Raw genomic sequence first — 57,545 nt, 5'->3', positions numbered from 1 at the left:
ACATGTGTTTTGCCCGCAGTAGCCCTATTTTAAAAATAATCCTCAAAATGCAAGTACCGTTGACTGCCTGATAGTTGTTCACAATCAGGCCACAGGCGCTGGTCCCTGATGTCTCAGCCCTGGTCTAGGCCTCAGCCAGGGCTCGCGTCTAAGGGACCACGGCGACCTCAGGCCCTACATTCCCCTGCATGTCCTGTCAACAGAAAGGTCTCCCAGAGAGAGAGAGAGGGCACAGCTCTCCCGCCTCGACCTTCAGTCCCGCCCCCGATCAAGACTGCTCGCACTTGTTCCGCGTGGAAGCCCAGAGGGCAGCACAGGCCGCACTGAGGGTGGGGGCGAGGGGACAGGCGCAGGCATGATGACCGGGGTGGGGTGGTGGAGACGGTGTGCTGGCCAGTTTCAGATGCTCCTCCCAAGCCCCAGCAGGGGGCAGAAGGCGTCCACAGCGCCCTCTAGCGCTTGGTCCACTCGGTGCAGCAGAGGCCCTCAGTGCACCCCTGGGGACCTCCCCCTCCTCCCGCCACCTCAATTCACTTGGTGCTGTGAACCCGCTGGTGCTGGATCAGGTGCCAGCTCAGGCGGAAGGCCCTGCAGCACTCGGGCAGCGGAAAGTCTTCTCGCCAGTGTGGACCTGGTGGTGCTGGATGAGGTTGGAGCTGTGGCTGAAGGCCTGGCCACACTCCGGACACACAAAGGGCTTCTCACCGTTGTGGAAGCGCAGGTGCTGCGCAAAGTATGAGCTGCGCACGAAGACCCTTCCGCACTCCCCACACGCATAAGGCTTCCCACCGGTGTGGATTCTCTGGTGCTTCACCACGTCGGATTTCCGCCCCTAAGCCCTCCCGCACTTGCTGCACTCCTGAGGCTTCTCTCCGCTAGGAGGCTTTCGCTGCTCCAGGACGTGGGCCCCGCGTGGGGAGGCCTGGCGGCGCACAGCTGGCTGAACTGCTTGTTCTCCCAGCTGGGTCTCCCACACCTGCTGGATGCTGAGTGCCTCCGCCAGCTGGAGTCACTGCTACCTGGGCTCCCTCCTGCACAGTCTTCCTGACAGGTCACCAGACTGGCGGTGAGGCTGGCTCTGCTTCTGGGCTCGTGTTCGCGGTTCCTCTCCTCCTCTGGAATCGCCTGGTGCGTGCTGGTCTTGTGTGGCAGCCCTGCCGGTCCCTGTGAGCCCCGATGGCTTCTGCAGGGACCAGCACGTCCCTGACCTTGTGGCCGGGGCCTTTGGAGCTTTGTCCGCCAGACACCCTGGGGTTCTGCCTCCTCCAGGGTTTCCTGCCTGGGAGTATGCTCCTCACTCTGAACTCCGTCCTCATGGTCTGATACCAGAAAGGGAGGCAGCAAAAGACACCAGGCTCAGCCAGAGCATGGAGAGACTTTGGGGAAGGCAACATCATCTCATTTAAATCAGTGGCAAGGGATAAAGGAAAGCAGGCCCTCTGTCTGGGATGGGGTTACACAGACATCAAGGTCACGTGCACGAACTCCCCAAACCCTGTTTAAGGAAAAGAAATCTGGGGGCGCTCCTAACCACTTCCGGTTCGCTGCTGCCTGATTCCAAATGAGTTTTGCTCAAACGAACTCTTAAAGTTAAAATAAACAACAGCAACGGAAATAATTCTGTTACAATCTGTGCTCCTTGAGTTCAGTATCCCTTCAGTTTCGCTTGAGATCTGGGGCCTGGCTGATCCCTGGGCGAGGCAGCCGGGCAGCGGGTAGGGGTCTGGGCAGAGCCGGAGGAGGCTGCACACCAAGTGATAGGAGATGTTAAAATCAGAGCCCGTGGCCCAAGGAACAAAGATTGGGGCTCGAGAAGGGAGTACCGTGTCCCTGGATCCCCGCCTCCGGAAGAGGAGAGCCTGGCTGTGTCCCCTTGGAGGGCAGAGTGGGAGGTGAGGTCACAGCGGATGACAGCGCTGCCATCAGCGAGACAAGACTTCGTGCCGATCCCTGGAGAGGTTCAGTTGTGCAGGTGGGGCCGTGCCCAGAGCCAGATGCTCTCCCCAGGGGCTCATGGCCTGGCCTTAGCCAGGTCTGTCCCGACACTCCAGGCTCAGTCTTCCAAAGGGAAATCCGGCCTTTCCCGAGACTTTCAAATCTTCAAGTGGACCCCCTTAAAATAGGAGCTGGGAAAAGCATGCTTTGGGAACCTGGCCTATGGCCAACTGGTCACTGTGCCCAGTGAGCGGGGGGCGCCCTCCTCCCCAACGGACACAGCTCCAGGGCCGAGCGGTCTGAGAGCGGCGGGGGTCGCGGCTGGCTGGTCGTGCGGAGGGCGCTGCCAGGTGGCGAGCAGGCGGCGGAAGAGAAGGCCCGAGGGCCAGGCACGACGCCGCGTCCACCGGCGGCCCGGCTGCAGGGTCCAGCGACCGGCACCGCGGGACCACCCACCCACCGGCCACTGAGACCCCGCGGGAACTGGAGCCGGAGCCGGAGCCGGCAGCGCGTGCCGCGCCCACAGTAAGCCCCGCCCCGAGCCGCCGGCACTTCCGGGAGCCCTAGGATGCTCGAAGGACCCGCTCCCGGGACCGGGCGGGGGACTGGCCCAGGGGACGGGTTCAGGGGAGGGGCTCGGGGGAGTGGCTCAGGGACCCGGAGTGCCTCCGAGCGGTGGCCCTGCGCGCCGGGCGGGGCGGGCTGTCCCTGGAGCTGTCCGAGGTGCTGGGTTGGACTGGCGATGGGGCCTCGGAGGTGTCGGTGAAACAGAGACTTTGGAAGGGAACGAGCAAGGGGACCGGGCGTGTGGGGCCTGAATGTCGTAGGAAGGGCTTTGGAAAGCAAGCAAGGGACACTATTTCAACTTACGGCTCTAGAAGACTCTCTAGTCGATGGGAGTGGGGGCGGGGAGGGGAGTTCTGGTTTGTTGGAGGGGTCTACGGGAGGAATAGTGCATGCTGGTTTGGACCGGGGTGAGAACATTACCGTCCACTGCTAAGGGAAGTCTATGAACTCTGCGGCCAGCTGAAAGAACTGAGTGCTTAGAAAAGAGCCGCAAGGGGGAGGAGATGGACACTGGCGTGACCACTACCTTCAAACCCTGGGGGCTCTTCCTACCAGTAAGTGCAGCCAGGCTACGACAGGCCGGGAGGGCAGAGCTGGGAGCAGCTAGGGGTTAAAGGACAGATTCAGAGTTGTCCAGCGGTTCCAGTTGCCTGTCCAGGTGGTGTCTGAGTAGGGCTTGGACAACTGCCTATGCAAGTGCACCTGCTTCGAGGGGCCAGATGAGACCAGAGAAGTTCCCAAACCTGGCACACTGTCAGCATCACTGGGGGTGATTCCCTGGCTGCACCCCAGGCCTACTGAATCTGCCTGCCCTGTTGTGGGAATTTATGTTTTTCAGCAAGCCCTGACACCAGCCTGGGAGATCCTCCTTCCTCAGCAGTCTGGGTCCAGCCCAGCCCCTCCTCAAACTCAGAGACCCCATTCCTGAGGTCTAGATATAGCCTGGGCCCCTCTAGCTCAGAAAGCCAGTCAGAGACACCTTCTGAGGGGATCTGGGAAGAACAGTTTATCTAGCTTTCCCTAGTGGAGTTGGAAAAATCCTGCCACATCTGGTTTAGTCTGGAGCCTTGGGTTTAAAAGATAAAGTCAAGGGGTCTGACCACTGATACACTGAGTGACCCCAGTGACTGTTTAATCCTAAAACAGTGCACAGGCCACCACCACGCTGCATGCCGGGAAAAGAGTTGGGTGAGCTGTGCTGTGTGGAAAGCAGCTGTCTAGGTGGGCACATGCTCAGCCCAGAGTGGGTGCTCAAGAAAGGTTTATCGACTGAATGAGATGGAAATAAATAAATGTAATACATTATTATGAGGGAGGATGTATTATTTTCCAGTTGGAAGGTGGGGGTTAGAAACTCTTACCTGTGAACTTCTGATTCTGGCCTGTGCTCTGCTGGTTCTCCACATAATGATCTAATTTGGTGCTCACAAATTGTGATATAGAATTATTGTTGCCAACTTACTGATGTGGCTCAGAGAGGATATGTATCTTGTCCAAGATGACAGAGAAATGAGTGGCAGAGCTGGGCTACAAAGTAGAGTGAATGTCCCAGGATGCTGGGAGAGCCTTCCTGCCTGCCCACATGCCTGACTGCTTAGGGGCACATGGCACACAGCAGATGAGCCCACAGACCATGTGTTGGCTCTCCACTCTGGGCCATCACTAATCTAGGGTCTCTCAAAGACTGAAACCCTGGGGATATGGAGGGAGCCCCAGATGGAATGTTGCATAGAAACTGAAAAAGACAAGCACATAGACAACACTGGTATTGAAAACGTGTGTAGAGGACCTTACGGTTCTGTCTGCCCACTCCAGCATCCTGCGTCTCCTGAGTCAATTCCTAGTAAGACTTGTGCATCTACCTCCCTCCCTCTCCAATTGCTTCTGTTTCTCTGGAGAGCCTGACCAATATATCTTTTTTCTAATTAGGAAACAGATTTGGAGAGATTAATAATTTGTTCAACCTTACGGTTAAGTGTAGATTGGGCTTTAAGTTCCAAAGATTTTCTTAACCATTATGCCACACTGTTTATATTCATATAACAATAAAAACCCTTCTATCCAACTGAAAAGTCTCCACATCAAGGTTCATTTCTGTCCCTCATTTACTGACCCACAGGCACGTGCAGCCTGCTCCATATTCTGTATTCAGAGTCCAAGATGGTGATTAAGTCAGCTCCTGGGCCCTTGTGTGGGGTCTAGAAGCTCCTCAGAGGACCACCTTTCTTTAGGACCTTTATTTCTTTCTGGGACCCGAAGCAGATACTTCTACACAAGTGGTCACTTCCTGGGCTCTGACATTCACAGGGACCGCTTCCCTGGTGCCTTGCTACTTCTCACTCAGTGCCCCTCCCCCGTGGCCAGCCCTGGCCCCAAGTGGCTTTCTGCTGAGACTGTCCACTACCAGTGTCCCTGGCCTGTCCTTAGTTGTTGACAGAGCCTTTCCAGGAGCTCCTCTTATGGAGATTTGCTGTGTTCTTGGTGGCATGCAAAGGATTCTATAGCCGTCCTGCCAACTATCCTATGCAGTGCCAATAGACTGCTGTTCCTGTTCCCAGAGGAGCAAACAGGCACCATGATGGCCAGCAAGTGCCTGGGCTGGCATCAGATCCAGCGGACCCTGAACCTGGTCTCCCAGAGACCACTGGGTCACTTCAGGGAAGAGCACGAGGCTGGAGCCAAGGATCCCGGCCTGGGTGGGAAGGAGAGCAGCAGCCCCAGGTGATAATAGCGTCAGTGGGAGGTGCAGGAGAGTGGCAGTTGAACTAGACACACTCTCGCCTAAGCTGGACAGAGGCTCAGGAGCGGGCCTAGAGCGCAGAGGAGGAACTGGAGGATGACGACGGCCCGGGGGGTGGGTGGGAGGCAAGGCGTGACCCCTGTGCCCGAGTCACGAGGTAGCGGGACAGCGCACAGACTCCCGGCTGTACCTACGGACCCAGAAGCGGTCAGGGGACAAGAACGATAATGTCTTGTTCAGCCACATGCTGACAAACCCGGGCGGGCACAACAGGTAGAGAGGGTGCCCTGAGGAGTCCTCGTCTGGGTCCTGCCAGGAGCTAGGGGTTCTCGGGAAATGCTAAATGGATCAGACGCAACGCTCGAGAATCCGAAAATCCGTCCCAAGCCCGCAAACACACATGCCGTCCAGGCTATGTCTGCGGCATCGCCTGCAAAGGGAGGACAGCCCGACGCCTAGGCGCTGCGGCTTGGGGCGGCCAGCTCTACGCGCCCGGGAGCTCCCGCCCTGCCTCCAGCCTGGTCCGGCCCGGCCGCCGCGCTCTGGCTCAGGTGCGCTACCTCCTGGACGGCCCAAGACGGCGTGGAGGACTGCCGGGCTCTGCTCTCGGGTGCCGTGGTGCAGGCATCCGAGTCCAGCCTTGGCGCTGAGGCTGCGGGACGACCCTTCTGGAGCACAGGCTGCCCCTGCCACTCCCCGCCCGCCCCGCTTGGGGCCTCGCTGCCCCAAGGCCGAAGCCTCACTTTACCCGCGCAGTATTAGGGACAGAGGGGAGTCGGGAGAAGGCGGGCTTCCCTCGTCTTCTAGGGTGTCACAGTGAACCAGCAAAAACTTAAGGTGCCTTGACCCTGGTGGGGGAGTCCAAAGCACTTGGTGGCCTCAGGGCCATGGGAGTGTAGCCCGGGGAGGCGAGCAGCCCAACCGCACGGCCCGCTGATCAGAATCACAGGGACAGGAAGAATGGGGATGTGGGACTCAGAGTTGCAGCCTCCCGAAGTGCCAGTAACTCCTCAGCCGGGGGAGTCTCAAAACTGCCCAGGGGGGAGCAGGGGGGCAGGGAGAAGTCACCTCGCCCTGCTGAGCTCTTCCCTTTACCACAGGGGCTGGAGGTCTGAGAGCTACAGGGCAGTCAGGGCAGATCTGAAGACGGCCAAAGCCCCACCCAGCTGCAGCTGCCTGCACCTGTCAAGAGAGGAACCTCCTGGGCCCCCAGCTTCCCCAGGCAGCTGTTAGGGCTGGGCAGGAGCGCCCTCCCCTGAAGCTCATGGGCCGCAGGCAGCCACCGTAAGTGCAGAGGCAGGGCGAGAAGGCAAAGAGCAGCTCTGAGGGCTTGCCGCAGGGAGAACACACTACAGGCGTCCTCCCAGCCACGGGAGGGAACGGAATTACCACAGATCGCAGCCCAGGGCGAGAGCCGGTGGCCTGGGCCAGCCCTGTCTTTGCCGGACCCGCTCTGGGTCTCTGCATCTGGCAACACCCATCTTGGGGTGCTGACCATCCCTGGCTAGGCTCCGGGTAAGTCCTGACGCCTCCAAGCCTCGGTCCCCAGTGAGCTCGGTGGGCTCTCCCGTAGGCCTGTCACTCCTGCTGAGACAAGCCCTCAGGGGTGAGAAGCGACCCTGTGGCCTTCCTCCTGTTTCCATCAAGTGAAAAGAATTTATTCAGGACATGGCACGTGCTACTGGTTGTGCCAGCCAGTAAGGGTGAGAAGGCAGGAGCCCTCCCCGCCATCCAAGGCTGCTGCCCCACGTCCCTCCGAGGCTCAGCCACGGCCCCTGCGCCCGCTACTCCCGGTAGTGGACCCTCTGGTGCTGGATGAGCTGGGAACTCTGGCCGAAGGCCTTGCCGCAGGCGCCGCAGGCAAAGGGCTTTTCGCCCGTGTGGGTCCGCAGGTGCCGGAAGAAGTGGGAGCGGCCGCGGAAGGCCTTGCCGCAGTCGGGGCACTCGTAGGGCTTCTCGCCCGTGTGGATGCGCTGGTGCTCGATGAGCACGGAGCTCCAGATGAAGGCCTTGCCGCACTGGCTGCAGGCGTACGGCTTCTCGCCCGTGTGCAGCCGCTGGTGCCGCACCAGGTTGGAGCTCTGGCTGAAGGCCTGGCCGCACTCGCCGCACTCATACGGCTTCTCACCGTTGTGGATGCGCAGGTGCTGCGTGAAGTGTGAGCTGTGACTGAAGGCGCGGCCGCACTGGCCGCACTCATAGGGCTTCTCGCCCGTGTGGATGCGGTGGTGCTGGATGAAGCCTGACCAGCCGCGGAAGCGCTTGCCGCACTCGTGGCAGGCGTAGGGCTTCTCGCCGGTGTGGACGCGCTGGTGCTTCAGCAGCAGCGAGTTGTACCTGAAGCTCTTGCCGCAGGCCTCACACCTGTGCGGCTTCCCGCCCTGCGGGCCGGCCGGCCGGGCCCCGGGGCCCACACCCAGACCGAAGCTGTCCCCCAGCTCAGCAGCCCGGGCTAGGCCGCCACCCGTCCCGGAGGCTCCCTGCAGCCGGCGCCAGGTGCCTCTCTTCTGGGTGCAGGGCCCGGCCCCGGGCGGCTGGCCTGCAGGCTGCTCCAAGCTGGACTCTGGCCCAAGGCTGTCCCCACACTTGGGTCTACGGGGAAGGCTCTGCAGAAGGGTCCTCAGCACCCCCCCGTCCTGGTCCACCTTGTCTTCAGGACCGTGTGGGTGGGGGGGCGACAGAGCCTGCGCAGGCTCTGACTCGGAATCTGAAATGGGAAACAGAAGAGGCAGATAGCACCTGGCCACCCACCAGACCGTCCCTCCACAGGGACCCCGCTGTCCCATTCTTGGTGACCAGCAGGGAGCACCACTCTGCCGGGGACCAGAGTGGGGGGAGGCCTGAAGGAGATTCAGACTCAGAGCTGAGCAGCAAGGCCTCCTGTTCCCAAGGATGCTGTCCAGAACCCCACGGGAGGGAGGCTCCAGTTCCCAGGGTGCTCCCACTCCATTCGCCCCTCAAAGCCAAGGAGACACCTCTCCTGCAGCTCTGCTGGCCCATGCCACTGTAGACTCCTCCAGGGACCAGCCCAGCTTCCCTGCCCACCTGGGAGTGTCTACTTCCCAGGGACTGGACTTCAGACACCTCCAGGATCTCCCAGGTGGGTGGAGACCCCGAGGGGACATCCCAAGGGCCTCTCTGGGGGAGAGAGGCAGGGGCGGGTGGGGAAGGACACAATGAGTGGGCCTGGATTAGTGAAGCCCCAGCCGGGCCTCGGTGAGAAGGGGACCACAGTTTGATTTAGAGGACAAGTGGACACTGAGGGCACCACACAGCGGGGCCAGGATGACTCCCCAACTGCTAGCCTGGGGTCGCAATGGTGCCAAGTTGGACACTCCAGACAGGCAGGCAGCTGTGGGGGCCTGGACTGCATTCACAGCCTCGGAGTGTGTCAGCAATGAGACTGGGACTCAATAGGGGGAGGGCTGTGGGGCAGAGAAGTGAACTCTGGGGCAAGCACAAGTAGGGCCTTGGGGCCCGGTGGCGGTGGTGCCCAAAGTGGAGGGCACTGTGCAGAGCCTGGTGGGCGGTAGCCACGGATGCATGCCTTCCTGGGCAGGCCGCGGGGCAGGTTCTGTCCACTCACCCGGCCAGCAGGTGTCTCTGCCAGTCTGGACCTCCTCCACATCCTGGAGATCCAGGCCCGACAGCTCTTCCTCCTGGGGTGGCTGGGAAAGCACCTCAAGGCTGCAGCTGGGGAAGCCTGGAGGCACAGGGCGGCTGGGCTCATCTCCCCCTCCTCTAGAATCAGTTGTACCCCCAACACACAACACACTTCCTTGCCTTCCAGAGGCTGAGAGCCAGGAAGGGGTGCGGTGTTCCGCAGATGGGGAACCATGACACTGTCTCCCTGAGGGTGAGGACCCCTGAAGTACTGCCTGGCTACACTGCAGCAGAGGGGGGGTGTCCTAGAATAGCCACCTGTGGGCTTTTCAAGTGCCCTCCCAGCCCCTCAGTGTGGGCAGGCCTGGAAGCACTGGCCTCTCTGGCCTGCGGCCCTCACCCACTCACTCAGCCACCGGCGGCCCGAGGCCGTGCCTCGCTAGGCAGACCCGGTGGCGCTCCGCCTGCCTGTGCGGCCCCGCCCTGAAACGCCCTCTCACAGAGTTCAGCGCTGCGCCTCCAGATGCTGGGCGCCTCCAGGGCGGCTACAAGGAGGGGCAGCTTGGCCTGGACTTGGAAGGCCGCCCTCACTAGCTACAGTGACAGGCTTGCTCCACCTTGGCCAAGGTCCCCAGGCCCAGGGCTCAACTGGATGCCATGCTGCAGAGGCTGGCCTTCCAGGACGGGCAGTGGGCACTGTATTGGCTGGAAGGGGTTTGCCTTGTTTGTAAAAGGGCACAGAAAGTGCGTCGCTGGGCCTGGCCATGGGGAGGAGTAAGCTGGGGCAAGCCGGGGTAGGGGATGGCCAGGGGACAGGTAGCGTTCAGGTCTCAGGGCAGGCATCCACCTGGGAAGGCTGCCCCCCAGCCAGCGGCTCCTCCCCACCTCCAGGCTGTGTGCCCCCAGGGTCCAGCCCTCTTCCATCATTTGCTCTTGCCCACAGACTGCCCCTTCTGCGGCAGGACTCCAGACCAAACTTCCCAGCACTCTGGAAGCACTGGCTCTGGTGGTGCAGTGCTGGGTACCAGGCCCTACGGAGTTGTGCCAGGCTACTCCACTCATCTGCGTCTCTGAAAGGTGCCAGGAGAAGAGGGGCTGCGCCCTCCACATACCCCCACCTACCTGACCTCCCTGCTCCGGAGGCTGAGGGAGGGGGTGGCCTCCAGCTCTTCGCTCACGATCCCAGCTTCATGCCCAGTGCCCCCCCGACCCCAGGGCCGAGGCCAAGTCCCCTCTGCCCATGCTGCTCCCTCCACCCCTCCAGCCAACAAAGGGCTCCCCTTCTAAGGATTCCCTCTGCTCCCCAACACCCTTCTAGTCGTGGCATCCAGCACTGTGCTTAGCCACAGGGGTTTAGAAACTGGTTCTCGAAATGACCACGTGTGTGGGGTGGATGTGGGAGATCACTGGGATCCAGGTCTCGGATAGGCCTGAGGGACCCCGGGCTTCTTGGGGTAAATGTCCCCGAACTCTCTTTCTGGCCCATCTCACTGACTCTGGGGTGGAAGTAGAGAGGTCGGGGTTCCAGACATCCTGGCCTGCCTGGCTGGAGGGCCCTGGGCAGGTACTTGAAACCTGGGGTCTTTTCTGCCAAGGCCTCTGTGGACCCTAGTACAATGCAGAAACCAGCAGCAGAGGAAGAGAGGGATGGTCTCTGCCCTGGATAACAGCTTGGACAGACGTTGGCCAGGCCTGTGTTCATGGGGAGGGGTGAAGCCCCCACTCCCACTCTGACCTGCCTGACTCCATCCCTCCTCCTCCTCTACACTGGTGCCCTCTCCAAAGCCTGCCCAGTGGCCCCATGTCACTCTTAGGGTCAGCCCTGGCTGCTTCCCTTCCCAGCAGGTCCCTCTCGTTTCTGGCATAGCACAGGGAGGGCTGAAGCTGCTGGCCATAGCCAGCATTCCCTCCCACTGGGCAAACCCCAGGTAACTGGACATATGGCTCAGAGGACCGAAGACCAGCCTTCTGGGCCCCTGCTGCCTGTGGTCAGTGGAGACTGGGTCAGGGGCAGCAGCCTCTGCACGGTTTGGGGGCTTGCATGCTGGGCACCAGCCTTCTCATCCTGCAGAACAGCCCCTCCCTAGTCCTCCGTCCCACCGGTTCGCCTCCCCAGGAGGAGGAGCCACAGCTTGCTGGGCCCAGTGTGGGCCTGAGTCAGACTGATGTGGTCTGAATCCTGCTAGTCTCCACTGGCTCGTATCTGGGCTTCTGGGCCCCATCGGAAACATGGAGACAGGAATTCCTACTTCCAGGCTGGTGTGAGGGTGAGTTGAGAAACTGGAGGTAAAGTGTGGGCCCCCAAACTCTGACTGCTTAAGGGGCGGGGAGCAGGGCCCAGAAGGGCATGGTGCTGGGAGCCCTGGGTCAGTCCTGACACTACTGTGGAGGGAGAAGCAGCTGGCTCAGCATAGGCCCACACATTGTACGTGGTGGAGGGTGTCGGGGCTCCTCGCAGTGGCCCCCCGCTCCACCCCACCCATGCCCACCCACACGCCACAGCCAGCCCACAAGGCCATGCAGGGGGGCGGGAGGGTTCCTGGAGTCAGGCGCAGCACAGGGCACGCTAGGAAATCCCAGCCCAGTCCCAGGCTGACCCAGTATCTCCAGGTGTGTGAGACCTTGCGCCACCCCCTTGACCTCTTTGGGCCTCACTGTCCTCATCTGTCCGTGCCCACCTGGGAGGACTGTCCCGGGGTTTCAAGACCATCCACACAGAGCCTGTGGCACAGAGCTGGCACCCAGAAGAACTGCTGCTCAACAGATCTCAGCTGCCATCACATCACTCACTGCAAAGCCAGGGCAAACCAAGAGCGAGAACCCTGGGCAGAGTGGGCCCTGCTCCTGGCCCAGTGCCGGCTCTTCAGGGCAGTGGTGCAGGCTGTGGGGACCTGCCCTGAAGGGCTGGGACACATCTGGGCCCTCACCCTAGCTGTCACCAGCTTACTGTGGTGTGAGACTAGAGTGACTGTGAGAGGGGTGAGGCTAGGCCTCTTGTGGAATGTGGGCCATGGGAGGAAGCCTGGGTACTCCCTGACATCTGAGTGCCAGCAGGGTTGAGGGGCACCATGCACCACAGAGCTTGGATGTCATCCCCCAACCAGCTGTCGGCTACTTCCACTTCCAGACACCCCCAGATCCTGCCAGGGTTGGGGTGGGGGGGAGCAAGGCTGGCAGCTCCATCCCTGCAGGTCCCTGGGGGTCCCCACCCAGACCAGCTTGCCCAGAACTCTGGACACTCTTTTCCTGGTGTGGGAGCAGAGCTCAGAGAGGAGACTGAGATAACTTGTTCCCGTCACACAGGACCTGGCCACTGAGGCTGCTGTTTTCTGATCCCCTCAAAGAACCACAATCTAGGGGACTGTTCCCCAGGGAGCCACTGCTCACACTGCTTGACCCCTAGCCTCAACCACCACTGCCCGAGTCCCGAGCTCAGCGCCGGGGTGCAGGAGCCCTAGCACCCAGTGAGCTGCCTCAGTTCCTGCCCACGGTGACAGTGCAGTGACACAGAGGGAGTGTGGTGGCAGGACAAGTACCATGTTGATGACTGTGGAGGTGAAGCTGGGCTTCGTGGTGGTGGTGGGCTCCAGGTGTCCCCGGTGACTCGAGACTGATGGGGGACAGGACATGAAGGGGCTTCTGACTGTCCCCCAGGGCCGCCATCTTCCCCCAAGGCCTGCTGAAGGTATGCACACCTGGGACCTGGGGAAATGAAAACCATGGCAGGATGAGGGGGTCAGAGGGATGTGCGGGGTGGGGATGAGCGTGGCAACATCAGCTGTCAATCAGCCACAGGTGAGCTGGAGGCTCCTTCACTGGGTGAGAGGAACAAAGTGCCCAAAGGTGACTGGGATCCCTGGCATGTTAATAACCACGTGGACAGCACCAGCACACCTGCAGGAACTGAATGGAAGCTCTCGTCACAGCAGTGGTCTGGAGTGTCCTCCCAACCCACGGCCTTGTCCACAGACAGAAGCAAGCTGGTTCTTCCAGAACCCCCCCCCCATATCATAGCTGGGGGCCGCTGGCCCTGAGGAGGGCAAAAACATTGAACCTTGCCTGCTGGAGCGTGACCGTTATAGGGTAAATCTTAATGGGACGTTTCCAGGGAGAAAAACCCTCCTCAGAGCCCTCAGAGGCTGCGGCCGTGACACACCACATGCCCGCCCCGCCCATGGCGCCCTCATCCTCTTTTGGGGTCAAAGACACTTTTCTTTACTCAGGTTTGCCAGGACAGCTGGGTCCAAAGTGAGAAGGACTTGTCTTTCACGCTGTGATGAAGTAGGATTCCTTATCTGGGGCAAAAAAGGGGCAGGGGAAGGAAAACATAACGTGCATCCAGCAACAGCACAGACAGTCCCTGCTTCAAAGGACTTCAACAGCACAAGCAGCCCCAACAGGGCTCCTCAACAGTGCTGAGACCTCTGGGGTCAGCCCTCGTCCGACCTCACCTCCTAGTGATGGGAAGGGTCACTGGCACCCAGGTAAGTGGACACGGGGTGGGGCTGCAGTCATGACATCTAGGTACAGGTCCTTACCGCCCCCACCATGTCAGAACTTGTTACTCGGTTAATTTCCGGGGGACTTATCTGTGAAAGGGCAGGTTCACCCCTACCCTGGCTGGCTGAGGGGAGGTGGCGGTCACACAGGGACGCCAGGGCAAACTCTTGAGTGCAGGCTCCATGCTCACGCTGCTGCAACGGGCTGAAGGCAGAGGGGACACAAACGCCACGGGCCCAAGAGCAAACCTTCCTCACCCCCTCTTTCCCAGCTTGAGCCTGCACCCCGTGGGAGAGGGCCCAATCTCGGGGCGCTTGGCAGCAGAGAGCAGGCTGCCCGGCTGAGTCCAGCAGCGGCCCTCGGGCCAGGGTCAGCTCTTGGGCCTCAGCTTCCCAACTGCAAAGTGGGCATCACGACAGCTCGCGTCCCCGGGGTTCCGGGCGCGTGGGGAGGCGCCCCGCAAACGGACACCTGCGACCGCCAGGGGCCAGGGCGCCCGCTGCGGCCCGCCGCCCGCGCCCCCTTGGCCCGGCGAGGGCCAGGGTCGCGGTGGCTGCGGGGACGGCGCAGCGGGGGCGGGACCCGGCCCGCCGGGACGCCGGGCGCCCCGGCAGTCGCCAGCGCCACCGCCCGGATCCCACTCACCTTCCGAGCGGGAGGCGGCCGCCCGCGCGCCGGCCGGAAATGCACCCGCGCCCCGCCCCGCGCACTTCCTGGACGCTCTGGGCGCCCGGAGGACTGCCGCCTCGGTGGTCGCGCGAGGCGGGGCTCCCCGGGAGGTGGGCGGGGCCTGTGGAGGCCGGCCACCCCTGGTTCGTCCCCTGGGCTCGCGGTCCCCTGTCCACGCGGTTTCAGGGCAGCGCTCGTGTGGCAGGATCCCTCCTTGCGCAGCGAGGGCTGGATTGTATACCACAGCAAAGGTCTTGTTACCCCCTGGGATTCTCCCGTCGGTAATATTAAAAGTTCCGTCCGAATCATCCTCGGAGGGCTCTTGCTTTTTTCAGAATGCTTCTACGAAGGGCCATCATTTGCTGGGAAACTTGCTGAAAGCAGATTCTTTCTGCCTTTTTTGAGGGTGTCTCGAATGCCTCCTAAACAGCCCTGTCATTGAAATGTGTTCCAAAATCTAGGGGCTTAGGAGTGTGTTACAGATTTTGCCAAAATCTTTTTGTGGAATTCTTCCTGAATTTCCTCCTGATTTTCATCCAAAGCCTCTTTCTCAGCCCACTTCTTACAACCGGAAGGAGGGTTTAAGCGTCACCCCCTCTTGTGGGGAAAAGCAAACAGCTGGAGAAGGATTCCATGAAGCAATCCAGCAGGGAAAAACACCCACAGGCGCTACCCCTGAGCCCGGGCAGGCAGACAGCAAGGAGACAGCAAGGGAGGAACCACTGCCAGCGGCCCCACTCCCGAGGATCTCATCAGGGAGCGAGCGACCTCTGGCCCCAAGGTGGGTCCTAGGCAGCAGAGAAACTGGAGGATCAAGGACATGTGAAGGACCAAGGGTGTGGGAAGGGGCTGTCCTTGGTGGGTGGTGAGACCAGGGAGAGAGCTGGGGAAGAGGCTGAAGCGCGCTGAGAGCTGGAGAAAAAGAGCCTGCACCTGGGGCAGCAGATTCCTGCCAATGGCTAGAGGCTGCAGTGGTAGTGGAACTGCCTGCTCCACCAGCCCCGCTGGTTCTATAGTCACCCCTGCTCCCCTCCGCCTGACCTCGGGCCAGGCTCTGGGCCACAATCTGGGGGACAGTGTGGAATAGGACAGGCCCCTGCCTCAGAGGGCTCTCTAAGGAGGTGACATCCAGGAGGAAGGGGAGGGAGGAGGGCAGGCTAGTCACACAAAGGCTGGAGGTGAGAGTATTCAAGTCAGAAGAGTGTGCAAAGGTCCCAAGGCATCATGGACTGTCATCTCTGATGTGGAAGACCAGGCAAGCTGGTGCGTGGTGACAAGGGGAGGGTGAAACGAGCTGGACTGTGGCTTGAAGCCAATTCGGAACCTGGGTTTCAGTCTGCTTGGACCAGGAGCCACTGAAGGTCCTGAGCAGGGGAGGTAGGATCCATTAAGTTCAATTTGCAGTTAAGGTCAATTTGAGGCGGCGGGAGAGATGGGCTGAATGGAGGAGGCTCAGTAGGGCCCCATATGGGGACAGAACTGACAGGACTGGCTGCTGGCTGGGACATGGGGCATGAGGACTCAGTATTCAGGCTGGAGTGCGGTTGATGGCTGCTTTTGGAGATGGGGAGACGGCAGGGTAGAGGAGGGGGCTTGGGATGGAGGCCATGTCCTCCCCATGGAGGAGAGAGGTAGCTGTGGCCTGGACCTTCACCTGTTCTCTTCAGTCTGTCCGGCCGCTTCAGTTTCAGAGGGCTGGGGGCACCTTCTGTTTCCCATGAGGTGGGGAGACCTGAGGGGTTCTAATCACTCCTATGGAATCTTCTAGCCAATCACCACTTGTCTGCCTGCCTCTGCCCCACCTTTGGGGGGACCTAGACGCTGTCCCCAGGCCCTGCCAGGCTTCTCAGAATGAATGGGCACCTTGCCAAGTGCTCAGGCTTCTGCTGAAAGCTGCCTCTCGTTTTCCAGCTTCTAAAACTTTGCCAACAGCTTGTACCCTCTCTTGCCCTTGAATCGCTTTAGCCTTTACCTATCGTCATGGTCTAGTGGGTCCCCACCCTCACTTTATAGGAAGCTGAGCAGCTTCCCTGCCCCCACCCACCAGATGCCAGTAGCACCTGCCCTCAGCTGACAACCAGAAATGTTCCCAGGTATGCCAACGTCCCTTCTCAGGGCAGAATCCCCCCTTGTGAGAACAGCTGCTCGAACGAAGGCCACATGAGCAGGTGCGCAGGGAGGGGGACAGACGGGAGCCCATCAGGACTCAGGACCCGAGGGCGGTGACCCCAGGGGCTCAGGAAGCGGGCAGGGTCACGGCGTGCTGCAGGCACCAAGCAGCCCGCCAGCCTACCCTAGTCTCCCAGGGACAGGTGTCCCCGCTTTTGGAGAGTTTACGCCATTTTGTGTTTACAAACAACCTATGTTAGTACCCATTTTCCGACAAATCTAAAGAGGATTTTAGCTTTGTGAACGCAGGTGAAAAGTGGAAACAGGGCTCAGCGTTCATTCTGCAGCAGCTGTTACAGAGGCAGCTAGAGCCCCCGCCAGACTCCTTCCCAGAACTGCACTCAGCACGGAGCCCCCAGCGCGGTGACCCGCTGTGAGCAAGGTGTGTCCCAAGGTAACTGCCCCTTCACCTTGTGCCATTTCTGCTTTTGCAGGCATCATTCCTACTCTGCTTTGGAGGCAGGGGATCCTGTCTGCAGGGTCAGAAAGGTGGCATCTGTGGAGGGACACGGTACTTTGTGCAAGGGCTCATGCCCACCCTGAGTTAGCAAGTTCCTTTTCTGACTTGTGTGTTGGTCTCTTATACATTAGGTTAATAGGAGGCGGCCCCCAAGGGACGCATCCAGAGGCAGCGACCGGTTGGGTCTCTGGCTCTGCAGGATGGGGGCCAGACCCTGGACCGGGAGACGGCACCAATGGTCTCTCCCTGGGAGGCAGTGGCGCCTTCCCAGGGAATCTTGACTGCAGGGAGAGCAACTGAGTGGTGAACAGGTCAGAATAGATGTTTATTGTGGGAGAAAACAAGATTGCCAGCCAGCAGCAGGACAAGGGCGCGCTGACAGGTGCCGGGGGGCTGGGTGGAGACATGGGGGCCAGTGCAGCCCACCTGGGCTGGGGGAACGCCACGTGACACGTGAGCCCGGGAAAGCTAGGAGAGAGCAGCTGAGGACATCTGGCCCAAATGCAGAGCACACTTACTAGGGACTGCAGGAAATGAAGATGTAAGAAAGTAGTTGAACAAATCTGATTCATTGGAAAGTTGTTTCCAGACAATAAAAATTACAGCAGGGAACACCAGACTGCGTAGTGTCTGCCCTAGCACAGGCCCAAGACCAGCAGCTGAACGCGGGTGTCTACAGCCCACGGCCACCTCGCGTTGCCAGGGGACCATGAAGAGGAGACCGGTATCCTAAGTGCACAAGTTCTGCAGGAAACAAGCGCACAGTAACACCAGGAAGCGGGGACACTAAAAGCACACAAGCCCAGGATGCCGGGTGGGCAAGGCTGCAGTGACACAGGTTACACCTGGGGCCACAGGGAGCTCGTGGGCTGTGCTGCATGTGCCGATGCTGGGGCCGCCCAGTTCCAGATCGAGCTGTGCACTGTCCTCAGGGTCTGGAAACCTCCCCATCTGTGGAGCTTGCAGGCAACTGTGGGCAGCAGCAGCCCGGGCCCGTGGCCATGCCTGCACCCCGCCGGGACTCCGGTCAAAGGGAGGGGCCCTGGCTCCGTGGTTTGCTGAACAGGTGGCTGGAGTTGGTGAGGGAAGAACCAGCAAACGGTGAACTTCAAGGCATAGGCTGCTGCTCAGAGCTGCAGCCCCAACCTCTGCACTGCTCCCAACCTGATCCCCAGCCTGACCCCGCTCTGGTCCCAACACTGCTTCCTTGGGCCTCAGAGACACCCCTTTACCCCTCCATCCTGGCTCACTGAGAACCCTGACCTCTCTGTGACCTCCCTGTGCTGCTCCAGAGCAACTGTCCAAGTGCCCCGCCGCCAGCACCTCTGTGAGCCCCGTGACCCAGAGCCTTGGCCTTCCTCCCTGGCCCACCCCGGCCTTGTTCTGCAGTGTACTTTGGCCTCTAGCTCACTTGCAGAGGGGAGGAACAATCACATCTTGGTGCCCAAGTTGGGGACAGACATGAAAGGCCAACAGAAATAAAGCCCAGGTGACACCCTGGTGCCCGGAGTCTCCTCAGGAATGCAGCGGGCCCGGCAAGGGTGACCCAGGCTGGAGCCGGCCAGACCCGCCTGCCCCAGCCATGCTGCTGGCTCTCCCAGCTCCCACCTTCCCTCCGGGCACCCAGGACGGGCCTGGCACGGCTCACAGGAAGCCAGCATGAAGGACCACAGACGTCGTGTCTGCCAGACATCCACAGGCATCCCTGCGCCCACCCATGGTCCTCTGTGGCCTTCGCCCTGACATGTGGACATGAGGTGCCCTGAGGTATTTCTGTGGTCGCTGCTGTTAACAGTTTTCCTGCAACAAAAACCCATGCTCAGCAGGGAGGGGACACCCTGAGGGGCGGTGGTTCTGAAGGGCATCTCCCGTGGAGAAGGGTCTGACTTTGCTGGCAGGTGTCTGCCTGGAGCCCGCTCTCCCACTCCGTGCTGAGGGAGAGGAGCTGAGTGCTGCCCTGTCAGGACAGCCCGGCGGGGTCAGGCGGGACGAAGGACGTTCCTACAAGTCTGCACTGTGAACTTCTAAACCTTTGAAAAGGTCTGCGACCCTCCGAAGGCTCCCTGCAGGTCCTGCCCATTTTCATCTCAGGCTTCCTGGGGCCTCTCAGGTCGAACACTCCCCTCCACCTCAGCCCACCCTGCGCCGCGCCCGCCGCTCCTGCAGCCCAGGCTGTGGACTGCCAGGTGTCCTTCCTTCTCACCATGGCTTCCCGTTCCTTCCTCCTGGGCCCGTGGCTCCCTGGGGCTCAGGAGCGTGGGCGCTCTGGCAGTTCTGCGGCTCCTCTCCACGCGCAGCCATCAGGAACTCCCTGCTTTAGGGCTGATCTGCCCTCACAGCCCGAAAAGGGTGGGAAACACCTTTCGAATAAATAAAGACGTGCAATCGTTACCTGGTTCCTTTCTTGGGAAAAGCCAACCATGTGAGTAAGGAAGTGTTCTGAGCTTGGGGATATGTGGACACTGTCCTCGCTGAGGAAATGGCCACTGGGGTCTCCAGGACAGCAAGGGGGTGTGGCTCCGCCTGGGGACCCTAGGCCTGAGTGGCAACAGGACTGCGGGGAAAGCGCTTTTCTTTTTAAAAATACTTAAGAAAGTTGGCAGACACATCAAGCCCACGCAAGCCCGGGGTGCCTGCAACGCGATGACGTTGACAGTAGTGCACCCAGCCCCGCCCACCCTCCAGAGGCCACCAGACGCCGCGCCTGGCCGGGTGGGGGACTGGTCTTCTCTCCCTGGCTGCACGACAGACGCACCCCCAAAGGACACACGCTGTCCCACTTGCTTGGCTCGCACGTGACGGTGATTAAGTCACACCACGTGTCTCCCCGTCTCTGCTCAGGGCCGCGTCTGAAGCCCGCAGATTTCCCTGTGTGTTTCCCCGCGTCGCTGCTGTGCATCTCTGTCCGCATCTCTTCAGGCACGTGTACAAAGATCCCCTAAGGTGTGTTCATAAGTGACGTTTCTGGGTTAATAGGGTAAGCGCATCTTCAACTTGCCAGAAAATGCTGTTTCTGTTGCTAAAATAGATGCTAGCTTTTAAAGGCTGCATTTGTTAATAGTTTATCAACTTCAATTGACTTTTTTTCCTTGTGGTGAAACATACATAGTATTTGTTTTAACCGTCTGTAGGCGAGTCATTCAGTGGCATTACATATTTACATGCTGTTTCCATCACCACCACCTACACCCAAAACCCTTCACCCTAACAGCCGCTCCATTCCCATCAACGCGCCAACGCCCTCTCCGCCACCCACCCTCTGCCACCCAGGTAACTGCTAGGCCCTGCGATGCATGGGCCTGCTCTAGGAACCTCGTCCAGGTGGACTCACAGTGTCTGACCTCTGTGTCTGGCTTCTTTCACTAAGCATCATGTTTCCAAGGCTCATCCGTGCTGCAGCGTGTTGGGACTCCGTTCTTTTTGCGGCCACATAGTATTTCACTGTGTGGAGGTGCCACAGTTTATCTGTTCGTCTGCGGATGGTCGCTTCAGCCATCTCCACCAACGGCTACTGAGAATTATGCTGCTGGGAACATTCCTGTAAAGGCATCTGTTTGAGTCCTGGCTTTCAATTCTTCTGGATACACACCTCGGTGACTTCTGTATGTTGATCTACATGACAACTTTGCTAAGTAATTTCATGATGTCAATAGTTTGTGATTATTTTCAGATTTCTACACAGACAACAGTGTCCTCCGCTAATGGTGATGATGAAGGTTCCCATTCTGATCCTACTTGTGTGTTTTATTCCTCGTGTCACTGCACTGGCCAGACTCCTAGCACTGAGCAGAACCAGCGATGGGGGACACTCCAGCGCTGCTCTTGTTTCCACAGGGAATGCTGTTTACCATTCAACTTTAAAGTATAATTTGCTATAGGTTTTGGTAGATATTCTGTATCACGCTTACAAATTCTATTATGTTCCTTATTTATCAAGAGGTGTGAATCATGAGTGGATGGTGAATTTTAGCATACTTCTTTGCAGCTGCTGAGATGGTAACATGGCACCTCCTCCTCCACAGATGTGTCACTGTGAGGAATCACATCCATCTGGAGCTGAACATGCCTTCCTGGGATAAACCTGGTCTGTCATGCTCTGCCATCTTCTAACTGTCTCTGGATTTGGTTGCCAGTATTTTGTTTAGAACTTCCGCCCCTACGAGCACGGGACGCTGAGCTGTTATTTTGCTTTTAAATTAAAAAAAATAATTTTTTTTTTTAGGAGGGAGGTAATTAGGTTTATTTATTTATTTCTAGAGGAGGTACTGGGTACTGGGAACCCAGGACCGTGTGCACGCTAAGCATGTGCTCTACCACTGAGCGACACCCCCCACCTCCCTGAGCTGTTGTTTTGACGTCACACTGCACTGGCCTCGTAAAACGAGGTGGGCAGTGTTTCCTCTTTTCTGTCTCTGAGTCTCCTGGGAAGGCTGCGAACCACGGATGCTGTCTGATGGTTAAAGGATTCTCGAGTCAGCTTCAGTAACTCATCTTTCTCGCGAGCACCCACGTCATCTGAGCGCTCACCTCTGTTGGCTGGTGTTTGTCTCCGGTGTACCTGCCTGCCCCGCTCAGTCCGCAGCAGCTGTGCTCCTTCTCTAGTCCTGGATGCACGGAAGGTCAGGAAGGTCAGTGTTCACGGTCCTGGCAAAGAACCAACCTTTACTTTTTAAATTCTCTCAGCGGTATCCATTCCCATTCGTCGTATTAATTTCTGTAATTTATTTCCTCCCTTCTACTTCGAATTCATTCTGTTGGTCTATTTTAATTTTTAAAGCTGGATGCTTAGCTCGCTGATTCCCAGCTCTGCTGATCAGAAGGTGAGCACATACGGCTACAAGTTTCCATTTGGCTCTAGCCGCGCCGGGAGGTTCTTGCAGGATGTATTTTCACTATCATCGAGGTTTAAGTATTTTATAACTTTCACTATGTTTCTTTCCCTTTGCCTCAGGTTACTTATGTTTTCTCTTTCCTGGAACTTGAGTTTAATTTGCATAACAATAACCAAAAAAACCCCTCATCAAAATAGATTAATCGGAAAGATGTGGCTTCCAGGTACTTGGTGGTGGCGTGGTGTCACTATGGTGAAGTCAGGAGAAATGGGAAATGAGCCCTTCTGTCGGCACCAAAATGGAGGGAGGCAAAAAAGACCGCGAACTGATTTTAGTTTGTGTGATCTTTCTCATGCCTCTCTTTTTCTAAGGAATTATTTTTCTGTTGGTGTTTTCCAGGTTGGTTTAATTCTCCTCAGACAGGCACTGAGGACTATCAGCCTGCACGGCCAGCTCTCGTGCCTGTGGGCAAACGTCCCCTCAGTAAGGACACTAACACATGACCAGAGCCGACACTGGTGGAACAGTCAGGGGCCAGCACAGCACTGAGGACGTCACACACAAGTCACGCATCAGGTTAAGCACCGCCAGTGCCCCCATTTCACATCCGGGGAAACCACAGCACAAGGAGGTGAGGGACAGGCCCGAGGTCCCACACGTCCAAGGCACGGGGATCAAGTCGGTAACCCCTGCTCCGAGACTGTGCTCTCTGCCACCTGCTTCCTCTCTAGAAATCGAAGATGCCGGACTAGAATGTCTTTTCTTCTCACAACTGGCAAGGGCTGAAACCCACCTGCTGTCTGTGCGCTGCTGGGGCCCTCACGTGGCATAGCCTGGACGGAGGTGTTTGCCAGAATGACTGCCGCCTGTCACTCCACTTCTGGGGACCCATCCTAAAAGCGGAAGAGATATTTACTACGTTATTTACAATAACAATATAATAATTCAGTGGATCATTATGCAGCCGCAAAAATAATGCTTCCCATCAGTGATAAAAAGGGAATAAAACAACACAGAAAGTGGCAGCTCTTCTGTGGTGCATGTGATGCCCTGTAATCTATGATACACATTGTACAGCAATATTTTATATATAACAATATATACATTGTGGTATATTACAACAACATAATAAATCAATACCAAACCAAAACAGAGGAGACCCAGACACCCCCAGGACATGGGAGTGCCACGGCAGACGTCCATGTGTCCACACCCCTCTGCCCCAGCACATCCAGACAAACAGCAGTGCGCCCTGCTCGGAGCATCTCCCGACCCCTCCCCAGGGTTTCTTTCAGCTTCTGTACCACCTTTTCCCTGCCAACACTAGTTCTGAAGGACTTTAAGACTCACAGGACTGGGGCACTCTCACAAACCCTTCATCTAGGGCAGGCCAAGTCCGGCCCCCGCTTGCTTCTGGAGATAAAGCTTTATTGGCACAGAGCTGCGATTGTCCGTGTCCGTACTGCAACAGCTGCTGCCAGTCACAGCTGAGCCGAGCCGTGACATAGACCTTACGGCTGCAGAGCCAAGGACAGTTACTATCTGGCCCTTTACAGAAAGTCTGCCAAGTCTCGTTCTGGACTCAGGAATGACGGACAATTAGCCACTTGGCGCTGTCCCTCTCAGTGTCCGGATGTGTACTGCCAACATTGCTTCTTTGCTCAATATCTGAGAGTAAACTGCAGACATCACGACCCTGTGGCCCTGAAGACCTTCCTTAGCAAGTATCTTCTGTGACAAGGACACTGTCTGGGGTGGCCGCAGGTCCTTAGACCCAGAGCTGACACTGATGTGCCAACCCCTCAATCCGGGACAGTCTAGATGCAAGGTCTGCCAAATGTCCCGGTAGTGTCCTTCACCACAGCCTCTCCCAGCCAGGATCACACGGCTTCCCCCCAAGCCAGCCCCTGGCGCCTGGTTTTGAACACTTCTGCCTCACCATGTCTCCACTTCCGGGACTGTGTAAGCAGGTGGCAGGTTGCGCCCGCCACATGTGGGGCTGGGCTGAGCTGCTGTGGGAGGAGGGCCTGCTGAGCGTGGAGCAGGGGCGTGGGCTCAGGTGGAGCTGCTGTGACGGAACAGCTCTCAGAAAGAACCAGGGTAACACTCTGTTAACCTGGAGCAACGTTCCCCCGGGAGCCCTCTCCCCCGTGGTGAGTGAGTGCCTGATGGGGGTCTGTCTCCACCCTAACTCGAGGAGGGCAGGAACCCCAAAGACTGGGGCCATTATCAGTTCTCTGGGTCCAAACAGCAGAAAACATAGGCATCAACGTTTTCCTAATAAAAAGCCACATTACCTCCTGGGTGGCAGGCACCTCACCCCTCTTGTATGGTGTTCAAGTTCTAGGACAAACCGCACCAGCGCCCAGGAGAGCGAGGAGGCCCGTCCAGACATGGACATGAGGGTGGGCAGGGCAGACCTGGGGCCAGGCATAGGGACACGGAACTAAGCCAGACGGAGAGCTGGCCCCACAGACGGGCCACTGTCTCGTGTCCGCAGGGCTGTGTGGCAGGTGAAGCCCAGATGGAAGCCGCTGTCACTGTCCCGTGGGCCCCCACACGGCCAGGGCAGGACTCTCCTGCGGTGACAGCATTCAGTGTCCCGAGTGGACAGGGGTTGGGAGGACACCCAGGGGGCTCAGTTCCTGGTTGGGGGCTGAGTTCAAGGAATGGTGTTCCAGCCGGGGAGAGAATCCGGAGGACAAATGGCAGCACCATCACCACAGCGGGGCCCTGGTGCTCACGTGGAAGCACTGCCCCCCGGCCCAGGGCCACAGGCCTCCTGCCAGGCTGCGTGGGGATGGACTCAGGACCCAGGGGGCCAAAGTCTGCAGACCAAAGTCTTCAAAGGAGCAGGTGGGAGAGCTGAAGCCAGAGTGGACACTGCAGGCAGAGGCACAGCTGGAGGTGCTGGGTGGCTGCAGGTGTCCGGGCCTCCCCTGCCAGGCCGTGCTCAGGAACGAAGCTGCCCTCTGGCAGCAGCCTGCATGCTTGCCTCCCTGGTACTAGCGCTGCAAGGAGCTTCCTGGTTATCGTGGCGTCTCAACCCAGAGATTCTCTGGAGCAGAGGGGTCTCTGGCCACACTTGGGAGATCGCTTGCCTAGCTGAGGGCTTTTTCTGGTGAAAGTGGGACCCCCTCGCCGGAAGGGGAGGACCCCAGGCAGGCCGGCCAGGGAGGTTCTTGCGGGCACAGAGCTCAAGCCTGGCTGACGGCTTCCCCATGCTCAGTGCTTCCTCCAAGGACGGCGTTTCCGGTGGCGAATGAGACATGAGCTTAGGCAAAGGTCTTCCCACACTCCTTACACTCGTATGGTTTCTCGCCAGTGTGGGTCTTCTGATGTTTTAGGAGATTTGAATGGCAGTTCAAGGCTTTGCCGCACTCACCGCACTTGAAGGGCTTTTCTCTGGTGTGAATTCTCTGGTGTTTGGTCACGTCAGAGCTGTGTCTGAACGTCTTCCCACACTGAGCACACTGGAAGGGCTTCTCTCCGCTGTGGACTCTCTGGTGGTGAACGTGGTCGGTCTTGTGCTTAAAGATGCGCCCACACTCGCCGCATTCTTGGGGCTTCTTCCTCTGGAAGGGAGGGAACAGGGGAACCCCTTCCAAGTCATCTTTAAACGACGCATCGAAGGCCTCAAACATGTGTTCCTCATCATCAGGACTCAGGCTGGGCTCTTTACTGTGCTTTTTAGCCGAAGTGGATCTCTGGTTTGGCCTTTTTTCTCAGACATTCTCCCTTCTTTGGGAGTGCCCTTCTGCATGCCTGCTTCTTCCTGTAGGGTCTGTGTCTTCTCTTTTTTGCCTATGAGCCTTCCCATCCTTCTTGTTCCCAGGAGAGAGGAAGGACCACTAGAAGGCAGCCAGGGCCAAGGAGGATGGCCGGCAGCAAAATGCTCCAGCCTTATGAACTTCTTTGTAACTCTGCTTCTTCAGAAAGGTCTTGCCTTAGACACAACTCCATTTTTCCAACCTTGCAGCTGCAGCCCTGAAACAGAAAATCTGCACCAGACAGAAGAATGTAACCAATACTGAGGCTGGAGAGAAACAAGACCATGAATGTTAGATTAAACAAGTGTTCAGGAAAGGAAAAAAAAAAAGAATGTCCATGCAGAACACAGCCATGAGCTCTCTAAGCACTGAGCCAGAGGGAAAGACGGATGGATGGATGGGCAGAGGAAGGGGAAAGGAGGTGCGGGAACTCGCCCCTTCCCTTCCCTGCTCGTGTACCCCACCTGGACATCGAATGAACCTGAGTGGACTCGAGCACTGGATTTCCCTGAACCCCCGCTGCACGACTCTTCCCAGGTTTCCTGGTCTCAGGAAATGGCATCATCGTTTACTCTGCTGTTAACCAAAGAATTCTTCTTCCTCTGACAGGGGGCAGTGTCTTCGCTTCTGTGTCCAGTAGGCTCTGGTGCGTTCCATGGACCAGCGCCTGCTGTGTGATCCCCAAGCTGGAGTTTTCCGTGTTCGTTACTCACTCGTTCTCCACTTCCTGTATTTGGGACCAGACAATGGGCTTTTGAGGCTACAGGCCCTCATGGAAGGTACCGTCCATCACCCGGAGCCCAGACTCTGAGCTGGAGGAACTCGGGGTGCCCACTATCCCATCCTCGCCGCCATCCTCCACGCAGCAGCCAGTGAACCCATACCATGTCCCTGCCCAAGTCCCCAGTGGCTCTTCCATACTTAGAAGCCCCACACGCTGCTGCCCCTGCACCTCCTGGCCCTGGCCCATCACTCAGCACCCTCCTCCCCAATCTAGCCATCTTCAGGTTCACCACCCATTTCCAGTCTTCCTGTCTCAGCATCCGGCTGCTCCCAGAAACAGGCCCCTGGAGCAGGTGTCCCTGGTGCTGGCTCCCCACTCATTCAGAACTCTGCTCCCAGGGTTCTTCTCTGAGAGGCCTCCCTGATCCCAGTCCCTGTTCCCTTACCCAGCTCTAGTCTTCCGTGTGGCAGTTAACTGAAGCTGATTCATCCACTGAAGGCTAAAGCCCCAGGTAACCATCAACTGGGATCTTGCCTTAATTGTCCAAAAAGTGTGATACTCTCTGTCCCTAATCCCAGATAAAGCATTCCAGTTTTTTTTGGTTACTTTTTTTTCTTAATTGAATTAGTTACAATGTGTCAATTTCTGGTGTACAGCACAACATCCCAGTCATAAAAGTATTCCAATGTCACCACCAACTGGAACAGGCATCAGCTGTGCTTGTAGGAGCATCACCAGCCTGGCTCATGTCTCGTCTATTAAGAACCCTCATCTGCTTCTTTTTTAAAACTACTTCTTAGCTTCCTTGATCTGCCTCTTCTGTCAGTGCTAACTAGGGGAATTCCAGGATGAAGCTTTTTAACTGCTCACAAAAGAAAGCCTCATCAGATGAAGAAAGAGCACTTTTCTCTCACTGTGTTCTGAGTCCTCAAGTTATCCTTGGCAAGACTTCTCGCGGCCTGTGTTGGCTACCGAGCCCACCAGGAGGTTCATATCCTGACAGACTGCCCCACCCCCAAGTGTGGTGCTCTGCACGATAATGTTCCAAGTGACGCGTGTTTTGAGGTCTAAATCCTTCCAGTTCTCTTTAAATCAAAGGGGGTACTTGGGTTTTTGTCCATTCTCCCATGCAGAGAGGCAGCACAAAAAATGACTGTTCTGGTTTCCCATCTTGACAAGAGTTTGAGAGTCTGGTTTCTTCTAAATGAAAATGTTCAGATGCACCCGATTTGGATTCAGGCCAGCATCACTCTCTGAAGGCTCTACTGGAGGTAGCTTCTGGGAGGAGGCTGCTCTCACCATCAGGTGGGAGCCAGAACTGAGGATGATGGAAGGCCATAGGGGCCAAGGGAAGCATGCAGAAATAAGGCAGCCACTCTGATAGGAAGAACAAGGGCAGAGGATCAGAGTCTCAGCCAGGCTGGAGTTTGAGCTGGGGTCTAGTTTTAGTAGTAAACCAAGAACCAAAAGGAAAAAGTGTCATCAACCCTCTAGCCTGTGGTTCCCCAGGGGAGATGTACTCATCTTGACTCTGTGCTGACCCACTTGATGGAGGGGAGTGGTTCTTGAATCCACTGAGGTGGACACCTGCCAGCTGTGCTCCAAGCACTGTTCCCCCTACCAGGTCTCCGGTCACTCTACGTGTGGCTTGTCACTTATGTGGCAGTCTCCCAATGAGGTGAGGGTTCTTCAGGGCAAGGATCATGCCTTTTTCATCCTTGAATCCCTAGTTACTGGGCTGAAGCCTGCACGTGCTGGTGCTCAGGCAACATTCCATATAATCGTCTTGTCTGCCCAACTCAAGCTGGGAGGTGCTTAATGGCAGAGATTAGACATTCTCACTTCTCTAAGTCCCATGCACACCAAGGAATAAAATAATTATTAAAAACGGAGTAGACCGCAGGTCATAGTCTTGGGCCTCTCCTTACTCAGGCCTGTAGACCTGGTGACTGCTACAGCCACACAGAAACTCAACCCGCCTTTCCAGACGGGGCCCAGGCCCAAAGGCCGAGGTGTTGGCACCTGCTGCGTGGCTTCAGTGGCCACTCTCTGGGCCAGGCCTCCTGTAACATGAAGCCATGGGTACCCACCGGCAGCAGGACTCCCTGGAAATCTGTTTCCCTCAGAAGCCTGGGTCTCAGGGAGAGACTGGATTACTAGTGGGTTTGAGATCCGAGGGTAAACACGCACCCAAGCGGACTGCGGGCGCCGGGCCTGCCAGCGGCCCCGCAGTGGTGTCGAGGCCGAGAGAGGGGCCCTGAGAGCGCGCGCCAACGACAGAGCCTCGCCAGCCGCGCGTGCAGGGCCCGGGGACTCCTTCACTTCGATCCGCGCAGAACTGTCCTCGCGCGCCTCGCCCTCCTCCCCGCGGCGCCTGGGAGCCGAGCCCGCTGTCCTGGGCAGGGCCCCCCGAGACCCCAGAGGGACCCAGTCAGTCCCTGCCTGGAGGGCAGGGTCTCCGGGCTGGAAGGGACGCCCCCTCGCTGAGCCTCTCCGCACCTCCGCCGGCACTGCCCAGCGAAGAAGCCAGGCGTGCGCGCCCGCCGAAGAGCCCGCCCCCGGGCCCGCCCCTTCCGGTGCCGCTCCAGGAGGAGAGGCGCCCCCACCCCGGCTCCGCCCCTCAGCTGGTTTTCCCTCTTCTCGCCGGCTTCCGGTGCCCGCAGGAAGAGCCCGCCCCCAGGCCCGCCCTTTCTGGTGCCGCTCTAGGAGGCGAGGGCCCAGGCTCGGCGGTGCGCCGCGGACTCCGCCCCCCAGCCATTCCCTCCCACTCCGCTCAGGTCCCACATGGCCACTCGCCCCCGCGCCCCCGCTCCCCCGCCGCTCATCCGAGCCCCACTAACTCCCTCCGGACCCCTCCCTCACACATGCCCTTCCGTCCAGCCACCTGTCTGACTTCTTTGGAAACAGCAGGCGCTCTCTTGCCGCTCCCTCTGCCTGGGATACCTGTCTGCAGCTGTCGCTTGGCGCAAGCCCACCTCCTGCCTGCGGAGAGCTCGCCCCCTAGTGGGCCCCCCGCCCGACCGCGGACCGCCCTGTGTGTGTTAGTCTCCTGGTTACCGCAAACAGCAGCTTAAAACAACAGCTATTTGTTATATCACGGTTCTTGCGGGACAGAAATCTAGGAGACACGTGGCTGGACCTCTGCTCAGTCCAGCAAGGCTGCAGTCATGGTGTCGGCAGGTCCTTGTTCTCAGCTGGGGGCGAAACTGCTTCCACACTTAAGTGATTGTTGGCAGAATTCGTTTCCTGGTGGCTGTGAGATTTCTTCTGTGCTGTTGGCAGCCTGACCTTAGGTGTTAACTTAGGGAACCGCCCACAGTTCCCTGCCACATGGGCAGTTCCTCTCCATGGGCAGTTCGCAGCAGGCTGCTTGCTCCTTAAGGGCTGGCAGACAGCCTTTCTCCCCAGGCTGCTCAGATGGAGTTTTATGTAACGGAACAATGAGAGCGACCTTCTGGCACCTCTGCCGCATTTTGATAGAAGCTCGTGGGTGCTGCCTGTGCTATTGGGGGTAACACCACAGCATTCTGCCTCGTCTCCACCCCCCTAGCCCCCATCCTTCCCTACCATTTTTCATAGCAATTTCCACTTTCTATCATACTATGTAATTAACTAACTGTGTTTTTTATGTTTATCTTCCCCTCCCACGCCAGAGGATCAAGTCTTTGGGGGCACATGACCTCACTTTTTCTGTTCACTGATGTGTCCTTCCAGTTGCCTGGCATGTGGTGCACTCTCATCATGTGCTGTGTGATGAATGGGCATATGGATGGTTATCTTACCCACTCCGGGGGCCGTGATACCGCCTGGATATTGCCTTCCCCCACATATCGCAGATTCCAGCCCTTGGTGTCCCACTGTCTCCTGGACTTCACCCTCGCACAAGCTTCAGGGACTTCGATCTCAATATAGTCAAGACCAAACTCAGCTCTGCTCCCTCTTTGCTGCTACTGTCAACTTCAATAATGTAATAATAGTCAGGTATTTTACCAGCAAAAGCGAGTTTATTCAGGAATAGTCAGAGGACTTGCAATTCAGGAAATGCAAACTATGGTGGGCCATGGGTAAACCCAGAAAAGAAGGAAGAGGAATTGCTTTTATAGGAGAAAGGGGGGATTTGGGAGGGGTTGGTCCCATGGATGGTGGGCGAGAGAACTCCGTCTACCAGCTGAAGAGGTCCTCCTACCTTCACCTTCTAGGGGCTTGCGGGCCTCCCTCTTCGGCCCCTTCCCCTTCCATGAGACCCTAGCAAGGAGTGTGCATTCCTGCACAGCCTGGGCTTCAGGCCCCCATGTCCTACACATGTACACACACACACACACTCTCGCTCTCTCTCTCACAGGTATGTGATCTGATTCATTCCAGGGATTGGACCCCATGAGATTGTGGGGCCCCGAGAGTGGCTGTTTTCTCCCCGTCTGATGCTGGAGCTCCACCAGGCGGATCATCTTAGGCTGTGGGAGGGCTGAGCTGGGTCTGGACGCCTACTTCACACCCCTGGCTCGTGTCGGGGATGAGCACTTGCACCCTCACAGTCTCAGTTTTTTTCACCTATACACTGGGGAGAGGAGCTCGACCTCAGGGTCTCTCCATGAGACCCAGGGAGACCCCGTGGGAAGCGCCAGAGGTTGCGGGGCAACCCACAGGTGCTGATGGACGCTGGTCTGTTTCGCCCTCGCTTGGCAGGACTGCTGCTTCCTTACTTAATTCCATCCTTCTGTGTCATTTGTTCCCAAACCTGCTCTTCAGAATCATCTCAGAATTCTTTTTTAAAATTTAATTTAATTTTTAAATTTTTTTGAGGGGAGAAGTATTAGGTCTACTTGTTTATTTATTTTCAGAGTGTTGCAGAAAAATGTATTACAGCTCAGTGTTACAGCTCAGTTGTGACATCAGGCGGGAGACCAAGCAGCACTAGGAGAGTTGGAGAACTCAGGCATATGATGCCAGCGGGTCCAGAGGAGTTAACACTCCAATCTCTGGACCCCATCTATAGGTTTACACAGGCTTTTATAGGCTGCCAGTTTATACTTTGCAACATCATATGCAAATAAAATATAATAAAAGTTGACTAACTAGGAACAAGCTTTGTAGAAATGGACCAATCAGGTGGGGGAGAAATAACCATTTAGGAGTGAGCTTCATGCATAAAGTACTACAAATGGACCAATCAGAAGTTAGGGAAATGGACCAATCAGGAGTGAAGGAAATAACCAATCAGGAATGAGCTCAATAGAATTTTGGGGGTAAGTTCCACTTTCCTAGAAGTAAGCAGTCTCAGAGGCAAAAAGTGAGATAAAGCCTCTGGGCCAGGGAACTGGATGGTGCTGGCAGGAGAGTAGTGGCCCTGCCTGGGGGGTCCTGCAGGTCTTTTTATGGGGCTTCCCACTTCAAGAGGAGATACTGGGAATTGAACCCAGGACCTTGTGTATGCTAAGCACATGCTCTACCACTTTAGCAACACCCTCCCCCATCTCAGAATTCTTAAACAGAAGAGCCCTATTTTGTCCGGTGCTGTCCAAGAGCTGCTGAAACAGAATGCCATGGGGTTGGAACCCCTCATAGTCCAGAAGCTTCCAGTGATTCTGACCGTCAGTCAGATTTGAGCAGCCCCTGAAGGCAAGATCCCCTCAGAGCAGTGGTAGTCAGCCCGGGCTGTTCTTTTGGAACACCTACGAGCTTAAAGAAAGTGCAACTGGGACCCTTCCCAGGAGTGCTGATTTGATGGTGGAGGCAGGGAGCCTGGCACCCATTATTGGTATTTTTTAAAAGCACTCCTTGATGATTCTTACAGGTGGCCGGGGTCCGGAACCGCTGTTCTTGAGAGCGGGTGCAGGACTACGCACACAAGAGGAGGCACACAGGAGTCGGGCCAGCAGTTCAGTCATTCTTTCAAGACTCACTGATTTCTGCCCTGTGGGCATGTTCCTCGATTGTGTGTCACACAAATTTACTTAGAAAAACGAATGTCGCCCCTCAGGCTTACAACTGATGAGGAGAGGTGGGTGTAAGTACATTTGTTCTCCAATTGCATAGCCTTTCCCGTGTTCATCTGCTTGCAGATTTACTAGGAGAGAAATCTTTAGGCGTCCCCTGAGCCGGGGCAGGGTGGGTGAGGGAAGACGCACTGCAGCCGACATTGCTATTGTCCTTCAGATCCAACTGGGGCTGAGGCTGTGTTCTGCCTGTGTGGCTTCTTTTCCCTTGTGGCTGGAGGGTAACACCCAGCTTGGAGCTTCATTTCCTGTAGCCACTGCATTGAAATGCAGTGGTTCTTGCTGGAGAATGTTCTGAGGTTGGAGCTTCATGGGACAGCTTGTCTCCAGGACGCACCCTCAGCTGGGCTGTCCCGCGCGCTCACACCTCTGCCCAGTACCCAGTACCCAGTTTCTTTCTGAGTAAGGGGCACCAGTCACCAGCCCCTGCCCACCAATGCTCTAAGGCCGGGAGCCAGCAGCTACCCTGGTCCCATGGGTGAAGGCAGCTTTGCTCAGGTGAGCATCCTTGACACTGAAACGCCTTTCTGTGTCCCTGAGCGGCCTCCACTCTTTCACCCGCTCTCAGGTGGGAGCCCTTGATGTGTTCAGGCCTGAGGTCTTCCAGTGACATAGCCTCCCTTCTGAAGCGTTCCTGGTCAGACTGGGTGCTGAGGAATTGGTGGCCTCGCTCCGCTCCCACCACTGACCTGTCCCCACATTCACTGGCTTCTGCAAATCCCAGTGGCCACTGAAGGGTGCCACTCGGCCTTTCTGGGAATCTCTGTCCTCAGGAATGTCCTGCTTTGGGGGTCACTGTCTTGTCCTCACCCAGTTTTGTAGCCGAGAACAAGGACAGGAAACGGGACCAGGGCCATCTGCTTCCTGCGTTGGGAGAAAGGAAGTCCCAGGGAAACACTGACGAATGGAGCCTGGGGTGGGGAGGTGATCAGGGGGGTCCATGGGCTGAAGTGGGACCCCCACAGCCCCTCACCCAGCCAGCAGGCCATGGGGGCCCTGGAGAGAAGGGGACACAGCATTCTCCCTGAGCTTACTGCCAGTGCCAGGGCTGGGTGGGGACACAGGGCCTGAGGTAGCCCCGGGGGGTGGTTTCCTGGTGGGGTTGATGTGGCAGCCGGGGACAGGGTCCCTCAACCCAATGGGCTTGCTTGTCCTCTTCCCACTGGGGCTGCTGGTGGGGGAGGGGGCACAGGGACATTGAAGGGAGCAGGGCATGTGGGGCCACCAGTGCTGGGAAGAGAGACAGAAGCCTGCCTCCAAAGACCAAGAGCAGGGGCCCAGGGACACCCCCCCAGGACAGCTCCAGGGGTCAGAGCAGGAACCATCGCTCTCAGCATCGGCAGAGCACCAGTGACTGGCACCCAGCACCCAGCACCCAGCCAGCCTCTGCAGGCTCCTAGGAGATGGGCTCTCTGTTTCTCCAGTTTCCTGGGAGAGAGAATGGAACACAGAGAGGCTAAGGGCTTCCCCAGATCCCTCAGCCAGGAGGGGGCCACTTCAAACTGGAGGCCTACTGGGCATCTCAGCCTGGGTGATTTTCAGGTCCCTTTCTAGTCTCTGGGTCCCCACGTCATACTGGAAGGTCCAGGGGCCTCAACAGCATTGGAGCCGCAGGGCAGAGTGCTGACCGCGGGCCACCAGGCTCCAGCAGTTTCCAGCATCAGACCCTTGAGGAGTGCCATCTGAGGGGCAGGCACCTCTCACAAGCGCTGTGCCGATCTGAAGCCCATCTCCAGACTCCTGCGGAGGATGGCACATTCACTACTTTGATGATGGAAAGTTGGGCCAGGCTCTGTCACTCATGAATGCCACAGCATCCCCGAGGTGAAGGCCACGTGCAGGGCTGGGGCGGGGACGAGCGGGGAGTGTTGGGGTGAGGGGCTGCCGCAGACCTCCGTGTTGGGGGCGGGGACTCTCAGTGGGAGTGTACATGGGACCTGACGCAGTGGCAGTACAACCTCACTGGTGGGAGGTGAGCTTAAGCCAAGTCACCACAGAAACCATGCCCTCTGCGGGGCAGGGACAGCCGGGTGGGGTGGGGGCCGTCTCAGGTGGGCAGAGGCCTGTCTCCACTTACAGGAAGGTCCGCATGCAGGATCTGGTGCTCTGAGCTTGGCAGCCGCTGCTACAGAACTTGAGGGGGGACACGGGACCCTGTCAAACAGGTGGGCAGAGTTTTGAGGAGGCCAGCAGGAGCAGGTGCTCATGAGGGCCACAGGCAGGGCCCGGTGCTGGTGAGCTCCACGTGCTCCAGCCCTCCCACCTCTGCCTGCAAGGCCCCCCAGGGCCAGGCCCTCTCCGCCAGGCCCCTGCCCTTCCTCCTGAATCCTGGCAAATACCTCCTTTACACTCAGTTCAGGGCTGCTGCCCACCTCTGTGCCCCACAGAGCAAGCCCTGTCTCAGCCCATCGTGATGGGCTGAATCGTGTCCCCTGGATTCATCGGCTGAAGTCCTAACCACAGGAGCTCAGAAGGGGGCCATGTTTGGAGGTGGGGTCTTTAAAGAGGTGATTAAGGGACGTTAGGGTGGCCCCAATCAGTCTGATTCATGCCCTTATACAAGGAGGAGATGAGGACACGGACACACACTGAGGGACGACCACCTGAGGACATGGGGAGGAGACGGCTGTCCACTCACCCGGGAGAGAGGCCACAGGAGCAACCAGCCCTGCCCCCACCTGGGGCTCAGACTTCCGGCCTCTGGACTGGGAGAAGCTGCATTCCTGTCGTGTAACCTCCCAGGCCGTGGGGCTTGGGCACTTCTCAGCGGGGTGGAGTTGGGCACCAGCGGACATCAGGGCCTTCTTGGGGAGGAATGCGGATTTGAGTGGTCCCCAGGCAGAGACTGATCAAGGCCCTGAGGGTGGATACTTCGGAGAAGCAAGGTTTGAGGAGGGGCACGAGGCAGTGGGTGCTTTCCAACAAGCTTCTGAGCCCCTGGCTTGAATGTCGGAGTGAGAGAGCCTGAGGTCCTGTGGGGGTGGGGGCCCACGGCTGCACCAGGACCACTGTGCTTCCCGGGAGCTGCTGGGATGCCAGCTGGGAGGGAGGGAGGCAGGGAGCGAGACTTGGCCAGGGTGTGGTGTGGTGTGGCCTGCAGCCCATCTCAGAGCTTTCTGGGGAAGAGACGACGAGGAACAGAGGCAGGGATGCGGGCTCCAGGAGAGCGGGCTTCTGATCTGCCCCTCCTGGTGGTGCACAGAGGGCACAGTAAGTCCAGTGGGTAAGAGCCCGCTAGGGAGAAGCCCGGTTCCCCAGACGCCCGTTTCCAAGGCAGCCCTCCGAGGGTGAGTGCTGGCTGGCTTTTGCCGCCGCTGGTCCCCAGGAGGGGAGTGATGATGCACCTGGTGGCCCTGGGGAGAGTCTGTTCTCCTCCACCTCCCTCACTGTGTCCCTGCCCCGGCCTGGGCTCCACACCCTTACTTTTCTTGTCTGTGGGGACGTCGAATCCCACGAGTCTCTGTGCCTGTGTCCTCAGCTGCTCAGAGCTCGAGGGGAGGGAATTGGGCTTAGAATTTGTCCCACGAGTTGGGGTCAGGTACCACAGTCGGCTCCGTGACAGCAGTGGTCAGCATATGAGACCAGGCAGAGGAAAGGGCTGTGTGTGTGCGTGCCTCCCTCGAGAATGTTCATGGCCCAGGCAGCTCGGTGGCCTCAGGCTGAGGGTCACCGGAGAGTCCTGGACACAGGCCGGCCATGCCCACAGCAGCAGCATGGGGCAGGCTGGCCACCATAGATGGCCTGTCTTTCTCTCCTTCCTTCACTGGCTGATCATATATTCAATATTGAAAGTCCCAAATCTCCAGGAGTCTGAATCTAGTAACCAGCGAAGGACCTGGCGTCTGGATCTTGTCTGGATGGTGGGAGTGTGGCTAGGAGCCAAGCAGCGGCCAGCGATCATGCCTGACATCCAGGCTGTGCCCAGTGACTAGGACTACCCCTCCTGCTGGGCCGCAGGACTGGGTCCAAGCCCAGCACACAGGTGTCTGGTGGGGTCTGATGTTGGAGGATATGCTCAGTTCAGTGATGGTCCCCCAAATATCCAGGTCCTCATCGCCGGAACCTTGGAATGTAGGACCTCACATGGCAGAAGGGACACAGCAGATGTGATGAATCTCGGCTCTTGAGATGGAGATCGCTCTTGATTCTCTGGTGGGACCAGTGTCACCACAAGGGTCCTCATAGGATCAGCAGGTGGAGGGAGATTTGAGACAGACAGTGATGAGGAAATCACAGGTTGGAGAGATGCGCTTTGAAGAAGGAGGAGGGGCCATGAGCCAGGAATGCAGCCTGCTTCCAGAAGCTGGGAAGACAAGGAAACATTCTCTCCCGGAGCTTCTGTACCAGGGCGGCAGACAGGAGCAAAAGGACACGCGGAGATACACATGGAGCAGGAGACCGACTGCAGGTTCACATGTCACGGAGGCCGAGAAGCCCCCCAGCCTGCTCTCTGTGAGCTGGAGAACAGGAAGGCCAGGGGTGTGATTCCCTCTGAGTTCAGAGGCCCAGGAGCCAGGAGAGGGAGGACAACCCAGCTCAGGAAGAGAGAGCAACAGGACAGCGGCGGGTATAGCTCAGTGGTAGAGCGCGCGCTTAGCATCCGTGAGGTCCTGGGTTCAATCCCCAGCACCTTTTAATTTTATCAAAATAAATAAATGAATAAACAAACCTAATTACCACTCCCACACCAAAGTAGTACAAAACAAAAAAACAATGAAAAAAATTTTTAAAAAAAGAAGAGAGAATAAATTTGCCCTTCCTGCCTTTCTCTTGCCTGGGCCGCGGTGGCGCCCACCCGCGTTGGGGTGATTTCCTCTCAGGCCGTCCATTCAAATGTCAAGCTTTTCTGGGAACACTGTTACAGACGCACCAGCAATAAGGTTTTGCAAGCTCCGTGGGCATCCCTTAGCCCAGTCCAGCTGACGCATAAAACTGACCATCACACACTCTGAAAGGAGCGCAGCCGGTGGCGCCTCCTGCCCTCCAGGACCGCCGGACGATCCACAGGTACGGTCTGAAGCCACTAAGTTTGTGGTTGTTGGCCACTGCAGCCGAGGGAACGGATGCAGGGACCTGGATGGCTGTGTCCCCGCCAGCCTCCTGGGTAGACACGGGGGCCCTGCCGGACTAGGAGGGAAGGAGGGGCCTGACCACACTGCCTCCCGAGGCCCCTGGCTGCTCCTTTCTGGACTGGCCTCGTGCGTTGGGCTCTGCGAGAAGACCCAGGCTGTGACTGGCCACTGGCACCTCAGACTGGACTCGGCTTGGAGATCCAGCTGGGCCATGGCTGCCATCCAGCCGCTCCCAACCTCTGGCTCAGGTGCCATGGCACTGCTGCCTGTCTGGCCTGCAGCCTCCTTGGGAAGACGGCTGCTGTTGGCAGGAGGCCCTGGGGCTGGGTCCTGGGCCTGCCACCATGGCTACCTGACCTTGAGCAGAAGGGTAGCCTCGCTCAGGTGGACGGCCGGTGTCAGGACAGTGACCTTGTTGGGTGGGGGAAGGGGCAGTGTTTGAGGATGGGGCACCCAGCAGGCTGGCTTCTCTGCCCACATCAGGTTCCCACCCACAGGTGGACCTGCCGGCGCACACCCGGGGCCACCTGCCTCCTGTGCCCTCGGGCAAGGGCAGGTGGAAACCCTAGCGAGGAGTCAGGTCTGTGCTTTCTCTTCCCCGGGGTGGGAATCGGGGCCCAGCTGCACGCAGGACCCCAGAGAAGAAGCTGTCACCCAAGCAGGAGCCCGAGGTCAGGGCAGACCCTGCAGCCAGTGGCCTCAGACTGAGCCTACATCCCGGCTCCCAGCTGCTGCCAAGGTCGTGAAAGAAGTCAGCTCCAGATGCATGGAGGGGGTCTATGCACTCAGACCTTCAGGCAGATTTAAGGCGTGGGTTGAAGGAAGAATTCTGTGAATGCAGGTGACAGTGCCCAGCGTTTCTACGGCAGGTGGGTGTGGTTAAGGAGGCTCGAGCCAGTAAGGGACTCAGGTGGGGCATCTCCCATGAAAGCACACAAGCCAGCGGCGCGCAGGGGCTGGGCCGTCAGCGTTGCGTTGACAGCAGTAGCTCACGCTGCTGAGAGCTTACTCTCCGCCAGGTGTGGGCTACAAGCAGCCCACTAAGCCGCGTGTCAGTCCGTTCTTATGGCAGCCCCATGGGGAGGGGTCTCCTACTCTCCCTCTTAGCACGCGAGGAAACTCTGCTGGGGAGGAAGGGGCTCCCCTGGGGCGTGGAGCTGGAGGGTGTGGGCCTAACATCTGAACCCAGGCAGTGTGACCCCAGAGCTGTGCTCTTACCTGCCGTGCTTTAGCAGGGACTGTGTCTGCAAACGCGTGTGTCCATGAGCGTGTGCACGAGTAGGGAGCACATGTGAATACACGTACATGCTTGAAAGTGTGTGAAAATCCAAGAGACAGAGAAGCCCAAAATAACTAGCTTCAACACAGCAGTTTACTTCTCTCCCAGGGAAACGGGTCCTGAACTAAGCAGTGCAGGGCTGGTATGATGGTTCCCAGTCATCTGTGATCCAAGCACCTTCCTCCATGCTGCCCTGCCATTCTCAGGATGCTGCCTCATGGTGCAAGGTGGCTGCTGAGCTCCAGCCATTATTCCAGCCACAGAAAGGAAGAAGGGGAAGAGAAAGCTACACCACCTCCATCTAGGGGATCTGCTCCACCCTCGCCCCCCGAAACTGGGCCTTGAGGTTTTCATTAGTAAGGAAAGGGGAGAATGCAGAGAGGGAGACTGCTCTGCCTGCTGGGATACTTGATAAGCAGCACAGGGCTCTGGGCTTCCCAACATGGGGGATGTTGAGTTGGTGAGGATCAGGGGTCCTCTAAGCCTTGTTCCATACTACCCCGATGGGGAAACTGAGGCCTGGGCCCAGGCCTCCTTCCTCCCATCCCAGGGCTCTCTCCTGGCACCAGTCAAGAAGCCAAGTGTCCAGCAGCCCAGCCAGAGCAGACACTGGGGAAGCTGAGGTTCTCCTATCCAGCCCCGTCCCACTAGCCCGCTCCTCTTCTCAGGAACCCAGAGGCCACTTCACCCCTCCCTGATATGGGTGGTCTGGCTGCCCCCTCCACCGTCCCTTTACCCCCACCCCCACACACATCTATCGGGCTGAGAGTCTGGCTGCAAAGTCCCATTGCAGCCAACCCTCTGCCTCCTGCTCTTTTCACCTCTTCCAGCTGCCCCCTATTAACTCCGCCCCCAGCCCCCCACAGCCTCCTGGGGTGGGAGCCTCCCTCCCAAAGCCGCCTCCCTCCCAAAGCCGCCTCCCCAGATGCCTGTCACATAGATGGAGGTGTCTTGTTAGCAGGAAGCTAGGGAGCGATTTGGGGCAGGATCCCCCTGGCACATGGGGAGTGTTTTGTCTATGGGGCGGGATGGGGGTGGGCTGTGTGGACCCACCCTAAGAGCGGCTGAAGCCTGGACCTCAGGCCCACATGCTGGCCATACCGCCACTCGTAGGCATGGAGAGAGGGCCAAGGAGGCCAGAAGAGGGCACTGAGGAAAGACAGTCGTGGCTGGGAGGAACCAGCTCATTTCAGACACTCCAAGTTTATTCTCCAAAGCTGGGGTGGGGAGAGGGGCAGGAGGGGACAACACCAGGCAGGATGCTGACCAGCCAGGGTACAAGCCTGGCTAGGGGTGGAGATGGGACCACCCACTCAGAACCCTGTTGCCAGAAAGCCAGCAAGGAGGCTGAGCAGGAAGGTGGTGGCCACAGTTTTGGGGCTACCCTTGGAGCTGCCTGCCCAGCTACCCGGGGGGCCCTGCCAGGGTGGTACGTTGCACAACCTGGACTGGCAGCAGGTTATGGTCGTCAGGGTTCCAACCACCGTCTTGGTGATGGGTTGACATGTGTCTGCACACCACCCCGAGTAGGTGGTCTGAGGATCCGATTCTGGGTGGGAGGGGGTGGTGGAGAAAGGGCATTACACTGGACGGCATGGGGCAGGGATGAGGCCCGTCCCCGCAGGTGTGGGTGACGGGCTCCTTCCGCGCGGCTGCCCCAGGGTGGCTGGCTCACCAGTGTTCCAGCGGTAGATGATGGTTTTGCAGGTCTGGTAGGGGCTGCAGTCCTGCATCTGCTCGCAGCTCTCATTCGTGTGCAGGGACTGGCAGGTGTAGCACTGCAGCAGCACTGGGAGGCCAGGCGGCTCAGGCTCCGGGAAGGGGCCCAGCCCCCAGAGCCCCCACCTCACCACGCTTCTCGCCTCCGAACCTCTTCGCCTCCAAGGTCTCCTCCCAATTCCTGTCCACTGCACTCATTCTCAGTTGATGCCCCCAAACCCTGCCCTGCTGGAGCCTCCCTGTGCCCCCTGCGTCAGGACTGGCCCCTTTCCTTCCCTGAGCCCTGCCCCACCGGTTCCAGGACGCTTATGTCTTTCTGAACTGGGCTGTAACACAGGGCCTTTGATTCGCTGGTCTCTCCATCCTGGGGCTGCTATGCCCTGTCTGCCTGGTGAACTCCTATTCAACTGCTCTACCCAGACATCATTGCCCGTCCCAGCAGTGGTTCCTTCTGCAGGCTCCCTACTCTGGATGGCGGTTGAGGGTCATAGTCAAGTGAGAGGTGAGGGTGTTCTGAATGTTAAGTCCCCTCCTCCCTCCTCCCCCAGCCCTGAGGGAAGACAAGCTCACAGCTGGAAGCATTTGCCTGCCAGTTCCTCACTGTCAGCCCCGTGGACCCTGGAGAGACAGTGCCTTCGCCCTAGGGTCAGGGTAGGGGGACACATACCTCTGCCCCTGCTCCCCGCAATCATGATGGCCTCCTCTTCCTCCTCGTCCTCCTCGTCCTCCTCGTCGTAGCCTACCGTCCCAAAGTCCCCGTCGTCATCCTTGTCTTCCTGCATGCGCCCTCTCCCTGGTTGCGCAGGGATGCCTGTAAACGTCTACTACCCAGCACAGAGGACATGTGCTTGGGGCCCAAGGCCGCTCCCCCATCCCTAGATCCATCCTGCCCCCACTTCCTGGTCCCTCTGTCTTCCCCCACCCGGCCACCTCCCAAGCTGGTGAGGTCGCGGCCAGGGTTTCAGAGCCCTGGCTTTGCTTCCTTACCCGTCGCTTTACTGGTACCAGCTTTACAGTAGCCCCCCACCCGCCCCATAAACCCTCAGGTTGGCCTGTCCATTTTACAGAAGAGGAAACTGAGGCCGGGAGAGGCCAAGCTGAGGGCTGGGTGGGGAAGGGAGCCCGTGTCCCCCCAGGGCCTGGCTGGGGCCAGCATGGGAGGTCTGGCGACCTGTGGGAGCCCAGAAGAGCCCCATCAACCTCCCTCTGGCCTTGGCCTCCAGCCACACTTCCTCCTTCCCTCCCAAGTCATGTCTTGCCCCCAGGCTGGGTGTCCCTGTGGGTCCCATGGGCCTGGACTCTGCGGTCTCCCTTGTTGCAGGCCCCCCTCGCCCCAAGTACCTTGCAGTCCGCACAACAGCAGGGTGAGCAGGACAGCTGCCAGCTCCTTCATCCTGCTGGGGCTGTGGCGTCTCCTTGCCTGGGTCCCTGCCCAGCCTCTGGATCTGTGGGAAGTGGGACAAAGGGCATTGCTGGGGCGTCCCGGAGGCCCTAGGCCCCCCAGCTCCAACCTCAAACAATGGGCCTCACACTGCTCCCCAGGCCAGGCATTGGGCCAGGGATGGCCATTTCCCTCCCTGACTCCAGGGGCCGGGGGAAGGGGAAGTCATTGTGGTCAGCCTTGGGCATCCTGTCCACCTGTGTGGCTTTGCCCTGGCCTCGGTGCCTCAGCCTTGCAGTGTAGCCGGCCAGCCCCCTGCCCTGTGTCTTGACCCCACAGACCTGGGCCCAGGCCACACAGCTATAGGAGTTTGGCCTCAAGGACCCTCCAGCTGCAGACCACTGATCAGGGACCTTCAACCGTGAGACAGCCTCACTGACATTCCAGAGCATCGTTAAGAGTATTTCAAAGAAAAACAGTCATGGTCCTTCTACTAGGTCTCCTGCCTCAGCCAGCAGTGTGCCTGCTGCCCACCCTCTTGCCTCAGGGCCTTGTCCTCTCTGTTCCCTTGGCCTAGAATGCTGTTCCTGCCAATGGCCACGAGGCCGTCCCACCTGCACAGGTGTTACCTCCTAGGAGAGCACGTCCCCCCACAACCATCTCACGCCCTCTCCTTCCCTTGAGTCTGCCCTCTGATCTCAGAGCAGCTGGCACCGGCTGTCCAGGGCTGCGTGGGGGCCACCTGGGGAGCTGCTGGGAGCCTCCCTTTTCTGGCCACTGGTCTCCTGCCTGGAGACCGTGTGTGAGGACTGGGCTGTCCTCCAGCCCTCTCCCTGGGGTTACCTCTTCCTCCTCTGTGGGCCCAGACTGTGGAGGGTGGGTGCTGAGAAGCCCCTTCTGGGAGGCCATGGGGAGGTTGGAGCAGGGGCAGGAGGCTGGCCTGGGACTTGGAGGCAGGGATGCAAGGCCTCCCCCCACCCCCGCCCCACCGTTTGCCAGGGCCGTTTGCCGGGGGCCGTTCCATTAACTCACCGGCCTGAGCTTTCCCGCCTTCCAGCTGTGGGCGGCACTCTCCGGGCTGCCTGGGGCCGAGGGTGAGCAGACACCAATTCCTCCGGGGCCCAGCCCTCAGGGTGGAGTGGATGTGTGCCCACCCCCACCCCAGCCAGATGTCTTCAGACATCCTGACCTCAAAACCCAGTCAAGAAGCACAATAAAACACTGTGCTACACTGACGACAAAAAAAATGGCCACTTGTGTGATAAGGAAAAAAGAACCTTCTGAAAATGCGAAGACATACAAGCAAAGTGAACCTGCGCTGCCGCGGAGCTGGGGCCGGAGCCCAGGTCCTTCTCTCCCCAGGCCCCCGTGCCCTCCTGCGACGGGGCCCGGCGTCCCTGTCCTGGTGTCTGGGACTCTGCGATCCGGGCCAGCTTGAAGGAAGGTAAACCAACTAGCGGCAGAAATGTGGGGAATTTTCTTTACCATTTTCATGCGGTCACAGAGCTGGGTGGGGACAGGGTCCAGCCCCTCGCCACCTGCGCAGGAGGGGAAAGGTACAAATCTCGTCATGCAAATGTGCGAATGGCCACAACAGTCGGGGACTGTGAGGCTGTGACTGATAACGGGAAACGTGTATGTGGTCGTCCCTGGTCCTGGCACAGACTGAAATGTCTCAAGTGAAGAGTCTTAAAGGTGCCTTTTTTGTGTTGATGAGTTCACTTTGGAAAGCCCCTAGGTCACCGGGGTCACCACCACGGATGGGGCTGGTTGTCAGGAGAACCAACCGCAGGGTTAGAGGGTTGGAACTTTCAGCCCCACGCGAGGACCTCCCGGGAGGGGAGTGGGGCTGGAGGCTGAATCAGTCGTCAATGGCCAATGATTCTAATCAATCATGTCTCTGTAGTGAAGCCTCCACAGACCCCCAAGAGGAAGAGGCGTGGGGAGCCTGTGGGCTGGTGAGCCAGGGTGCTTCCACCTGCAGCTGTGCTGCACCCCAAGCTCCATAGGGACAGAAGCTCCTTCGTTTGGGACTGGTGACCTAACTTAAAATTGAACTTAAAATTGGCGTCTGAAGTGGGGGCAATCTTGTGGGCCAGAGGCCTTAACCTGTGGGAGCTGCTGTTACCCCCAGCTAGGGGGTATTAGAGCAGAGTTGATTTGTAAGCCCCCCAGCTGGCGTGTGGGGGCTGCTTGGTGGTGGAGGGAACCCCTACATGCTGGGATTGGATGTCAGAATACTGAGTGTCAGGGGAACCCCAACTCCATCACCCAGCTTGTACAACTGTCAGAGCAGGCAGGTAGCTAGATCTGAGCAGAGAAAGAGGGCCTGGGCCAAACGGCAGGAAACTGCACATCTTGTGTACAACGGTGCTCTGTGAGAAGACAGAGGAGAGAAGGCACCTCTGGACTGATAAGAAACCACACATTTTGGGGTGACAAGTGTCCCAGAGGCAGACAAAGAAAGGTGGGAAAAAGCAGGAATGTCCCGTATCCAAACGTAACCTTCCACGCCCTCATCTGAATGTAAACTTTTGCTCATTGTGCCCTCATTACAGTAAAATTAGCCTTGCAGATAAGAAGTACCCATCATGCACCGACACCTGACACTTCCTATCCAGACTAAATAAGGACAAAATCCCTCCTCCCCTCAGGAAGGCGGGGCTGGGATGAAAATCCGGGAATACGACCCCAAGCCCCTCCCTCCCCAGTGAACATTGTGCCCATTCATTTTCACACCCCACATAACCAGCTCGCCAAAGAAGCTCAGCGCAGCTGCGCACCTGAGTCTGCCCGCTCACCTCGTGAGCATGTACCTTCACCTGAAAATAAATCCTCGTTTTGCTTTCCTGACCGCCAGGTTTCGTCTCTGGATTCTTTCTGCAACAAGAACCTGCTCTCCAGTAGCACAACCACAAGGGCTTTGCTGTCCTGACTCCGTCCCTCCTGTCCTTTCTTGACGGCGTATTTAAAGCAAGCCCCAACCTTCAGTTCACCAGCATCACCACAGCACAAGTCTCTTAAAGAGAATGTCTTCTTACATCATCAGTGTCTCCCCACACCCACCAAAATGTCAGATAACCCCCACTATCGTCCAAAGCCCTGTCTGTGTTTGTATTTCCCTGCTGTAGAAGTGTCTGTCTAGTTTGACAGAAGCCTGATCCTAACAAGGGCATCTGTGTTTGGTTGTGTGTCTTAGGTTTTCTTAAAGTCCCTCTTTGCATAAGACCATTGCCTGGGTTTTGTTTTGCATCACAACATTGGCCTTTGAAGAAAGCAGGTCAGTTCCCTGTGGAACGTTTCACATTCTAGATCCGGTGTCGTCGGGCTCAAGGGCCTGGAGTCTGTGTTCCCCACAGTCTCGATGGCTTGCAGGGATTCTGATGGTGTCGGCCCCAAATACAAGACAGGGAGCTCTGCAGCACAGCTCAGGCAGGACCCCACCTCGCCCCTCTATGGCCAGGGCCTGACCAGGGGCCAGTCCCCTGCTTCTGTGGGCTTTGAGACTCCAGATGTAGCGGCAGCCAGTGGCCGAAGAGCCGTGGCCTCTGACGCTGTCCCTGGTTCTGACCACCTGGGAGCTGGCTCTGTTGTGGGGGCAGTTGGTCACCAATCATCCTGACCCTGAGTAGAACATTGAACTTGGGCCACGGCCATGAAGTCACCCAGGCTGTGGGTACTTGTTAGAGTGTCTCTGGGCAGGGTGAGATCCCCAGGCCCTCACCAGCATCTGGGCCTCTGGGCCAGGTCAGGCTGGGAGGAGGGAGGTCAAGGCCAGCTGTCATCAGCTCCATGGAGGGGCCATCCAGACTGAAAGGACTATGGCCAACAGGGACACATTCTGCCCTTTCTTCTGCTAATCATGACTGATTGTTACTATTGTTTGCAAAAAATCCTGATAGGGTGACACCATCCCACGTGCATTGGGAAGAAGGCAGAGTAGCCTAGAAACCAGGTTAGGAATCTCTGTCTCCCTGGCAACCAAGCCCAGCACGAGGAGAGCAGGGTCTTTGCTCTCTGAGGAGCAGGCCCAGAGCTGCACCCCTAGAGGCTGCTCCAGCCTCATGGACATGACTCTGGACATCTAACATCCGCCCCCGTCACACCCAGTCCAGGCCCTACTCACCTGTACTAGCTTTTGTTGCATAACAAATTACCACCAAACAGGAGGGCCTAAAACAACACTGTTTACGCTCCGAAAGTGTTCATGGAGTTAGAACCCAGGTACTGGGGCCTGGGTGGGGTTCACATTCTCTCATGAGGCTGCTGTTGAGCTGTCGGCTGGGGCTGTGATCTCATCTAAGGGCTCGGCTGAGTTGGAGGGGGGTCCCACTTCCAAGCTCCCTTACATGGTGGTTGGTGAGCCTTGGTCCCTCTCCACCTGGCTGCCTCTCAATATGGCAGCTGGCCTCTGCCAGGATGAGCAAACACAGCGGGAGACAGAGCCCACATCAGAAGCCATAGTCTTTGTAAGCTAATCCCAGAGGTGACATCCTGTCACCTGTGCCCCACTGTCTTCACTAGAAGTGAGTCAGTAAGTCCAGCCATACCCAAGGGGAGGGGGACGCACCAGGACAGAATAGCAGTGAACTCTTGGGGGCTCCAAGAGCCTGCCCCCCACACCTCCAGTCCTAGATGTTGGGGCCTGGCTACCTGGCCCTGGGCCTGACAGGAACCTTCTAGGTCTCCAATGAGAAATTTGGTAGAGATTCATACCCCAGGAGTGGGTTGGCGCTGGTCAGCAGGGACCCCACCACTGAGTGCCACCCCACCATCACCCCATGCCTGGGCAGGGAACTAGAATCCAGCCGACCAAAAGGGTAGAGGCTGTCCTGTAGCAGGGCACCCCGGAATACCTACTCTGCCTCCCCACCCCCGAAAGGCCGTGGTGTGAAATCTGAAATGCTTGTGTCAGTTCTGACAAGGACGGCTGGATCCAGACACTGCCCGGCTCAAGCTTTTGCCCGGCCCCTTAGCTTTTAGGATAAAATCCAACCCTTTTTGGAGTCATGGCCTGAGCCATCCCCACCACCCTCCTCCCCCCGCCCCCTCCTCCTATTTCACTCGGCTCCTCCCCTCAACACTCCTGCTCTCTCTTATCTCAGGGACTTGGAGCTGGCTGGCCTTCCTCCTCCAGGCTCAGTGGCTCCTTCAGGGAGGCCTTGTCCACGCCCCACTGGATTCTCTCTATGCCACTCATCCCATACTGCAGCCCCCTATCAATTTGTCCAGCCCCTTGCTGCAATGTGAGCTCTGCCGGGCTGGGACCCAGCTCTCCCCACGCTGTCACTGGTGCCAGCTGCACCTGGCACGCGGCCGGTGGCTGACTGCTACCCACTGGAGGGGTGGCTGCTGGCGCTTGCCTGGCACTGGGTAAGCACTCTCCTCGTGGGTCTCATGTCATCCTCACTAGCTTTCTGTGGTTACTAGCAGTGCCCTCATTTTACAGACGAAGGAACTGAGGCTTGGGGGTCACACAGTGTACCTGAAGCCACACACACTGAGTGTGGTCCCAGGCTGTCTACATCCTCGCAGAACGGAAGCCCTGGACCAGGCCAGCCCTGGGGACAAGGAACGCCCCCAGGAGCCCCGAACGGCACTCAGGCTGTAGCGATGGGCCGGCCTACTGGGACTGAGTCCTCAGTGAGAGTGTGTAAGTACCCGCAAGTGCGGTGGTGAAGATGCCCGGCAGCGTGAGTGCGCGCATGCCTGGCTGGTGTGTGCGCCCTGTGCATGAGCGCGCAGGGCAAGCGGAGGACAGCGCCTTCCATGGCGTGGGGCCTGGTTGGTTCCTATGGATGAGGTCAGGGGGAGGCGCCTGCAGCCGCCTGGGGAAGGGGGAGGCTCTGTGGGTACAGTGGGACTGGAGAAGGGAAGGGGGCCCCTGTGTGTACCCTTCCTGGGACTCGAGCTGAAGTGGGCCTTGTTGGCCAGACTGCAGGGCAGACAGACAGACAGCTCTCGACTCAAGGAGTCGGGCAGCAGTGAGGGGCCGTGGGGGTACCTGTCAGCTGGGGGATGGCCAAGCCGCTGTGCCAGGACCTGGTCCTCACCTTAGCAAGAAGGGCCTAGCGTCCGCTTGTCGAGGCTGGGCCCCACGGCCTGCATGTCCCGGGCCTCTCTCTGCACTTTCTTCCCAGCGATGGCATCTGCTCTCTGTACCAGGCACGCCCAGACCTCCTCGGATCCCGCATGTGCTTGAGCTGCTCTTACTGTCCTGCTGAGACCTGCCTGCTTCCCCAGCCAGGGCTGGGAGGCGGGAATCCCGGACAGACAGTGCCAAGTCTGTGACCCATCCACCTCCTCTGTTTCCACTGCCACCCCCAGAAGAGTCACCATCCTCCTCATGGGCCTCCCTGTTCCCCTCTAGAACCTTCCAGCCTATTCTCCATTCGGCAGCCACAGGGATCTCCTGAATTGTAAGCCAGAGATGTTTTTCCATCCCCATCGCTGACCTCTGACCTCAAAGCCATTCCCAAATTCTGTTTCCTTTGTTCATCCTCCTTTGATGAAGAAGGGTAGGCCAAGAGAATCAACAGAAAGGGGCCAGAGCCTCAACCTCGGTGAGGTTTTAGCCCCACTAGCACACACTTGCCTGGGGTGGAAGCCACTCCTGTGTCAGTCAGGATTTTCTAGACAAATAGAACCAATGGGATGTGTGTGTGTGTGTGTGTGTATAGATATAGATACAGAAACAGATATAGAGAGAGGCACTTATTTTAAGGACTTGGCTCATGTGATTACAGAGGCTGGCAAGCCCAAAATCTGCAGGTGGGCCAGCAGGTAGGAAAGCCAGGAAGAGCTGATGTTTCAGTTCAAGTTTGAAGGCTGTCTTCTGGCAGAATTCCCTCTTGCTCAGGGGAGGTCAGGCTTTTGTGCTACTCCGACCATCAACTGATTGGATGAGGCCCACCCACACCATGGGGGCAGTCTGATTTACTCAAAGTTCATCATTCATCTCACATCCTCACAGAAACATCCAGAATAACATTTGACTAAATATCTGGGCACCATGGCCCAGCCAAGTTGACATATAGAACTAACCACCACCCTCCTCAATGGGCACTTTGCTACCTGCAGTCCAAAGACTTCCCAGCTAGTATGCTACAGTGCTTAAGACACAGTCCACCATCTGTAACAGGATTTCAAAGTTACAGAAGACCTGATATTTGCCCCTCTTCTCCCAGCCCACCCGGGTCACCGGGTGCCATGCGCACGGACCTCCTCTCCGCTTTCACCTGTGCCGGAGGTGGGCTTCCCCCGTGAACTGCTTCTGCTGGTTGTGCTTGAAACTTTCCTCCACAGCCTCGGTGTCTGAACACGATCTAAAGCTCGTCATGAGCAGAGCTGTCTCCTAAACAACGCAAGGGTCTTTTGCCTCTCGCTATGGTGTACCTAGGTGTACATTTTCTTTAATTATTCTCCTTAGTCTATGTATACTGTGCTCTCTGTAAGTACTTATCTCTCACAGTTCTGGAATATTCTCAGGCATCTGCTCTTCAAATATTGACTCTCTTCCTTTGGGACTTCAACCAGACTCATGGTAGCTCTTGGCACACTGTCTTTCACGTGTCTTCACACCCCTTCACTATTTTCCACCTCCTTATCCCTTGTGCTACATTCTTGAAAATTTCTTTAGATTTATCTTCCTATTCACAAATCCCCTCTTCAGCAGTGTCTAATTTGTTGCCCAATGCATTGGCTGAGTTTTTTTTAAACAAGCTTTATTGAAATATAATTCACACACTGTAAAAGTCACCTTTTTAGAGTGTACAATTCAGTAATTTTTAGTTTATTCACAAAGTTATGCCACTATTGTTACTATTATAAGAACATTTTCATCACTCTGAAAGAAAACCTTGACTGTTGGCAGAAACTACCCATTCCTTCCCTCTTCCAGTCCCAGGCAACCACTATAATCTACCTTCTGTCTTTCAGATTTTTCTGTTCTGCACACTTCATATAAATGAAAGCACACAATAAATGTTTTAAAATTACTTTTATTTTCACTGAGCATGATTCTTTCAAGATCTCTGCTGACCTTTTAATTTCAATGAAGGGTCTCACTTAGAGAGGCTCTATTGTTCCCATGAGGTGTGGTCGGGTTTGATGGTGCCTTGTTCCTATGGCTTGACAGTGCTTGTTACTGTATCTTAAACCTACAAAACAGATTAACTTTATATTCTGCACCTCTTTGATTGAGAAAGTTTGTGGGGATTTAAATCTGTCACTCGTCACTGTTTCTGCTGCATTACTTTAGAGCCATATTTCCTTTGGATGTTTGCTAATTTTTGACTTTGAACTCATATTTGAATTCTACCGAATCCAAGGGAAACCTAGTCCTCAAGCTGGGGTTGCTTTTCTGTCTCCTCCCAAGCAGCAGTGGCACGGTGAGGTGTGCAAGCTCCAGAGTTCCAATACTGGCTGTGCCATCTGGGTGCTGTGAGACCTTGGGCAAGGAGCTCAGCCTTTCTGCGCTGTCTCCCTCATTTGTTAGGATGGAACTGATAACTGCTGGTAGGACTGTTGTGAGAAGGTAATGAGATAATGTGTATCAAGTGTTTAGAACAGTTAGAACACACAGCATGTGCTCAATCAATACTAGCTACGACTGGCACGTCTCAAAAGACATATTAGCGACACTCATTTGTCTAAAGTAAGATTCAGAGGGGCAGAAAGCCTCTTACTGTGCTGTCCATGGTCCAGCGCAGCTCTAGGCCAATAGCGGGTACTCCATAAATATTCGATGGACAAACGAAGGCAGGACTGAAGGAACGACCCCAGCATTCACAAGGTGGTTGTCGCTTACTCATGCCTAGCAAATATGGATTCCAGGCACGGGGTAGGGGGATGGCAGGTGCAAAGGCACAGCACGTCGACGTCGCCTGATGGGGCTGGAAGGTGAGGGACAAAGCTGAGAAACTGGTCGGGGCAGGTGGCGGAGGGCCTTGAATACCCAGACCAGGATTTGGGACTTGCCTTCGGGTGTGGGCGTGGTTGGAGGCAGCAGTCCATAGAGTTGCGCTACTGGTGGGGTTCTGCGTGCTTTCAGAAGGAGACCGGCCTCAAGTGGAAGCGGGGTGGGGTTGGAGAGCGGAGGGCCCAAGGCTGCGAGTCTGTGAACAGGGATCTGTGCTAGCATTCGCCGCGCGTTACTCCCTCCCTCTCTGCGTCTTTGTGCGTTTCGCTTCCTTTCGCAGTAAACGTTCTTCCGAGAAATTCCAAGGGGGTCTCAGCCAAGCAGAGGGGGAAGGGATCCTGCCCACGCCTGGGCAGGGAGAGGTGGAGGTGGGAGGGCGCACGGGGTAGCGGCCCAGGGAGTGGGAACCCGAGAGGGCGGGCGCGCGCGGGCGAGCGGGACGCCGGCTAGCAAGGGGGCGCAGGACCGCCCGGGACGGTGACCCGGCGCGGGCCCCAGGCCCCGGGCGCCCCCGCCCGCGCGTCTCCCGCCGCCCCCGCCCCCCGCGCGTCCCCCGCCCCGGCTCCGCCCCGCCCCTCGCGCGGGGTCCGCGTCTGCGGCTGCGTTCCCCGAAAGACGAGGCTGCGCCCGGGTTCCGGTCCGCAGGGAGACCGAAGGGCATCGCTCCCCGAGCCGCCCGCGCCACCCGGAGCCGCGGAGTCCCGACACCCCAGGGATGTGAGTGCGCCCCCCGACCCGTGGCCCGCGCTCCATGCCCGGGTTCCGCGGTGAGCGCTGTAGCGCGCGCGGGGAGGGGGCCTGGCGCGGGGTTCCCGGCTCCCCGGCCCAGGGGTGGGGGGTGGGGACGTGGCATGCTCCCCTCCCCCACCGGCAGGTACCGTCCACTCGCACCTTGTGCTGCCTTTTGCTCTCCGGACGCACCTACCGCTCCCCAAGGAGAAGACGCGCTTCCCGACCCCCCCCCCCCCATCCCACAGGTGCTGGGCGTGCGGTGGGGGCATTTCGGGCTGTCACCCCGCTGGAGAGGACAGACCTATTCTCCCTGGAAGGGATGCAGTGATGGTGGACGCTCTGGGGGATGGGCTGGGGGCGGGGCTTTGGGAGCTTTGGGAGCTTTGGGACGACCCCCGGCCTTGGATTCCAAGGAGGAGGTTGCGTTAGGATGCCAGAAAAGGGGAGGGTCCTTCGAGCTTGGCAGGGGCTGGATCTCTTGACCGAGGCTTCTCCTTGCCAGGCCTGCGCTGCAGACGACCCCCGCCCGCAGCCCCAGCGCATTCCCAAGGCCCGCCTGGAGCATGTTGCCTGCAGCCATGAAGGGCCTCGGCCTGGTGCTGCTGGCCATCCTGCTGTGCTCTGCGCCCGGTGAGTCTGGGGGCGGACCGCGGGGATAGGCCAGGTCGCCTGAGATCCTGTGAGTGCGCGTCTGCTCTGGAGAGAGCGAGTGTGGGGCCACCCTGCTCCTAGAGGAAGGTGCCCATCAAGCCCACACCCCATCCCTGCGACCCTAGCCCGTTTCCCTCCGGCTTTGCACCAGCTTGTGTTGCCCCAGAGCTAGTCTGGTCTGTCCTGGCTCCTGGGGGCACTGGGTGCTTTTCCTCTGGGCCTTGGTCCAGCAGCTCGTCCTGCACGGGTGCCCCTGGCTTAGTTGCGGGGGTTCTTGTGCTCATCTCTTCTCAGCACCGCCTGGCCTCCCATCAGGACCTGTTTGGTCCTTCCTAGCTTGGAGCCAACCGGATTCGGGGTGTGTGTGCGCAACTGCTATTAGGGCACTATAGGTGTGATACGTGTGGCTACGTGTGCACACACTATGCACGTGTGTGGGGCCAGGGAAGGGGACTGGGGCCTCCAGAGTCCCAGTGGTGGGACCTTCGCCCTGAGGTGCCCAAGGCTCACGGGTTCTCCCAGCCCTGCTCCACAACTTCCCGGTGCCAGTTCGGCCTGGTCACTCCCGGTCAGGGGTGCCCGGCCTCCTAGGGCTGCATGCTTCTCCTAGGCCTGCCTGCAGCAGGCAAGTGAAGGGGTTGCGGGGGGCTGACTGGCCTGGCCCCAGTTCTTCAGGCCATCCTCCTCCCTGTGCCCTGCCCAGCTCACGGTCTGTGGTGCCAGGACTGCACACTGACCACCAACTCCAGTCACTGCACCCCGAAGCAGTGCCAGCCGTCGGACACGGTGTGTGCCAGTGTCCGGATCACAGACCCCAGCAGCAGTAAGTCAGGCCCCAGGCTGGGGTGGGGGGGGCGGCGGTATCCCTGGAGCCCCTCTGCCCTCAGGCAAGAGCATGGGTTGCGGCAGGACGCTGCCCTGTTGTGTGATAGCGAGCAGGTGCCTGTCCCTTTCTGGCACCTCTGTGGCCCTTTCCATGTAGCTGGGGACAGCGTGGGTGGGTTGAAGCCTGGGTTCTGCTGTTTTGGGGTCCTGAGCTGACCTGGAGGGGCCCTAGGCTGGGTCCTGGGCACAAGGCAGAGAGATCCGGGTGGGATTCTAGTCCCAGGCTCCCCTCCCTCTTCCCCAGGCAGGAAGGATCATTCCGTGAACAAGATGTGTGCCTCGTCCTGCGATTTTGTGAAGCGGCACTTTTTCTCAGACTACCTGATGGGCTTCATTAACTCTGGGATCTTGAAAGTAGACGTGGACTGCTGTGAGAAGGATTTGTGCAACGGTGTGGCCCGGGCGGGGCGCAGCCCCTGGGCCCTGGCCGGGGGGCTCCTGCTCAGCCTGGGGCCCGCCCTCCTCTGGGCTGGGCCCTGAGGTCCCCTCTCTCCCGCAGGGCTTCTGAGCTTGTCCCCATCCCCCGAGCCTGTGGCTGCCCCCTCCCCAGCCTGGCCTGGCTGGCAGGGGGGCAGCCTTGGCTCTGCTCCACAGTCTGTGGCCCTCGCCCTTCCCCAGACGTGACTTCCTTGTCTCTCCACAGCTCCAAATCTCAGCCAGCAGGACATCTCCAGGAATCAGGCGTCCAGCAGGAGGCTGGGGGTGACGGCAGGGTGCTGGGACCCTAGGTCTGTGAGTGCAGTCAGGCTGAGCCAGGCCCAGCCCGATAGCCTGGCTGTGAGGGCCTCCTCTATGGAGAAATAAAGTCACTTTTGAGTCCAGAGACCTGGGTCTGAGCCTGGGTGGGGGTGCTGGGGGGCTTCCTGGCAGAGAAAGCACAAGTGGCAGGGCGGCAGGCACTGGTCCTCTGCAGGCTGTGTGTGCGCTGGGCTGCTGGGGACATGGACCTGGTAAGGTTTGGGAGCAGCCTGAGGGGCAGTGGGAGTTGAGGTGAACAGGATCACAGGGTGCGCCCGAGGGCGAGGCCTTGCAGCCCTGTGTGCAAACGTTAGGGACATGGGACGAGCAGACTCACACCCAGGTCCACAGAGGGCACACTCCCCACCCACGACACGCTCACGCCCACAGGCGCCCCCGTGTGCACAAACTAACACGTTCACGTCACACCAGCTCCTGAACCAGCGCGCCCAGTGCAGGCACGTCCACGCCCCCCGTGCATGCGCGCACACGGGAACAAAACATGCCCCGTGTGTAGGTCTCTCCGCCCCTGAGTGTCAGCTCCCCTGAGAGCTCTCCGGGCCGCTTTTGGCTCACCTGCAGACCTTGCGTGCCCTCCCTTGGCCTGGGAACCAGACATCCCCCCACCCCGCCCTGAGTTGGGTGCCATGGGCAGGGTCTCAAAGGCAGTCCCCTGACCAGGATTGAGGAAGCCCACGCCCCTGTGTGGGATGGCACAAATGGCCTGGGCACTTACGGTGGGAGGGAGCAGAGGAGGGCCAGTGGAGGTTAACCTGAGGGTGTTGCTTCTCCGGCTCTTCCTGCTCCAGCAGTGGGTCTGCGGTTCATCCCTGCACCCCGAGTCCAGCCCAGACTCCACACCATCTGGCCAGGTGGCTTGTCCTGTGGCCCAGGCTCACCACGTGATACCCAGTGATCACTCCAGGCTTTCTCTGGGATCTGGTCTTTGGCTATTTCCTCTTCATTCCTCTGTGGCTGGCCCGGCCTGTGGTCACTCCTTGGTCCCCGACTCCTTGGAAAGAGTGATAGTTCCTCTACGAGCTGGCCTTGGCATCCGTCCACCTGGCTTCTCTGCGTGAGGGATGGAGAGGGGTCTGGGGGTCCCGGATGAGTGAACCAGAGAGAAGAGTGGGGTTGCTGGAGACTGGTGTCAATTTCCTGCTGGTGGAAACGGCCGAGGGACCTGTCAGAGGGGCACCTCCTGCTGCGTTTTAAGTTTGCTCTGCTGCTCTGCGATGTACCCACCCCCCCAAGCCTCAGTAAAGCGCTCTACCCATCGCGTGTGTCTGCTGCTTTCGAGAGCGTGGGGAGGGGGTGGTGCTGACGGGTGGCGTAGAAGGCGGCAGCTGGCTCAGGGGAGACTTGGAGAGAACCTGGGGATTCGGAGGAGGCTGGGAGCTGAAGCCGTGGGAGATGTGGAGCACTGGAAGCCCTGGTGGTGCTGGGAGGACGTGGACCTGCCACCCCACAGGCTTGGGGTTCACACCAACCTTTACGTCCATCTTTGCTGAATTGATTATTTAAGGGAAGTGCTTAAAACGTAAAAAGGAGTGAAGTTCTTCCAGCTATTTAAGAAAGACACGACTAGCAGTGGACGGGGGCTTCCAGGGAGGGCAGCGTGGCCCTGATAACCCGGCCTCGACACCTCAGCTGTGGACCTGAGTGTGTGCCCCACCTCCAAAACCCTCTGAGGAGTCCTCACCTTTGCGAGCTGTGGCAGAAGGGTCGAAGCCCGCCCTCTGTGTGAAGGGCTCGGCCCCTGGGCACGTGCGTGGCACTGGAAAGCCATGGTGCCACGGATTCCTTCTCTGAACCGTTCAGCAAGGGCGCCTTCCTGGGCCAGCACGTCTGGACAGACCTTTCGCTCAGTGTCTGCTGAGTGCCCCCTGGACCAACGAGCTGGGGCTCAGCCAGCCACCCTTGTTGGTGGGCATGGGGGTCCACTCAGGCGTTTTCGTCTGCAGCGCTGCCATTACCGTCCTGGTCCTCATGTCCTCATGGGACTGGGGAGTTATTTCTGTCGGGTCGATTCTGGGATGGGGGAGCTGAGCCAGGGAGGACATCTACTTAAAAATGAAACATGTGCCTCAGAAAAGGTCGAGTTGCAGTCACACCACCTCCTTCCGCGTCAGTCACTGTGGGTCTTGTCCAGCTTTAAGGACTTTTTCCAGTCTGGTGAGTAGAATCTTACTCTGATTGCCGCTTAAGAAGTTATTGGTGAGGTTGAACGTCCTATGTGCTTCCCAGCCACTTCTGTTTCTTCTCTGATTGCCTGATCTCATCCCTAGCCCATCCTTCCGCTGTGGCATTTGCTTTTGCTATGATCCATAAGCCCCTTTTGTGTGTTAAGGACGCGGTCTTTCCCAGGGTGTATGTTTTGCACATATTTCCCAGCATCTTTGTTTTGGGTGTCTTTACTGTCCCTATGCATGTTCTCAAGTTCTGTGTGGTCAAATCTAATTGTCCTTTTATGGTTTCTGAGTTTCAGGTCTTAGGAGAATGTCCTCCACCCTTATTTGAGGAAAAGAGTCCCCGTGTTTTCTTCTAACGTTGTCACAGATTGCCTGCCACATTCAGACATCCAGTCACCTGGGGTTTCTTTATGACGTGGCAGGAGGCAGACTTCTTCCACACCCGTGGGCAGTGTTTCTCAATGCTGTTTGTTAGACAAGCCATCTTTCTCTAGTGACTTGAGCTCCACTTGGTAACAGTATGAATTCGTGTGTGTGTGTGTGAGTGCGCGCACACACGTGCCCACATGCATGTGCGCTTTGGGCCTGCCACCACTGCGAGCGCCTCTGTTTGGGCCCCACCAAGCTGCTTGATTCCAGCAGACAGATACAGCAACTGGCGAGGCACGTGTCTGCCTGGCTCTTCATTTTAAAAGATTCTGGAGGCTTCTCACAGTTTGTTCTTACAGATAAACTTTAGAACCCATGTGTCCAGTTCCAACACAGCAGTCTTCAGGGTTTTGACTGGAATGTCGCTCGCTTGGGTATGAAGTTGGAGAGGAAGATGGCTTCACTGTTGGGCTTCTTCCCGCCCAGAGACGCAGTGTGTCTCACCGTGTGTTTAGTCCCTCTGCACAAGTTCATCATTTTCCTTGTGCGGGTCTTGTATCCACCTTGGTAGATTTATTGCCAGGTAATTTACGGTTCCGTGGTGTCGTAAGTAGGACTGGATCTCCCTTCCCCCCACGTCCTTTAAGCAGGTCATTTGTGGTGTGGCGAACTGACGTTTTTCATTTTCTTCATGACATTCTTTCCAGAAGTACCTGTCCCCATGGGTTCTCATTTCAGCAGGGTGATCAGGGAAGGGGTTGAGGGAGCCACAGGGACCCTTCGATGGCTGACATCTGTGTGTCCAAAATCTTCAACCCACCGTGCCACGGGCCTATCTGAGACAAGCTTAGAGACAGAGAAGGCACGTCTGCTGGGAAGACCCTTAGAAGACTTCCAGACACAGAGTGGGGGGGGGCCTCCCAAAAGTAAACAAGAGGTGCCCCTGGGTGGAGGGGGTGGAGGGGGTGGAGGGCGGTGTGGGTCCCAGAGAGACTCCTAGGGGGTGAGGCCTCAGAGTGGGATGGACGAGGGTGGCGGCAGGTGGGCCACAGATGGCCTTGGGCCCGTCAGCTGGGCACAGGCTGGGGGCAACGCCTGCAGGCAAGGTGTGGGCGACTCGGGGCGGCCAGTGTGTCTTGGTGGGTGCTTGAGGACCAAAGGGGCATTGCAGGAAATGTGCCCGCTGCTACCGATGGGATGCAGCCCTGGGAAAGAAGACGTGGCCAAGACAATCAGGCTTCCACCATCCAGTAGAATGGGTCTCAAGAGACAGAGAAAGGTTAGTTATGCCCCCGGTGACTTGAAGTTGGGACTGTGCTCACACAGTCGACCCCTGAGCCCGAGTTGGCAGAGCATCTCAGAAGGGACTCCACTGGGAGGACGCGAGGAGCCACTCCGGGTGGCGGGGCTGGCGGGCTGGGCACTGCCCTCGGCCCTCCAGCCTCTCTGGGGTGTTGCCTGCTGCATCTCCCCGGCAGAACCGAGGTCATGCGGCGACACCCTCGGGGCTGGGAAGCTGCAGAATATAGCTTCTGAGACCCAGAAAAGTGGGGTTCACAGCACAGGGACTATCAGCAGTGTGTACAGGGTGCTGGGCGATCCGGAGCAGCCACAAAGCACACTGCGGGAAAGCCGCTTCCTT

The 57,545-nt window shown here is 58.0% G+C and overlaps 4 protein-coding genes, 1 long non-coding RNA gene and 1 other non-coding gene across 14 annotated transcripts; 1 reads left to right on the top strand and 5 right to left on the bottom strand.

The window, feature by feature from the left end:
- Window positions 1-6,873: 6,873 nt before the first annotated feature.
- On the bottom strand, window positions 6,874-14,055 carry GLI4 (GLI family zinc finger 4). Of its 4 annotated transcripts, none has more exons than XM_072949910.1 (4): window positions 13,991-14,055; window positions 12,382-12,547; window positions 8,829-8,945; window positions 6,874-7,949 (listed from the first exon to the last, which is right to left on the bottom strand). In XM_072949910.1, the coding sequence occupies exons 2-4, from the start codon at window positions 12,506-12,508 to the stop codon at window positions 7,027-7,029; spliced, it is 1,167 nt and encodes a 388-aa protein (XP_072806011.1). In that variant the 5' UTR covers window positions 12,509-12,547; window positions 13,991-14,055; the 3' UTR covers window positions 6,874-7,026. The 4 variants fall into 4 exon arrangements, with proteins under 4 accessions (XP_072806011.1, XP_072806012.1, XP_072806010.1 ...); XM_072949911.1 differs by lacking the exon at window positions 13,991-14,055 and adding an exon at window positions 13,603-13,984; XM_072949909.1 differs by lacking the exon at window positions 13,991-14,055 and adding an exon at window positions 13,461-13,590.
- A 2,894-nt stretch (window positions 14,056-16,949) lies between these two features.
- On the bottom strand, window positions 16,950-28,487 carry LOC107034260 (uncharacterized). 3 transcript variants are annotated; one of them, XR_012064271.1, is made up of 4 exons: window positions 28,060-28,487; window positions 25,710-25,972; window positions 18,847-22,368; window positions 16,950-17,713 (listed from the first exon to the last, which is right to left on the bottom strand). It is a non-coding gene; the product is annotated as an uncharacterized protein (transcript). The 3 variants fall into 3 exon arrangements; XR_012064270.1 differs by having other exon boundaries at window positions 28,160-28,487; XR_012064272.1 differs by lacking the exon at window positions 25,710-25,972 and having other exon boundaries at window positions 28,160-28,487.
- ZFP41 (ZFP41 zinc finger protein) lies at window positions 23,870-25,703 on the bottom strand. Its single transcript, XM_072949916.1, is given in 3 exon segments — window positions 23,870-24,753; window positions 24,756-25,169; window positions 25,172-25,703. Coding segments are annotated over 3 exon segments (591 nt in total). The 5' UTR covers window positions 25,296-25,703; the 3' UTR covers window positions 23,870-24,700.
- An 11,046-nt stretch (window positions 28,488-39,533) lies between the features above and the next one.
- GPIHBP1 (glycosylphosphatidylinositol anchored high density lipoprotein binding protein 1) lies at window positions 39,534-47,545 on the bottom strand. Of its 2 annotated transcripts, XM_015245259.3 has the most exons (5): window positions 47,470-47,545; window positions 41,377-41,480; window positions 40,703-40,828; window positions 39,992-40,105; window positions 39,534-39,865 (listed from the first exon to the last, which is right to left on the bottom strand). In XM_015245259.3, exons 2-5 carry the CDS (start codon window positions 41,426-41,428, stop codon window positions 39,630-39,632), a joined length of 528 nt encoding a protein of 175 aa, XP_015100745.1. In that variant the 5' UTR covers window positions 41,429-41,480; window positions 47,470-47,545; the 3' UTR covers window positions 39,534-39,629. The 2 variants fall into 2 exon arrangements, with proteins under 2 accessions (XP_015100745.1, XP_072805509.1); XM_072949408.1 differs by lacking the exon at window positions 47,470-47,545 and having other exon boundaries at window positions 40,703-40,856; window positions 41,377-41,434.
- A 226-nt stretch (window positions 47,546-47,771) lies between these two features.
- Window positions 47,772-53,427, top strand: LY6H (lymphocyte antigen 6 family member H). 3 transcript variants are annotated; one of them, XM_072949406.1, is made up of 6 exons: window positions 47,772-47,835; window positions 50,982-51,053; window positions 51,571-51,698; window positions 52,423-52,542; window positions 52,849-52,995; window positions 53,248-53,427. In XM_072949406.1, coding segments are annotated over exons 2-6 (558 nt in total). In that variant the 5' UTR covers window positions 47,772-47,835; window positions 50,982-51,051; the 3' UTR covers window positions 53,409-53,427. The 3 variants fall into 3 exon arrangements, with proteins under 3 accessions (XP_072805507.1, XP_072805506.1, XP_072805508.1); XM_072949405.1 differs by lacking the exon at window positions 47,772-47,835 and adding an exon at window positions 50,504-50,593; XM_072949407.1 differs by lacking the exon at window positions 47,772-47,835 and having other exon boundaries at window positions 50,934-51,053; window positions 52,849-53,427.
- On the bottom strand, window positions 49,403-50,566 carry LOC140689337 (uncharacterized). Its single transcript, XR_012064261.1, has 3 exons — window positions 50,396-50,566; window positions 50,104-50,310; window positions 49,403-49,575 (listed from the first exon to the last, which is right to left on the bottom strand). It is a non-coding gene; the product is annotated as an uncharacterized lncRNA (long non-coding RNA).
- Window positions 53,428-57,545: the final 4,118 nt, after the last annotated feature.

The sequence above is a fragment of the Vicugna pacos genome, chromosome 25 (assembly GCF_048564905.1).
Source record: "Vicugna pacos chromosome 25, VicPac4, whole genome shotgun sequence".
NCBI classification, from domain to species: Eukaryota; Metazoa; Chordata; class Mammalia; order Artiodactyla; family Camelidae; genus Vicugna; species Vicugna pacos.
This window is presented reverse-complemented; position numbering and strand designations above follow the sequence as displayed.

What these genes read in the sequence shown, in the direction of transcription:
- GLI4 (XM_072949909.1), bottom strand. Translation starts at nt 13,529, where the DNA reads ATGGAGCCTGCACTCAAGAGTTTGCCCTGGCGTCCCTGTGTGACCGCC. An exon ending in CCTCCCCTCAGCCAGCCAGG is followed by an intron (nt 12,548 to 13,460) that starts GTAGGGGTGAAC and finishes TCATTTCCCCAG; the next exon opens with GTCCCAGGTGTGCATACCTT. An exon ending in CCTCCACAGTCATCAACATG is followed by an intron (nt 8,946 to 12,381) that starts GTACTTGTCCTG and finishes CTGTGCCTCCAG; the next exon opens with GCTTCCCCAGCTGCAGCCTT.
- GPIHBP1 (XM_015245259.3), bottom strand. Translation starts at nt 41,428, where the DNA reads ATGAAGGAGCTGGCAGCTGTCCTGCTCACCCTGCTGTTGTGCGGACTG. An exon ending in GCTGTTGTGCGGACTGCAAG is followed by an intron (nt 40,829 to 41,376) that starts GTACTTGGGGCG and finishes CTGCGCAACCAG; the next exon opens with GGAGAGGGCGCATGCAGGAA. An exon ending in TGCGGGGAGCAGGGGCAGAG is followed by an intron (nt 40,106 to 40,702) that starts GTATGTGTCCCC and finishes CTGGCCTCCCAG; the next exon opens with TGCTGCTGCAGTGCTACACC.
- LY6H (XM_072949406.1), top strand. An exon ending in CCTGCTGTGCTCTGCGCCCG is followed by an intron (nt 51,699 to 52,422) that starts GTGAGTCTGGGG and finishes TGCCCTGCCCAG; the next exon opens with CTCACGGTCTGTGGTGCCAG. An exon ending in GATCACAGACCCCAGCAGCA is followed by an intron (nt 52,543 to 52,848) that starts GTAAGTCAGGCC and finishes CCTCTTCCCCAG; the next exon opens with GCAGGAAGGATCATTCCGTG.